The following is a 52,766-nucleotide window of genomic DNA, read 5'->3' as shown; positions in this document are numbered from 1 at the left end:
TAAAAAAATAATTAAAAAATCTAAAATACTACAAAAAATAAGTTAAAAAACTAAAATTTAAATACAATAACTAAATCCCGTACAATACAAAAATTGGTGATTTAATATGTGCAAACGATAAATTTAAATTTAAAACTACAAATTCACAATAAATTTAAATTTACATCACCAAAATAGAAATAATGTCATAGATTTGATTCAAATAGCTACAGTTCTGCATTAGTCTTGACAATCCATGCATTTGAGTTGATGACTCGATAGTAATTTCTTGCATAAAGTTTTACTAATCAGATGCACTATCTTTTTTTTAGTCATTTAACTATAGACTTCTAAACTATTAGTCAAGTGATACATTACATAAAATAGGACACAACACATTATCAACTCGCATCCACCTCTAACTCTGACGAGTTTTGCATGATGGTATTGAGTTTCTCACCAATAAAGGGGTCAGAGGGTTCTCCATCCCACGGTGCGTTTATCTCAATCATCTACAATTTGTCTATGGTTCATAACTAGGTCTACAAAATCATATAAATTATAAATTAAATATTAAAAATATTAAAATTATGTAAATAATTATTTAAAACCATAAAGTTACCCGATTCAAACATATAGCTCTCGGCATCAAAGGTGTTTACTCCAACGGGCATTGAACTTTCACTATTTATAAAAAAGGTTAATTATACTCTGTTTCATCGAACTTTCACTCAATTTACAATGTACACCCGAAACTAATAATTACATCAAAGTGAACTCTCGAATTTTCAAAACTTCTCAATCCCCCATTCCGTCTACTAGCAGCATCAGATTTAATGAAAATTCACTGTAAATATGTAATTTTTATCTAATTTATTATCGTTAACTATATAAAATATAAAATAATATATGCTATCAATTTATAATAAATTATTAATCATTAAATAATTTTTAAAATTATTTTATACCTAAGTTGCAAACAAGTATGAATAATCTGTAGACACAATGAAATTATTTGATATTCATTAACCATATATAAATTAATTATTTAATGATTTATGACGTATTATTAATTAATAATATATATTATTTTATATTTTATATGGTCAATGATAATAAATTATATGAAAATTACATATTTGCAGTGAATGTTATGCACATGAGCAACATGTATAGTGAATTTTCGTTAGATTTGATACTGCTAGTAGACGGAAGGGAGGGATTGTGAAGTTTTGAAAGTTCGAGAGTTCACTTTGATGTAATTATTAGTTTTGAAAGTACATTGTGAATTGAGTGACAATTCGAGAGAGCAATGTGTAATTAACCTTTATAAAAACCATAGTACAAGTCTATAGACTTAACATGTAATTAATGACTATAATACAAGTCTATATACAAATACATGCAATACTATAGTATAATAATATGTAATTGTCAACAATCAATCCTATAGTACAAGTATAAATACTACTAACAATAATAACATTATAGACTCATAGTCTACATTTAATACAATGTATAATAATACTCGTATAATAATTATATTTAAATTTTAGTCAATATAGTACAAGTCAATTTAAATAATAATTTTTATTAATTAACACTAACAATTAAATTGAGTGATGGAAACGAATTATACAAACCATAAATAGAATGATAAGTTGATAACATATAATTAGACACTATAATATGATAAAATGTTAAAAGTATTATATAAATCTATGGTAAGTGATTTAAATAATAGTTTATTAATTAATACTAACAAGTAAATTGAGTGATGAAAACAAATTATAAAAACTATAAATAGAATGATAAGTCCATAACATATAATTATATACTGTAATATGATAAAATGTTAAAAGTATTATATGAATCTATGATAAGTGATAACATATAATTAATAATAATAATAATTAATACTAACAATTATAAAACCTATAAATATAAAAACTTAAGGTTAGAAGCTTAAACAAAGATTAAGGTCTCGTTTATTTTCAGGAAACATCTCATCTCATCTCACTTCATCATTACAACTTTTTCAAATCTCCACACAAAATAAAATAAATAATTTAACTTTTTCAAATCCCAAAATAAAAATAATATTAAAAAATATATTTTAACAATATTTTATTTAACTTTTTAACTTTAATCTCATCTCATCTCTGAAAACAAACGAGCCCTAATTCCATAAAAATCAAAGAAAACGGCGCCCTTTTTGGGACCCCCCAACCCAATTTCCATTTTCCTTCGGAAGCTGCTTCGTACAGACGAAATTTATGTTGAAAAAATCTATCCATCATTTTAATTTTTATCATCCTCTCATTATTTTATGATGTGTCATTAAATAATATATTTATAAATAAAATATAATAAATAAGTTTCTAATTATCTAATGTCACATCATAAAATGATAAAAAAATAATAAAAATTAAAATGATAAATAACATTACTCGTTTATGCCTAAATGTGCACACTGCTGATGTGGTAAAATAACACGTGGGCGTTTATATTATAAAAAAAAAAAATTAAACCCAAAATGTCAAAAAATCAAAGAGGTCTCTATCGGCTTTGTATCTCTGCACTTTTTTCAACAAATCTCCTCCAAAATCTCTCCTACCCTTTCGTGAACGTCCGTCTGCTGCTACCCATGTCGAACCAGGTAAGATCCGACATCAAGGCTCTTTTTTTTTTTTTTTCGTGCTTGGGTTTGTGACGGTGTGAGTTGGGAAATTTGTCAAACGAAAGGGTGAAATGTGTGATGAGAAGAATGTGGGGAAATCTATATGGGTTGATTTCTTCCCATGAAGTTGTGAATCAAGCAAATATACACGGGATGAGTAATGGGTTAGTGCGGGTCCAGGCTTTACTTATTCTTTGTCAAATCTAGCTCTCAAGGGTTGACCAAACAATTATTCACTCTATGGACCAACACAAGACTAACTCAAGGGCGTCGAACCAGAGGGCAGGGCAGGGCAGGGGAGAGGGAGAAAACGGTTCCGTGGATGGAGAAGATGAAAAAACAAAACGCACCGTTTTTACAATCGAAGAGGTATTTCTTCAGTTGTGTTGGAGTAAAACGCACCGTTTTTATTTAATCCAAACGGTGCGTTGTGCTCCACGTAGGATACCGTCCGTGAGGCCTTCCCTCCTCACGCCTGCGTTTAGACTTTTCCTTTTCCTTCTCCTTCGGCTCCACTCTCCCCTCTCTCTCTCTCTCTCTCTCTCTCTACCCCCGCGAGTCCCGATCTCACCCTGACCCTGATCCAGTCCCCCCCGACTCTCGTCTCTCTCTCGCCGAGTCTCCGCGCGACCTCAACCTGACCCAGTAACCACCCCCGCAGGCAGCGGTCGACACGGTAAGCCTCACTTTCTTCTCCCTTCGTCTTCTTTCTCTGTGTAAAATGTGAATCTGTGTAATTTTGCGATGATATGGTTATGTAAAATCTGTGTAATGTTGTGATGATATAGTTGTGTAAGATCTGTGTAATTTTGTGTTGACGAGTTTGTGTAAAATCTGTGTAATTTTGTGATGATGAGTTTGTATAAAATATGAGTAACTACTTATAAAAAAAAAAAATATGTGTAACTAAAATAGGATGGATGTTGCAGACTTGCAGATGTTAGGATCCTAAATTGAAGAGTGGATGAAAGAACACAGGAAAGGGAATTTATGAACAAGTAAAAATAGGAAAATGAGATAAATGGTAGAAAATAGACTTCAGATAAATTGGCTATGCCTTGGGAAGTTCGAGGCTCCCAATTCCTCCATATAGTTCCAGCTTTCAAGCAAAATGTTCAGATCCCACAATGAATTCCCTCATTTCCCTTATATCCTCAGAGGGATAACAAACTAGACAAATATCCAAGCGACACGTGTAAAGTAAAATAACAGACTCTATGAAATTAGACTACTACAAGGACTCAAATGACAAGTAAATGAAACACTCAAACGGCAAGTAAATAAGGACCCAAAATGCTGTTGCTTCAGTTGAACTCCAACGATGACGTAACAATCAGGTTCATAACAGCAGATGATGAGTTTGAGTTAATATTGGGGCTGTTTTTGTTGTGATGTTTTGAAGGAATAAACTGTGATTATACTTGTTTGGATGGATGTTGCAGTTGATGAGTTTGTTTAAAATCTGTGTAACTAAAATAGAAGGAGTTTGGGACTGTTTTTTAGTTGTTGCAAGGAATGATTGGATAAAACTGTGATTATACTGGGGCTGTTTTAATTTGAGTTGATATTGGGGATGTTTTTGTGGGGATGTTTTGAATGAATAAACTGTGATTATACTTGTTTTTGGAGCTGTTTTTGTTTGTGTGTTGTGGTTTGGGGCTGTTTATATATTAATATGATGTTAAAGTTGGGACTGTTTTAGTGAACATGTGGGCTGTTTTATTTTCTTTCTGTAATTGATGGTGTGGTTGGGCAGTTAGTCCGTGTTCCACAAAGTTGAACATTTTTATAAGTACAAAGTTGAAGTTTTATCACCTTTAGGAATTCAGACTTGACAAAATCACCTCCTTTTTGATAAACTAATTTAGAGCATATACGACATAAGTTGTCATGTTATTCCCTGAAAGTCCTGCTGATGTCTGATTTGTGGCTGACAATCTTGAAAATCATGAAAAGAAGGATTGGATAACTTATATCATGTTCCTTGGTTGAATTGAGAGGACCATCAACAATGCTTGCATTGGATTTTTGGAGTTTGTAAGATCATTGAACTATTAGTGGTTGGAGTTTGTTAGTCTCTTTGAACTGTTATATAGTTCTTGGAGTTCGGGAACTCCTAAATTTCATGGTATTAAGGTTATTCTCTGTGAAATTCATGGAGGATAATGGATATTTACTGCATAGCAAAATTCATAGTTAGCTCTGTTGTCATTTATTTTTATAGGTAATAAGAGATTTTATTCCAAGTAAATAGGCATAGCCCAAGTACACAGGAAATATACATGAGAATAGACCTAAATACAAGCTAAAACAAATTAAGAGAAAACATTACAAATATTCATGTCCTTCACTAGATTGTTCACCCAAAACTTTAAAGTGCTAAAGAAAAAATCCCTAAATTCTCCCATTGTGCGTTCACAATCTTCGAAGCACCTCCCATTTCTCTCCAGCCATAGACACCAGAACAAACACAAAGGAATCATCCTCCATTCAGCTTTATTGCCTCCTCATCCCGCAGCACCTTGCCAACTAGCCAAGAAATCCACCACTTGAAAAGGCATCACCCAAGCAATGCCTACCCTTGCAAATAACTCATTCCATAAAGCAGTCACCATTTCGCAATGAAGAAACAAGTGGTTAACTGATTCACCATATTTTTTGCACATGAAGCACCAATTATCAGTAGTTAAAACTTTCTCCAGCGACACCAACCAGCCAAAGAATGCAACTTTACTGGGCACTCTAGCTTTCTAAATACATTTCCAGGGGTATGTTTTATTATCATGTCACTTATATAAAAAAAAAAGTCTTATTATCATGTCTATTTAACACCTTGTAATAGGAATTCACCGAGAATCTGGACTTAATATCATGAACCCACTGCATCCTGTCCTCCCTGATCAGATCAATCTTCGAATCATAAAGTTTTACAAAGAAATCAGCAGCTTCGTTCACTTCCCAGTCCTGTAAATCTCTAGTAAATTCCACATTCCAATTCAGCATGTTATTAGACAACAAATATGAATCAGGCACAGCAGTCCTTTTGTTTTAGCAATCCTGAAAAGACTAGGAAATGTTAATTTAAGAGGTAAATCACCACACCAAACATTGTGCCAAAATAAAATATTAGTCCCGATCCCCACTTTGAAGTTAATGTTTTTAACAAATTCCCCTCATCCCAACCTAATGGACTTCCATAATCCCACCCCAAATGCCCCTTTTATTTCATTAGAACACCAATTCCCCCACATCCTTCCATATTTAGCATCTACAATCTGTCTCCACAATGCATTTCTCTCATTGTTGTATCTCCAAAGCCACTTCCCAAGAAGAGCTTTATTAAAAAGCTTTAAATTCCGCACACCTAAACCTCCACAAGACACTGGAGTACAAACCTTATTCCAACTCACCAAGTGAAATTTTCGTTCCTCCCAATACCATCCCATAAGAAATTTCTGAAAATCCTCTCAATTTTTTTAACCACCCCCGTTGGAATAGGGAAAAGTGAGAGGTAATAAGTGGGTAAATTAGACAAGGTACTTTTAATTATTGTAACTCTTCCCCCTTTGGACAAATATAGCTTTTACCAACCAGCTAGTCTCCTTTCGATCTTCTCAATCACCCCATCCCAAGCAGCCACAGATTTATGAGAAGCCCCCAAAGGTAACCCAAGATATTTCATGGGAAGAGAAGATACTTTACAGTCCAGAATATTAGCCAAATCATAAATATTGCTGGCTGAACCCACTGGAACAATTTCAGACTTAGTTAAATTGATTCTAAGCCCGGAGACAGCTTCAAAACATAACAATAAAGCTCTTAAAGCACAAAGATGATCCTTGTTAGCATCACTGAAAATTAGAGTATCATCCACGAAGAGAAGGTGAGAAACTGTGGTGCATCCCCTAGAAACATCTCCCACTTTGAAGCCCGACATAAAACCTCTTTTAGCTGCCATTTCAATCATACGACTCAAGGCATCCATGACTAAGATAAAAAGGAAAGGAGATAATGGGTCTCCTTGCTTTAATCCACAGGAACTGCTGAAAAAACCAGCTGGAGAGCCATTCACAAAATAGAGAACTTTGCTGTCGAAATGCAATGTCTTATCCACGAGCACCATTTCTCCCCAAATCCAAATCTCCCAAGCAAGTAAAGAAGGAAATCCCAATTAACATGATCAAAAGCCTTTTCCATGTCCAATTTGACTAAAATTCCAGATTGTCCCATCCTTTTTCTACTTTCCAAACATTCATGAGCAATTAATACCGAGTCAAGGATTTGTCTTCCCTTCACGAATGCATTTTGAGGCTTTGTTATAATCTTATCCAAAACCACGCAATGGTGGTTAGCTAACACCTTAGAGATGATCTTATAAACCCCATTAACTAAGCTAATAGGGCGAAAATCCCTCATATCAACAGCACCCGCCTTTTTAGGAATAAGAGCTATGAAAGTTGAATTAAATTTTTTTTCAAATTTCCTGAAGGAATGAAATTCATCAAAAAATTTCATAATATCATCCTTCATGATATCCCAACAAGCTTGGAAACATGCCATGGAAAAACCATCGGGACCTGAAGCCTTATCCTTGGACATGCCCTTAACTACATCAAGAACTTCATCTTCCTCAAAAGGCCTTTCTAACCAAACTGCAGTAGGATGATCAATGGAGTCAAAAACCAGCCCATCTAATTTAGGCCTCCATGAAAATTCTTCCCGAAAAAGTTTCTTATAGAAATTCACAATATGATCTTCAATCTCCTCCTTGTCACAAACCACACTGTCATCAACATGGAGGACATCAATGGCGTTATTTCTACGATGAGAATTAGCCATTTTATGGAAGAATTTCGTACATTTGTCTCCTTCCTTAAGCCATAAAATTCTGGATTTTTGTCTCTATGAAATTTCTTCCATAAGCATAAATTTGTCAATATCTGCCAGCACCCTTTTCTTCAACTCATTTTCCTCACTAGAAATTGTACCCCCAAACTCCCCGTCCTCCAAACTGTTCAGCTGTTCCATAAGGGATAGTCTATTGTTTTTAACATTGCAAAAAGTCTCCACATTCCATTTCTTCAAATCTTTTTTGAGCTCCTAAAATTTTCCTGCCAAGATAAAGCTGGGAATGCCATTAAAGTGATAAGAGGCCCACCAACTTCTTACTCTATCAACGAAACCTTCCTCCTTCAGCCACATATTTTCAAATTTAAAGTGTATTTTTCCCCTAACAATGCCCCCACAGTCCAACAAAATAGGATAGTGGTCAGAAACTACTCGCTCTAACCTTTTCTGATTTAATTCCGGAAAAAGTGCTTCCTAAGATGCTGAGACCAGAAATCTGTCAATATGGGACCAAGCTCTCCTATTTGACTATGTGTAATCTCCTCCCACCATAGGTAAATCGATCAACTACAGCTCAGAAATAAGTCTGAAAATTCAAACATAGCTTTAGAGATAACCAAGTCTCCAACTCGCTCACAAGGAAAGCGAGTAATGTTAAAATCCCCTCCAAAACACCATGGGAGATCCCACCAACTACAAAGTCCCGCGATTTCTTCCCACAATAAACTTCTACTGGAATCTGAATTTGGCCCGTAAACACCAGCAAAAGCCTATTCAACACCATCAACAACATTCTTGAAATGACAAGCCACCAAGTATTCTCCCACATAGTGCTCTACTACTTCCACAACCCTCCTATCCCACATAACGATGATGCCTCCTGAAGCTCCATTAGAGACTAACTCAACCCAGCCCACATAATTACAATTCCATAAATTATGAACCACCGAATGGCTAACAACCTTCAGTTTAGTTTCTTGGAAACAGTAAATATCAGCCTTCCACTGTCTTAACCTATTTTTCACATGAAGACGCTTTCTATAGTCATTTAGCCCCCGAACATTCCAAGAAATAATTTTAGGTTTCATGGGATACCATTGACAGCCCTCTCTTTGCCATTTTCTCTAAAGGCACTCCCACCCTTGGAATTATAATTAATCGTGCATTCCAATCTTTTATGCTCCCTCTCCTTTTTAGCAGCAGATCTAGCCATAGCTGGATGACCAGCCTCAATAGCAGTAAGTAGAGCTCTAAATTGCTCTTAATAACCCTCACAAGAGATACCAAGAACACTACTAAGTTCTTCCACCTTCCTCAAAACCCAATCAGAAGAATTATTAGGCCAGTCAATACCTGGGTTAAGAGAGCATAAAGGAACAGGGCCAAGGTCTTCATCAGATTCAGAAAATTCACCAGATTCACCTGAAACAGAACCTTCCCCTCCTTCTTATCACCAATTGCATATCACAATTGAAATTCTTAGAACAAGGAACTAGTGAAGCTGTTTGCTCTGACCCTGATTCTCCCTCACTGTCAGCAACAACCTCTTCCACAACATTTCCTACTGTAGAAATAAAGGAGGATTTCACAGCCCCCACATCAGGCACAGAACTCGACTCCATAGAGTCCCTGGAAGAGCCTCCAGACTCTCTCACATTTTGCTGAACTGCTTGTTCCCCTAATTGTTCCGAAATATTGGTCTCCAACCTCACACACGTCTTACTAGGAATATCTCCCAGGCCAGACGACAACTTCTGTGAAGGTAGGAGCTTAGCCAAATCGTTTTTCTTAGAAACAACTGCCTCCTTTGGAACTGTAGCATCTACCGTCGCCGGGAGACCTCCAGCTCTGTTGTCATTATCATTTTCTGGTTGGCATAGCATTTTCTAACTAAAATCTTTTCATATTTTTTTTTAAGCACAACTTAGAAGTTGGAATGGTAGTGTGGCAGTTGGAACATTTAATTTGTTGTAATATGATTGTTGTTGGGAACATTTAATTTGGTTGGCACTTAGAAAATGTTGGGTTTCTCTTTTTTTCAAAATTAGAACTTAAAAAATGTTTGTTGTAATCGTTGTAAGAACATATTATTATGATTGATGTGGATGATTTTGGATGTGGTTGATGGATGATGGGTGTGGATGTTTATTGTAGACTTGAAGTGATTAGTTGGATGTGGATGATGCATTGATGGGAGTGGATATTTATTGCAGTGATTAGTCATTTGTAATTTTTTTTTTTAATTTTTTGAAGCATGTTAGTAACTTAGTATGTTACTTATTTTTATTTAGTTTTATTTTTTCTTATGTTTTTAGTAAAAATCAAATTATTTACTTTAGATTGTGATTTTTGAAAAAAATTAAATTTAAAAGCTCACACAAAAAGTTCTGTTTTAAAAAGTGTGCCAAATATGAAGTTGAAACAGTAAAAAAAAAAGAAGCCCAAATCCGACTCTGCTCCAACAAGTCGGAGTCGGAGTTGGAGCGGAGGATGAACATATCGGAGTTGGAGGTCGGATTCGACCTCTGACAAAGTCAGAGTCGGAGGTATCCTCTGACTCTGACTTGGTCGGTGCTTAGCCCTACCTCTAAGTGGCCTAGCGGTCCCCTTACAAATATCATCCATGGGTATAAATGGAAATAGTGCCATAAATATGAAATTGGGATATCAAATGAATTTTTTTACTTCCTTGCCACTTCTTTTCCATCAAAATAAGCAAAGATAGAAAATAGGAAAATAAGTAAATGAACACTCGCACATCTTGGAAGTCCTTGAATCTGAGAAAAAATACAGGTAGAGAAGAAGCTGAAGAGGGACAAACGATGATCGGAGTAGGGAAGATCAAGCAGTACTCCAACGTTCTCGACAAGCCCCTTGCCAAGGGCAAGCAAGAGGTCGCTCTCTCTTTCTCTAATATTTATCTACCTTTTTTGTAACTTTTCAAAATTCCTCTTAGATCTTTTTACCGATCAAAAAAAAAAAAAAAAAAAAATTCCTCTTAGATCTCACAAAAGATACCGTGTCAAAGCATTTGAATCTGGAAACTTTTTATATATCTCTGGCTCACAAATTTTGGAATTCTTCACTTAAAAGAATGTGCTTTTGTTTACAGGTGAGTTTGAGTGCGTTTGCCTTCTTGTTTTCGGAGCTTGTGCAGTATAATCAGACGCAGGTGGACAATATCGCCGAGTTAGAAAGAAGGTGAACTTGTTAAAATACAGCGAATTAGTCGTTGCGTTCTTCATGTATATGTGTACTGTGTTTGGGTTATTATAATTGATTACGTTGTAACAAGCTCTTGATCGGCTGTCTAGAGAATTGATGATAAAAATGGAAGTTTTGTAAGGGTAGCTGTCTCGAAAAAATGAGATTTTCTTGATTCTACTAGGTTGAATGGTTCTGATCAGTTGTTGAAAACGCTTATGTTTTGTTGTGCTAGAAGTGAGAAACTTGGCATTATATATTTTATCTAATTTCCTTTTCTTTCTTTTTTTAATCGTATTCACTTCCTGGATAAACAAAGCATAACTTGATAGAAGTCTGAGATTAGATTCGAAGGTAAAGAAAAAACGAAAGCCCCTTTGGAATTGCATGAGTAGAAACATTCAGATAATAAATTGTTTGCTTACATTGAGTTTTCTTGGAATTTTCCTTGTGTGAATGTTGAAAACATTTATGGTAAATGGATCAGGCTGGAGGATGCAGGCTATGCTGTCGGTGCTCGAGTTTTGGAACTTCTTTGCCATAGGGATAAGGTATGGGACACTGTTGAAGTTCTTCAGGCTCATCCCTTCTAGTATTTTTGTGATTATGCCATAATGGATTCATTATCAAGCAAAGTAAACTATCATTGTGGGTTTGAAGACTGTCCTCAATTGAGGTTCATGAGGTTAGAATGAATGGTATGATGGTGGATTTCTTGATGCCACAGGGAAATAGAAGGGAAACGCGATTGCTGGGCATTCTCTCCTTTGTACACAGTACAGTGTGGAAGGTGTTATTTGGAAAGGTGAACACTTATTTTTATTTATTTTTTAATCTTTTCCCATTTGTTCATTGCCTTGAATTTTAAGAAATACGTAGTATTTATTTTTGTTGGTCAGCGATTGAATGCTGTGGTCAACAGTCTAAATCATTCATAGCATCTTAGCTGTGCTTGACACATAAGCTTTCAATTTAAGTCATCATACTATCTGAAAATGTTATGATGCTTTATCTGGTGGAAAGATGAAGTATGCTATATTGCTTTATTTTGTGGAAAAAATGGAGCATGTTTCTGTTTGAATGTAGTGTTAGAATAAGAGTTCATTGGTTATGGCACCATTGTTTTGAGCAAGTTGTTCTTGACTTATAGTTCTCATTGGTCCCGGTAGGACTTTTTCTAGTTTTGTAGTGTTTTTTTTTTCGTGTTTTTAATTTTAATTTATTTTTTAAAGTTTTTTCTTAGTTTCTTTTTTTAATTTTCTGGATTTTTTTACATTTTTATGATTTTTATACATGTAGCGCAGATCCGAATGTGGACTTTCAAGCGACACTTGTGAAACATTCATCGGTTAGCGTGGCATCTCTAATAGATCACTAATAGAATTCTGACGGAGGGATCAATTGATCAATTTTGCCACCAGAGTTAAAAGTTCAACTAAAAAGTACAAGAGTAATTTGACTTTAAGTGAGCCACATGAGTTAATTTTGTATTTAATCCTTAATCGTATGGTATGAATATCTATGGATGAATTAGTTGTAATACCCTAAGGAAGGCTTAAGCCACATCTAGACCATACTTCAAGAGACCTAGTCAATGGTACAATAAGAGCCTTTTGGAATCATTATAAAGAGAAGGGCAATGTGAGACCCCATTCACAACCAATACTCACTCAATATAGGGTATCACAAGGTGGCACAGCTCAAGTCTCACATTTCTGGTTAGAATTAGCTATGATACCATTTGTAATGCCTCAAGGGAGGCCCAAGCCACATTTGGACCATACTCCAAAAGGGCTAGTCCATAGTACTATTGGAGCCCCTTCAAATCATTATTAAAAGCAATAACTTATCTCTCCCAAATAATGTGAGATCCCATTCATCACTTATACTCACTTAGTATGGGTATCCGATTAGTTGTTGGTGAAAATTTAATTTAAGACTGCGGAACATTTAAACTTTGAATGATGATTCTGAATTTTCACGTGTAACAGTTAGACTTCATTAATAACGTAAATGGTGCTATTGCTTGAACTGAATGAAATATCATCTCTGCTTCCTCATTGACTTAGCAGAGGAAAGAAGTATAGTGTTGACTGTTATCCATGATATCCATGCATCTTCATTGTAATTATATAAAAAAAGGTATCCATGCATCTTCATTTATGTTAATACACAACTCAGGCCAGAATTGTCCAACTAGTTTTTACTTCTGTTCTGTATGGATCATGAAAGTTAAGTTCTGTGAAATGCGTAAATGCAGCAATAATCTTACCAACTTCTATTTGTCATCATATTAGGTGGCTGACTCGCTTGAGAAAGGCACCGAACATGAAGATGAATACATGATCAGTGAAAAGGAGCTCCTTGTTAACAGGTAATGAATTTCCCGGCTCTTATAAGTTTATATTGTAAATACTACAAACTAGCCGAGTCTGTAATTTTACATTATTGTCCAGCTAATGCACTAATTGGGGCTGCAGATTTATTTCGATTCCAAAAGACATGGGAACATTTAATTGTGGGGCGTTTGTTGCTGGAATAGTAAGGGTAAGTGCTTCATTGCTGTTGTTCCTATTAACAAGCCTAGGTGCTGGAAAGCGCTGATGGGTTTTTTCTTTATCTTTGAAGGGTGTTTTGGACAGTGCTGGTTTTCCAGCTGTTGTCACAGCTCATTTTGTGCCAATGGAAGGTCAGCAGCGACCCCGGACTACCATTTTGATAAAATTTGCTGAAGAGGTAAAGACAACTGCTTTCCCTTTCACAAACTGATGATGCACCCTGTTGTTTGGAAATATAGGCTGCTCAGTGTTGCAATGAAAATGTTTTGCAGTTGATAAAAAAGGTTTTCCACACTCATTGTTCCTTTTGTTCCAAACAAGCCAATTATCATCCTCTTGAAACATTCGTTGTGATGGGGAGTTTTAGGTTGGTTAAAAACTAGATTGGGTTGAAAAGGCATAGTGTTAGAGCCAGGATAGGCGACTGGATGCCTAAGCCAAAAAAGGAAAGGAAGTAGAACAGTAGTTTAGAGTTACGTCAGTATATTTTTACAATAGGGTAATATCAGGATTGCTGGGGATCTTCATCTTCTAGTAGGGTGGCGTTCTCTGAGATTCATACAATGTCTACTCAGCCTAAGGATATGCATGTATACATCCATCCAACTTGAACGAGAAATGCGTGGCATGATGGTCATTAGCTCGGTTGCCAAATATCATTGAACATATAGCTAGTTCTAATAAGCAGCAGCTTGGAGAAACTTACTTCGAAGCAAGTGGTTTGTGATGGTGCACTCTTTAAATAAGATGGCATCACAATCAATACTGTATATATTTGTACTGGATCTTCATAAACTTAATCGTAGCTTTAGTTCAAAAAGTTTTCTAGCTGATTATCCCTATTGTTCTGGGTGGATTATGCATACTCTACCATTTTGTTATTTGAATTCAGATCTAGTTGGCCCAGTCATATCCTTTACATTACTCACCATACAACTTAATTATTCATATATTTTTTCTTGGGCATTTTTTTAATTTTTATCAGCGAATTTTGAAGCGTGAATGGGCATTTGTAGTTAACATTAAATGCCTCTTTTCTATGTGCTTTATTCCCAGTTGTTTTGTGATACATCATATTTGATTTACATCAACTTATAATGTTTATCCTTGAATTAAACACATCATGTATATAGACTAAAAAAGATGTTTTCTGTCTAGGTTCGTAATGTGTATAGAGGCATCATTGCTACATAAGCTAGCATATTATAGCCATTCTTGTAGTTTTGGTGACTAGTGAACCTTCTACACAATTTTCTCATCTGTTTTCTGGTCATTCTTCTAGGTACTACGAAGGGAAGCGAGGTTAGGTTAATGTATGTGCCAGGATTTATTACATGTAATGTTTGGATGCTTAGCAAGAACGTGATGAATATGTGTTAATGCTCTCGAACGACTTGATGGACTCTGGACCATTTTTGGCCATTCACTTGCCAATTATGTCAGTCTGGCCAATTTGAGTCTATCATTGATTTGTATTGATAGATACTCCACTTCATGCCACAAACTTGCAAATCGATTTGAATGTAATCTATGGAGGTAGCTCCTTTTATTTATTTTTATTTTTATTTTATCACACAGCCATAAGGAGAAATGATAGTTGCAGTCGTGAGTGCGCAAACGCAATCACTTTGAAAAAGTGAATATATACGATATTCAAATGAAAAAGAATTAAATTTTTAATAGTGGACAATACTCTTTTTCAAAGTGACTGTATGGTGTTTGTGTACTTCATGATTGTATATAGCATTACTCGGTGAGTAGGATTAGGATTTTAGTCTCAGCCGAAATAAAAAGTACCAATCTCATGAATATATGCTGCAAATGTCTTTCGAAAGAGTTTCATGCTGTTCCAATAACCAAGCGCGATCAAACATTTAATCAAGGAAGCATTGCGATAATTTGGCAATCAAGACTCATCAGGAGTATAAGGTTGATGCACTTTTAGGACCAAAAACTTCGAGAAGCAAACAGGTAAAAGACTACAAATAACATAGGATCTGTTTGGATACAGAGGTGAGATAAAATCATCTCATCTCGACTTATTTTAACCAACAATATTATCACTATTCACAATATGATTTCAATTCATCCCATCTTATCTCACTATCTCGACCGGTTATTTGTTCCTGACAAGTAGGATAGGGGAGAACACTGACCGAAGGTGTTATAATCATTTTATCACACAGAAACTGAGTAACCCTGCAGTACAGCTCTTATCATCTTTAATAATATGTTTAATAGTGTCTTGTAGCAGAGCTCAGTCAGAGATAGCAGTAAACACCACATTCTATCTACCCCGTCTCTCTACTTGGGTAAATCATCATTACACAAGAAAAAATGATTTTCACCATACTAATTGCCTAACTGTCGGCAAAAACCTTGAACCCCAAGTTCATATTGGTAGGTAGAAGTGTGACAGATACATGAGAATGGCTTCCTTTTAACCAATTTCCAAAGAATCCCAAGCATCCTCTATTAGTATGTATGGAAGGTAGAAGAACAATAAAGTCAACCAAGTGACAATTATAATTCTTCTTTCATTGTGAGCTAAATCATTAACAATGATGTTGCTGCTTCATAAAATATGCAAGTACTCAAAATAGAAAACAAGTAGAAGGAAACTAGCACACACATGTATTCTTAACAAATAGTTTTCATTGTTATTATTTTTTTATAGTATTTTTTTTTTTTTTCTCTTTTCAATATGTACCCTGTCCATTCTCAACACCAAGACCATACAATACACCAGCATATTTTTCAGGTGACCCATTAAAGAAACTCTCTTTCAGTTTCATGAAAGTACAACAAGTAAGCAAACTATCCGAACCAGCTTGGTGACAACTACCGATTCTCTCCACTTCCAATTGCTCCGCAAGCTTGTTCAATCCGCCGTGAAGGCTGTTACAGAACCTCATCAAATGCTTGATATCATAAAGCACAGGAAAATAGATCTTGATCAGATTAAAGAACCCTGACTGCGTATCGGGAAGATTCTGGCAAGTAAGCAACTTGAGCAAGTATCCAAAATCATACCCACTATGGAAAGTAACCCAATGGACATTATCATTCAACACAATCCCGAAGACATCAACAATTCACTAAACCGACGAGCATCAACACCCTTCTCTTTGTTCTTATTGAAATCAATGCCACTCTGGGATAACAGCTCAATGGAGTCATTGGCATACACATCCTCACTGGGATCAAATTCCCGGAAATTGAATTGCCACACGCAATACTTATCAGTCCCACAAGTGGGAAGGTTCCCTTTCTCATCCGAAAAAGTAAGACCTAACTGAATTAACTTCAAGAGATCAACATTGCCCTTAAGGTTCTGGTAATTATACTCAACGTTGCTCTTGAATTGTCCTACAGGGCGAAGCACGATCCCCGGAAACTCAGTATCCATTGCAATATAAGGGTAATCGTCTACAATATTCCGAACCAAAACAAGTTCTTCTTCAAGATTATCATTCCAAACTTCCCGGATGTGAATCGAATCGCTTCTTGGCAAAATTGACATTTTACCTTTTGCCAATACAACAAGTTTTGGAACCAACAACAATGAACCAACAGGACCCAACCCTTATATCTGCAGAAAAAAGCCCAAGAAACCGAACCCCAAATCAAAACAAGGAAAACCCATATCTTAAAAAGCTTCAGAAAGATCTAAACCTCTAACCAATCCAAGTATTCAATACCAGAAATGAAAGACAGAGTCAAAGAAGGAAGGCGGACAGAGACAATGAAATCTTACCTCAAGACTCAAAATCCGTGAAGTGCTTCTGCAAATGAGAGGCTGGTGACGATTGGGTCGCGAGGAAATAGGGATTTTCTCGAAAAACAGTGGGGATTTTCCAGGCGTTTCTCCAGAAAGTTGGGGGTTTTCGAATTTATTAAAGGAGGTTTTTGTATGGAAAGATAATGGGTTTAGCAGATATAAAAGAAAAGAAAAGAAGGAAGAAAAATATATAGAAGAGTAAAATGGCGGAGAAAAGGCTGTTAGATAAATCTGTGTGCAGGCCAAGATGTATAGCCTGCCTACGTCTTTACATCGTAAACAGAATGGGTTACAGACAATGGAGACTGGAGAGATATTTTCGAGACGAAAAGCTGTCTCTCGTTGTGTGTGGTGCTTATATTTCCTCCCTGAGAAATCTTTTATTTTTGACGTTTATTTTGAGGTACTTATTAGGCTCTTGAGAATGTTAATAAATAATAATAATAACTTAATACCCCTTATAATTTTTTTAAATACTTGTTAATTTTTATGAAATAATAATAATAATAATAATAATAATAATAATAAGAGAAATATTTTAGACACAAAGTGATTACATAAAAATAAACTCACAAACTGATGTGATTTGATGTGGTATGTTAGATTGTCTAATTATTTTTATTGAAAAGTAGATCTAATAAATCTCATGAAATTACATTAATTGGTAAGTTTATTTTTGTATAATTTCTTTATGTATGTAGAAGTTCTCTAATGATAATAATAGTAATAATGAGTAATTCTACGTACAACTGTGAAGTACGTAAACGTCACGTAATTGTTTTGAAAAAGAGTGAGGTTCATTATTAAAAAATTAATTTTTTTCATGTAAATTCATATTTTATTTACTTTTTTCAAAATAATTACGCAGCAGTTACACAATTTACAGTTATAAATATATTTTCTCCAAATATAAATAGAGTAATACTATATATAATTTTATGATGTGCGTGACTCGCATACTCATTCTCATTTTAAAAAAACCTGATAAATTTAATATTCAAATTAAAAAATTAATTTTTTAATAAGAAGCCTTCTTACTTAAAAAAAAAAAGAAAAGAAGAAAGAATACGTGCTTACATATTTTAGATTTTATCTAATATTACTCTTATAAATATAGTAAAATACAAAAAAAATGTGCATTAAAGTTATAACATAAGCATTTGAAAAATGAAGGTTAATGATCAAAATCATATAGACTAATTGTCATAGGAGAATGATGACGTTTGTTCGGTTCTCTCACCAAAAGATACTTTAATATTATACAATCATTTGTAAAATTAAAAAAAAAGTTTTTCTATTATGTTTAGTGCAATATGAAAACTTACAATGGAGATGAACCTAGTAATTGAAACCAAGCATGCTGACTGTGCCATAAAATTCAAAATTCAAATTAAAAACGAGAAAATCAATAAAATTTATTGTAAAATTGTAAATATATGTAGCCCTACTCATATACTAACACTAAAATTGTTGTTTTACATTCCTTTTTTTTACTGCAAGTAACCATCATTAAGCATATAACAAGGTTTTCTAGAAAGATTTCACCTGCAAAGAACACCAACCAAGGTAGATGAGATTGTAGTAAAGAAGGATAGGGATGTTCATGTGGGTCAAAAAGCTAGAAAATTTATGGGTCTTCTGCACCAGTTCCCATCATATCCCAAGGACCTAGGCCCTTTTCTAATTTCAAGGATGAAGTTAATACGACCCCACTGTATTGGGCCCAGAATTCAGTATGGTCCTATAACATAAATAATTTTACATATATGTGTTAAAGTCGATTATTAAAAAATTAATTTTATATTTTATTTATTTTTTTTAAAATAATTACGTGATGGTTACACAATTTATGATTACTAATATATTTTCTTCTGTAAGATATTTCTTATATTTCCTTTGAAAGTGTAGCTCCAATGAAGTAGTCGTCTTTTTTAGTCATTCATTATTAAACAGTTCAAAGACAAAGCAGACAACGCTTTCATAGCTCAGTTGGTTAGAGCACCCGTTTAGTAAGCGGGAGGTCTTGAGTTCGACTCTCAATGAAAGCACTTTTCTTTTTCACTGATCATTCCAAACTTTCAGTCAATGAAAGCTCTCTTTGTCTTTGATGAGTAAGCAAATTTTATTGGTAAATAGGCATAATCCATGCGCATGCTGCAAATTTGAGGGATATATATACAATTAGCAGCATGAAAGCTCTCTTCCAACTTCATGCTGCTGAGCTTCCACAGACATTTTTCATAGCTTACGTGTTTGTACCTGTTACTAATTGTGTGGTTCAAATTAATTTAATTTCATATGTCAAGACTGCATAAATGAGTTCTGAAACTAGGGAGGGTTTAAAATTTGAAAGCTCTCTCCCCTTTTAAAAAATAGAGCAACTTGAGGCCGGTCGGGTGATTTGCTTCAATTTACACCAGCAAATCACAAGCTACCACGTAGGAGATGTAGCAAATTACAACATAGACTCGTACACATGTGATTATTTTTAATATACTATCGAAATTGATATTTTGGCCCCCCTTCATTGCTTGTCTTATACATATACTGGTTTTTGGCAAATAGAATAATTCTTGCACTGAGCTTGAACTTTTGGTATTAGTCTAATATATAGATCGGCATGCTCATGGTACAGAAAGTTTTATGTTAAGAATGAAAGTATGTTTTCGGGGTTGGCCAACTATGCAAGGACAAGTGATGGGCAATAGGATATGTTGGTCACGCCAAGGGTGGCCTTCTACTACTGCCTGCAACAATGAAGATGGGTTTAACAGGTCTTCGAATCAGAGAGAAAATGGCTTCGGGGGAGAAGAAGGCCTTCAAATCGGAGAGATGCTGAGACGAAAATGGCTTTTAAGGGAGAAGAAGGGCTTCGAGAGAGAAGACAAAAATCACTTCAGGGGAGAAGAAGGGCTTCGGAGGGAGAAGAAGGATTATGGAGAAGATGAAAGAGAGAGGGGAGAAGGGAAAAGGGAGAGGATTACTTCATATGCCGACCCACCGCAAAGCAAAATACATACCCGACCGATTTGAAGGTTTTCCCTTTAAAAAATGGTGTCAAGACTAGAATGTCTCATCCCTTGGTGTCGGCTTGATATCTAGTTTTAGAAATCACGATTTTTTTCCAAGAATAATAACATTTCAATATGGAACCTATACACCACTCGCTTGTCAATATATATACACACACACACACCCCTTACTTTGTCAAACATGTCAATAAACCCAGTATTCTTTGGTTTGTATCCCAATTTTGAGTAACTTCTTTCAGCAATATGTGAAAATAATTTCAGACCAGAGTGGCTACCAATTACTCAAGAAAACAAAAGTACATCTGATTTATCATAAAGCCAACAAACACATATGACAACAAGGATGCAAAGAGCAACCTCAAGAAATCCATGTTTTCTATAAATGAGCAAGTCCAATTACAACAAGAACTGCAAAATAAAACCAAAGATAGCTCAAAAGAGAAGACATCGTTATACTCCATACCACCAAGCATCAGTTCCTACCAAGCGGCAGAGATCTGCAAGAATATGTTTCCTTAAAATTTGACTTCTTAGACGACGTAAATATCGAAGCATACACTTCCTTGGTAGCATTCGCCGGGGCCATATCCCCTGCCTTGAATCGCTTCAGTGATTCTTTAACCACCCCATCATTGGCAGACTTCCCATTTGCATCCAATTTACCGGAAGCCACCTTCTCCACCGCCTTCACATCGATCCCATGCTTCCTACCACTCAAACGTGACATCTCCAATCCCACACCTTCCTCCCCATTCTTCTTCACTTTCTTCTCCCTCACCTTCGACTTCTCCTCCATCATCCTCTCCCTCAACACCGCCACCTCCTCCTCGCTCCCGTTTATCACAATCTTATCCGATTCCTGAAACTCCTCGTGACATACAAGGCATGCCGAGGACTTCACTTCCTTCAAGGCCTTCGCACTCAAAACATGCCCACAATTCCTCAAAGCCAAAAACCTATACTTTCCGTTAATCTCGAGCCCGGTAATTGGGCACTGAAACAGCGTCCTGCCGCCCGCGTTTTCATCTGATTCTGCCGCCCCTGGAACCCTCGAAAACCTAACTGTAATCATGTCCTTCAAGCCCCTGATATATCCGAATTCCTTGGGCAATTTCTTGCCCAGAAGCGCCTCCACAAGCGCTTCCTTGTTGAAAACATTACCGAGCCGATCGATTACGCAGGGTTCCCTCAATGGCTCGTTAGAGAGCGCGCAATTTGTCCACTTAGATAGCTTCTGCTCGTTGGGGTCGACCTTATCGGGCTTTCGCTCCGCGTACATGTTGAGATAGCAATCACGGGACTCAGCCCCGGTGGCACCACCATCGCCGCCACCGCCGGAAAGTCTGTAGCGTAAAACCAGAGTCGAAAGAGGGGCAATTTGGGGACTTTCGAGCAGGGTGGAGTCAGGGAGGGGCTTGCCATTGAGGGTGAAGTAGAATGAGGAGGAAAAGGATTCGGTCAAGGGTTTGGGGAGGAGAGAGAGCTTGAGATGGTGGAGGGTTTGTGTTGAAGATGGAGTTAGAGTAAGGGTCTGGGAAGGAACTTGTGGCTCAGGGGATTGGACGAAGATTTGAAGAGTCATTTTTATTTAGAGGGAATTGGGAGCTAGGGCTTGGTGAATTGAAGAACTTGGGAATTTGGGGATTTTCAGGTGTATGATCGCAGGGTCGCAGATTCTGAAGACGAAACGTATCTGCTACAAGTTAACAGCAGCTGCTTTATTTATAAAATATGGACTCTGAGCGAAACGACGACCGGCCAAAAAGTATAATTACTAAAAAGTTTTATAACAATAGAGATTTCCTATTATTTAATGCCTAGTTTGTTTTTATAAATGAAATAAGGTGAGGTAAAATAAATTAAAATAAAAATTAAATTTTTATTTAAAATATTATTAAAATATATTTTTTTAATTTTTTTTATTTTAAGAGTTAAAAAAATTAAATTATTTATTTTATTTTATATAAAAAATTGAAAAAATTGTAATAATTGAAAGAAATAAGATGTGAATAATTGTGAAAATAAACGAATGCTAAAACTTCTATATGAAATATACAGTGTTAAATTATGTAAGAACTGTGCATTTATATTAAAAGAGAGTGAGATTATTATTAAAAAAATTAACTTTCTCTGTCAGTTTTATAATTATTCATTTTTTTTAAAATAGTAATTTTCAAATTTTATTCATGGTTCCTATATTATGCATCTGCTTTATTTTTTGTTTTTATTTATTTTTTCTAGTAGAATAACTCTTAAGACTAATGGTAAATATTATGTTTTGATGCCTAAATTTTGTACATTTTTTGAGATCTATCATTAAAAAATAAATTTCTTTTATGTAGATTTCAAATTTAATAATTTGTTTGAAAAACATGCAAAATTTACACATCCTAACTGTTGAAACCATTTGTCATTATCTAAATCATAAACTGAATATTTAAGGGATTCATATAAACAGAAATTGATCATTTTAAACTATCAATTTTATTTTATTAATATTTTATATCAATTATTAAAAAATATATCATACCAATAATCATATTTAGGTCTATACATAAATTTTATACAAATGAGTTTACGCGTTGGCATGACTTAATATAGTGCGTGTTATTTATTTTACAATATAAAGAGCTTTATAATTTATTAGATCACATTAAACCATATTAATATGTAAACTTTCTTCTACAAAAGTTGTGTTTCTTATTATTATTATGTTTTTTATGTCTTCCCCTCCTCACTTGCCATGACTATTTCCTTGATATTGTAGCTCAATAATTAAAATCTTAAGAAAAATATTTTAGTCAGAAAATAATTTTATAAATTGATGTGATTTGATATGACTTATCAAATTATAAAATCACTTTTAATATAAAATAAATCTAATAAATTATATAAAACCATATTAATTTATGAGATTAATTTCATATAATCATTTTTGGCTCTAGCACTCCTCAATCCATAAACCTTCCCAATTTGTTAATTTTGTTCACTGTATTTTTGGCACTAAATATATTTTAGATAGAAAATTTGGTGAAAATGAGAAGGGCATTATAGTAAAATAGAATTTGCCAAGGTGTTAGGGCTTCGACTTTCATATATGTTCATCCTTGACCTTTAATAAACCGCGGCGCAAAATTTTCCCTCCTTCCTCCGCGAGTACATATCAGTGCAGATCTGTATAACACTCTCTTCAAGGTCAGCTCCTTGTTTTCAAATCCATTGTTTCTGTTCAGTTAGTTACTCTATTGGATTCCTTTTTAGTTATGGGTTCGTCAGCTGGATGCTCTGTTTGGTTGCTGACAACCACCGGAGTAACCTATATGAATCGTTGAAAATGTCTTTTCTGGGAGCTCTGACCTTACTCCTTATCTGGGTTCTGTGAGAAACCAAAATGGCATGTGACCAACATTAGGATTTCGTTTCCTATCACTTTAGCATTAGGATTTTGTTTTCAAACAGATTGGTTGTCTATTTTTAAGTTTCGGAATGATAAGTGTACATTTATGCCTTGATGTGACATACAAGGGCTTTGTCAATTGCACTGCCTTTGATGTTTTAGACATAGTTCTACTGAAAGGGAAGCACAGAAGATTGGAGCTTGAAGCAAATCCTTTGGTTCTGTTTGGTTAGGGTTGGAATTCCTTATGGTTGTTTCTGGGCAGTAGAAAGGACAAATTCTTATCTGAAGAGTGGGAGAAGTCGTTCAGAACTACAAACAATAATGTGCAGTATAGAACGAAACCCAAGGCATGTAGGCAAGGAAGAGGGTGGAAATGATTAGTGGGTGTCTTATAGTTATAAAATTGTCATCATGTTTTGAGTTGTTTGTTCTTTTTGATACATTTTCACTGGTTTTGTGCCAAGAATCCCATCTAGTAGGTTTGATTTATATTTTGACGTTGTCTGACTGTTTCTTTAATCGAATGCTTATATTCTCTGAGAATTAGAGCTTGCGGTTCTGTTTTTTCTTTAGAAACCCTTGTTATAAAGGTGTGTTCAGAAATCTGTTAAGCTTGTAATTCTTAGTTGGTATTCAATGTCAATATGTCAGGATTGTTTCTTGAATTAATTTGCACCTTACTTTATGAGTTGCTATTCTAGTTGAAAATTTGTTTTTCCTTTTTGGCACCAGGAAAGCGACATCTTGCCTGACCATCAACCAGAAATGTCGGGGTATGAGAATATTTTTTGTTCCACTTCTGTGCTCTGCTCTTAATTTTTTTGGTTACCAAAAAAAAAAACTTCTGACTGCTGTTTGCTTTTGTTATTTATTTTAATACAATTTAAACCATGTATATTGGTTTAGAAATTCAAATAATTTAAACCATGTATAATATTGTATATTTCTTGTGTACTTGGGCTATTCCTATTTACTTGTCAATAAAAGTTTCTTTTCACTCATAAATTTTTTTTTTTTTTTTTTTGCATTAGTGATTACTCCTATTTTATTCATGGCTAGCTTGATTGACGATGTAGTACCTGGCTTTAGTGTCCTGTTCCTTTAGAATCATTAACAGTCGAACTATTTAGATGATACATATGTTTATTATATAGTCTAATTCTGATTGTAGTGATGCTGAAAATATTTCCAGGTGATTTTGAGCTACTTTTAGTCAGCTCACGTCATGGGTTTTCATGGACTTTTTGGAGATTAGGTTAACTCCTTGTTGCAATAAGAGTTTGTTATAGCTAGAGACATAAAATCTCTACTAGTCTAAGTCATGGGGTGTAGAAATGAATGTTATAGTAATGATATTAGTTACTTATAAAAAAAAAAAATATTAGTTTCTTTCAATTGTCATCGAAGTGGACACATAGCTTCAGTTATACAAAGCAAACCTTTGTGAGCTTCACAATTTTTAACAATCCTTTACCATAATTACTGGGTAGTACTTGAGGAGTTGGATTGAAGTTCTCAGCCTCTTAAGAACCTGATAAAAACTTATTCTGCAATATGTGGTTTTCTAGCAGTTACTTTTTTAGTTGTGCTCTCTTTAGACAGTAATGTTTGATTCTAAAAGTGTTTTTTCTATGTGTGTGTGCATTGTTGGATTTATGTATCGCCATTTTCCATTTTGGGATGACACAGAGAAGAAGGTTCTGTTGCAACTGAGACTACACCCGCACCTTTGGGTGAAACCATGGATATCACGACTGCCTTGCAGCTTGTGCTGAGGAAGTCACTTGCTCATGGAGGGCTTGCACGAGGGCTGCATGAAGGTGCCAAGGTGATTGAAAAGCACACTGCTCAGCTCTGTGTACTAGCTGAGGATTGCGACCAGCCAGATTATGTTAAGCTGGTGAAGGCTCTTTGTGCCGATCACAGTGTCAAATTAATGACAGTGCCTAGTGCTAAAACTCTTGGCGAGTGGGCTGGTGTAAGTGATATTTATTTTTTCCATTTGCTAGTCATTTTATACTGATTTGAATGATTTGTTTGCAATTATTATTATCAACGTCAGTTATTTTTCATCATGTATAGACTTGTCAAAAAAAAAAAAAATCGTCATGTATAGATAGTAAAAAGTTGCTGGACGTGGGATTTTGATCTCTCAGTATATTAGTTATTTGTAAAAATTGAGAAATAAATGAGTGATTTCAGCACTTCCAAATAAATAGGCAGTGAATTTTATCCCTCTTTTTTCTGAATTGGTTGTGATACCCTGTTCACTAAGCCTCACAATAGGTGAGAGAAGTATGATTGAGGTGAATGGATATGATAAAGGTGTATTGAGGGTCAAGTCCCCCATCAGTTACTTACTAGATCGAATTGGGCTTTAATATGATTTCAAGGAACTCTAATTGTAACATTGACTAATTTGTTTGGAGTATAAGTTTAGATGTGGCTTGAAGTTTCCTTAGATCGTTACACATGGCATCATAGTTGGGTTAGTAATACCACATGTTACTAGAGAACTCAATGTGAAGTTTACCCTGTTGAGGACGTTAGAGATTTGAGTGAGGGAGATCGTGATGCCCTGCTCTCACATTGGTGAGAGAAGTATGATTGAGGTGAATGAATATTATAAAGGTGTATTGAATTTCAAATCCCACTTTGATTTCTGCTGTGCTCTTTAGTAAATGTATTTTATTTTTGCAGATATACTTTTTTTTAACATGAAATTGGTAATCTGCCATTCACTGTGTACTTATGCAATGTGGAAATTATTAATCCAAAGGAATCTCGTCACATGCTTGAGACACATGGATGTCTTGAAGTCGTTCACTTTATACCCATAGTTTTACTGTCTTTTGTTGCTTTAGTACATGTATTGTTTGGCTGATTTGTCCATTGCTTAGTAATGATCAACTTTTATATTGATTTTCTGTCTCATTTGTGCATACAGTTGTGTAAAATTGATTCTGAAGGGAAAGCGAGAAAGGTTGTTGGTTGCTCCTGCGTTGTAGTTAAGGTAATGGCACATCCATGGAATGTCATTAGTCTTTTTCCAGTTCTGATCCTTTTGGTTGGGGGGGATTACATAACCTGATTTACTTTGACCATGGAAAGCAATGAAGTTCCTTTGTGTTAGTATAGGTAAAACCCAGAGACATGTTCTTTTCCCCTCAAACTGTGTTCATTTGTTTTGCAGGATTTTGGAGAGCAGACAGAGGGTTACAATGTTATCCAGGAGTATGTGAAGTCCCATTAAGTTAAAAATTTTAGAAAAGAGAGGCTCTGTTTTACATTGAGAGATTGGTCCTTATTTAGCTCAGACATTTTCATTCTTCATGGTGACAGATGCTTGATATTATGAAAGGCAAGATATTCAATTTTCAGTTTTGCGGTTGTATGTCCCAACTTTTTAGGAGTTTCTGAAGTTACTTGTCTTTGTCAATTTTCAGAGCTATCTATTTTTAACTGGTGACGATATACTTGTTAATTTTACTTGTGTCAAATGCTTTCAATGGATTCCGCATTTGCGTTGGTTGGCTTGTTCACATTTTAAACTTCTTTTTCATTGGTAGCAAGATTTTTAGATCTGAGTAGGGCCTAAGAAATTAGGAAAGCCTTGAAAGGTCACGTTTTCTAGATGGATCAGGTAAAAGATACGTACTAGCTTTTGAGAATGCTAGGGCCACGCTTATTTTGTACGGAATTGAGGAGTTGTGTTGGAACTTGGGGATCCCATTCCCCACTCTTTCCAAAGTTATACTATAGTAGTTTCACATCCAAGTGTTTTGGGTCAAATTTAAAAGAGTAATGTTACATATAGTCGGGGAGTATGCGAGCGTCGCGCAATCAGTTTGATGTGAGTCTCGTATTTACTCATTTTTTTCAAAAGGATTGCATGATGCTTACGCACTCTACGACTGCAAATATCATTCATTTCTCATTTCAAAATTAGATGAATTTGGTATATCTCAACCCTTGAAAGTCAGTTGTCTTTCGAAAGTATTTGATCTGCTTGGAGGCATGACAAAAGTTTGGAATAGTTTTGTTCTAAATTGTGCAAAAGGCTGACGATTGAGATTCTCTCTAATTATCTGATCGATTTGGAGGCTCAAAATGCATGGAGAGATAAACACAATATTAAATACTCATGCGAGACTTTGAAAGATTCTTTTTCTAAACAGTAATTGGAAAGATTGACTGCCCAATTAAGGAGCTAGGAGGTTTGGTATTGACTAATGGTTCATTTAGATACGAGCAAGGATTTACGAAGATGAATTTGAATTGACTGGTGGGGCATCTAACTATAAAAGTATAGATAAATGTATATAAATATGTGGGGTTGGTGCATATATGCATGCATGGAAGTGAATTAATGCCAGTGTGAACCACGCGAAACTACTACTTTGTGGCTGCTAGCTATGGCTTTGTTTAAACCCCTTCTTAAGCACAAGTTGCTTGCTTGTACGTACGTACCTACCAAACTATCACCACCAACGACCCATTTCATGCCTTTTAGGTTTTAGCTACTCCTCCAGTAGTACTCCAATCTTGGTTGGGGCCTGACTTTTTGGTTGGACCATGTGAAATAAAATAAAAAGAAAAGAACTTCATTCAATCCTCCTACCTTGTTGCAGGCAAGCTGAGGGAGGACACATGCTTCATGATGTCAAGCAACTAGCAAGCATGGTCTTTTAGAAAATATTTGAACCTTGATTTTTGTTTTTTATAAGGCATGCATGCTATGTTAATGAGTAATTATTTTCAGAGTCCACTACTCTTAATTAATCACGTGGAGCTTTAAATCAATATTTTATGCCATAAATATTGCAGGTACTAGCTATATATAAGGGAGGTTCCAACGAATATACCCCCAAAAATTTCATGGAGTAGGGGCCATTCTGTATGGGTAGGGTCAGGTTTACTCAATAATAGCAAAAAAGAAAATAAATAACCCATAAAAGAAAATTAAGCAAATAAACTTCTTAATAATTAATTACTTTCAACATCTTCTGGGGAAAAAGCAAATACCATGCAAGGTGCTTGTGAGACATGATTTTTCTTCTTTTGTTTTTCATAAATGTAGAGAATTATGAGCATTTTCTTTTCTTTTTCTTTTTAAATTTGCATTTTTATTTTGAAATATTCTGATGAAGTCGGTGCAAATTGATTTTTCCTCGTACTTTTTTTTATCAGTTATTCTATCCTCATTGTAACGGATAAAATAAAACGGTTTATGGTGTTTTCCTAGGCCCAGTCTGAAGAGAGAACTCATTACGAGGGAAGAAAAAGAGAGGAAAGAAAGGGACAAAAGGATGAGAGAGAGAGCAGAGTGTCAGGCGGAAAAATGAGTGATGTGACTTAAAATTAAAGGAAGTGAAATAAAGCAAAGGGGGCAGTAGATAAAAAGCCATGAACACAAACGACTTCGGGAACTTTTGGACTAAGCTTCTTAGGGACTTCACCTTTTTCAACCTCACCACAAAGACTTCAACGAGATGAGGAAAACCAGAAGATAGAACTCAGATCTTCATTGTATTGTGAGGACGAGAGACCATGAGATATCATAAACAAGCATATTATAGTAGAATCTTTTCTCTCTGAGTCCCCATGGACGCAAGCCCAATGTCAAACCATGTAAATCTGTGTCTTCCTCTATTTATTTTTTCTATATTTATTTACTGTTTATCGTTATGACTTACGAATAGATATTGTACAGCCATATCGGACTACTGTCGAGAGCTCTACACAACACCAATCAAGGCTCAAAATAACCTCAACAGAACTAGAAATGGATCGTTCTCTCTCTAGACTGTTACACTATTTTTAGTCGTTATCACTAGTACTATTGGAGGGAGAAATAGATAGAATTAATAAGTTTCTTTTGGAATTTTCAATTGAGGGAGGGGGGCTATTGAGGCACAGCTTTTTACGGGAAGTGATATATATATATATATATATATATCTATATATACACACACGGTATGGTAGTATAGCTGATAGTATAGCTGCATACAATCAACAATATAAGGATAACATTAATTTCTTGGACTGTAGGTTTTAAGATAAAAGGACAACCAGATATGGCCTATTATTATTACATATACAGCTGCATTCATATTTTTGTTGGGCAGGTTTGGTTTTGTTAAATATCCACATCGAATTTTATCTGAATTGTGGACAATTTCAATGCAGGAATTCATGCTGTGATAATCCGAGTCTCAATAATAAGCAGCTCGCATCGATCGAGATCATATTTGAAGAAAAATAAAAATAAAAATATAGACCTACGTACAACAATATCTCTCTTTTAGTTCATTTAACCAGGAATAACTACTGCTCTCTCTCTCTCTCTCTCTCAGGACATGCATGCTACATGTGTGTTTCTCTGCGTGCAGAAAATGGCACTTAGGTCCACGTACGTACATGCATTCCAGCCAACATTGTCCTAAGCAGTGGTGATGGCTGATCAAACAGCCATCGACAATATTGTAAATTTAAAGCATTCTTGGCTGCTCCATAGCATGGCAAATGGTCTGGTGCAACTGCCAAGTGGATCATATGCATGCATGCATGACAGCAGCTAGCTTGACTACGATCATCTAAAGAATTTTGTGTGTGTATATATATATATATATATATATATAAGATAAAAACTTATAAACTAATAATTAACTCATGATATCTTATATAAAATTGATAAACCAACATCGATTTGACTTGTAAATGAGGGAATTGGTTTTCAAATCCTCTGTAAGGTCCCCCCCCCCCCCCCCCATTAACCACGTTGGATCCAACTTACTTTTGTGGAGTTAAATGCAATAACGTACGACAGTGATACCATCGCTAGAGTCGATGAAATCTAGGAGAACTTTCTGTTCTGCTGTATATTTTATCAAATAAATCTCCCTGATGTGAAAGAAGATCATCACCAAGGAGAAGAGAGGAGGAGAGGCATGGCACAGCTTTCTACTACTCAGGTTCTTTCTTTTTGTTGCGATCATTGCAGGCCGTACGTATATAGCTTCATCAGTTGTTTCAGTCATTCCACATTAATGATCTCCATGTTAATCATGAATCTTTCTTTTTTCCTTCTGCTGGCATTGATATAGTGTGAACTGATCTTGTTTCTGTATATATATAATTACTCATTGTGTTCGATCATGTTCTTGAACTTTCATGTATGACTCATGATCATGTAGCTGGCTGGTATTTGCCATGCGTATCCCCGTTTGCACACGTATCCTACTGTTGATCAGAACCAGATCCAGTCATGCAAAATGATCAACTCATCAGGTTCTATTTTACATTTCATGGAAAGTACTTGATTTACATAAATCTCAAAGACGACACAAATTAAGTAATTTGGCAAGTTTTTGTGCAAGCTGATGTGATGATCATCTCACGATCTCTTTACAAAAATCTCATAATTATCTCACTCTCTCTTGACTTTTTTTTTTTTGGATGCAACAACTGATCTTAGTTCAAACAATCCTTACATCGCCTCCTCAATATTCTTAACGAATTATGCTATATAGACTATTCTTCGTAATAAATACTTAAATGCTCGGCTTTATCACAAAAAACATAGACTATTAAAATTAGGTGTATATATATATATATATATATATATATATATATAGCAGCTTAGTCACTCTCATGAGCTACGTACTTTCTGTAAACAATTAATTAAGAAAAAGGCCGTGGGCTAAGGTTGACTAGACTAGCATTAGCTATAATTTAACATGACTACTTAATTTAATTAGAACAAAATCTAGTACTTTTTTTTTTAATTTTATCAAACAATTTTTCAATACACCATATATCAATTTATTCTTCTTTCTTTATTCATTTTAAATATTTTTTTAACTATGGTTAAACTTGTAATATTATTATGAAATCTTTCAATATTTTTCGTATATTAATGTGAATGTAATCTCTCTTTTGTCAAAATCACATCAATTGCCCAATAAAAAGTTAAAAAGAAAATAAACATGAAAAAAACTCATTCATCCTATTTTTTGTAAACTCTCTCTCTCTCTCTCTCTCTCTCTCTCTCTCTCTCTATATATATATATATATATATCCTTTTATCATGCATGTTGTGAAAATTTTTTAACACAAGTGTTTTTCTTTTTATTAAAATAAAACATTCTAATAATATTGTGACTTTTTCATGTTTTATAATTAAAATGTAAATGTGAGAAATATAAAGAAAGATTAGGAAAAAGAAATAAAAAATATTTACAATATAGTGCTTGTTAAATGTAGAGAAACACTTTAGCCCATATGTATTTTACATGATTCAATGGAAGCTTTATTTCGACATATTATTAGTTATTTTACATAAAATTGCAAAATAGAGAAGCATTTATAAGAGTGCTCTGAAGCCAAAAACAAAAAGACAAAGCAGGAAACTCTTAGGTACAAATTGCATAGGGATTTCCAAATTATAACATGATAAAAAGGTTGGCTCTACTGCCACCGCTCCCCTCCAGCTTCCGAGGGAAACCGTTAGTTATAATAATATTTTTTTTTTTTACTTTTTCTTACATATATTTTTTAATAAAAATATTAAAAAAATCATAATATTATTAAAAAATACATCCTTACTCACTAAGTAAACAAAATTAAAAATAATAAAAAACTCCAGCGATAACACTGAGCAATAAGAATGAGCGGTAAGAATAACATTTTTCTTATAAAAACTATATATACTCTCCCTCTCTCATTTTTTTTTATGTAAAAAATATGAAAAATGAAAAGTTAGATACAGAAAACGAGGGTAGCTGATTTTGTTGGCATGCAACCGTTCGAAAAAAAAAAAAAAAAACAAGCGTGATGAAGGAAAAATATAAAAAAAAAAAAAAAAAAAAAAGAAGAAAGTAATTGAGTCGCTGATTTGGCAAGCTTTGAAGCACCTAATTACCAATATTACCAACCCCTTTTGTCCCAAGTCATTGGAGGATGGAGCAAGGTGTGGCTTACCTTCTCCTTATATGTATGATTACCAGACAACACCAAAACCAAACTATACCAGAAACTCCTCACCTTTACTTCCTCACACACACACGCACTCTCTTTCAAGGGAGTGGAAGAGGGCTTCATTTGAAGTTGTTTCTTTTCTTGAGTTTGTTTCTCTTTGTTAAGTTTTTGATAAGTATGGCTGGGATTGGAGTGTTCTCAGAGATTTTGGACGGAGATGTGTACAAGTACTACGCAGAAGGAGAGTGGAAGAGATCATCTTCAGGGAAGAGTGTTGCTATCGTCAACCCAACTACGCGAAAGACGCAGTACAAGGTTCAAGGTGACCATCTTGCTTTGTTTTGGACTAGGAAAAAGTTTTTGGTTCATGTTTTCTTTGCTCGAACTGAGAATATGTTTGTTAAGTTTTGGGGTACTGTTCTAAAGGAATCTAAGTTACATGAGTTTTAGGTGACCCATAATGTCTGATGTTATCTTTATTACTAATGATCACGCAAGAGTTTGAGATATAGAAGTTCAATGGTGCAAAAACCATATACTAGGTAATTAAAAGTGGGTGATATCAATTCGTTGTGGTTTTAGGATTGAGAATGCCAATAAGCTTGAGCATCTTCTGTGAATTAGTTGAAACGTACACATTTCAACTACACTTCCTTTGGTTAGTCAAAGAATGGTGGAAAGAAAAGTGTAACTAAGTTAAAACTTCAAGCAGAATTATAGCAGGATCCTCAAAACCAGTTACAACTCCCAGCAGAACTTATGATCTTTTCAAAGTTATTTGATTTACATCAGGGGCTTATCTTCTCATGAACTACTCTTATGTTATCGTTACAGCTTGTACACAAGAAGAGGTAAATATGGTCATGGAAACGGCACAAAGTGCTCAGAAATTATGGGCCAAGACTCCTCTTTGGAGGAGAGCAGAACTCCTTCACAAGGCCGCTGCTATCCTCAAAGAGCATAAAGCCCCAATTGCTGAGTGTCTTGTAAAAGAAATCGCAAAACCAGCTAAAGATTCAGTAACTGAGGTATCAAAGTCATGCTTATATTCATGTTTTAATGATTGGTTTACGAAGGCAATTGGTATGAATATTTGGATTTGATGAAGGTTGTGAGGTCTGGGGACTTGGTTTCTTACTGTGCTGAAGAGGGGGTTAGGATTCTGGGAGAGGGAAAGTTCTTGGTTTCTGATAGTTTTCCTGGAAATGAGAGAACCAAATATTGCCTGACTTCTAAGGTAACATTTTCCACTCTTTTTCCCTTTTCATGATGGAAATTTCTTATTAAATAATGAATTTCATGAAATATGGATTTATTTAATTAACACAGTGAGATGAGTTATTTTGTAGTTAGTTCTGGCAAAATTATTACAAGTGGTAATCTTGCATTTGCAGCTCAAGCCTCGTACACATCCTTTCTTTCTTTGGATAAAATAATGGCAGAGATACTGTTATTTATTGATGGCGTTCTTCTATATGACAGTCTGACAATGAAGATAAGAAATGGATGAGAATCTCTTGAAACAATTTCACTAAAAGCCAATCCTTTAAAACAATAAGTAACAAATTCTAATATTTCCTTAGCATACTCCTTCAGTTTGTCCTGGTTCTCTCCTCTGATGTCATACTTCCCGTCATTTTTTGTGGAAATGTTGTTATCAATTCTACAACCCTGTATCCGCATCTTTATATATACAACCTTTATTATTATTATTATTTAATATTTTTTTTAGAAAGAGGATAGTACTTTAATTTTATTGATAGGTCTCACTTGTGGCGGAGGAAAACATGGTTACAACTGGACAACTGGGTTATTATTATTATTATTTAATCTAATATGCAGTTAAATTAGCAGTCCAAGTTCAAAGTAGTTCTTTGTCATGATAAGAGACCCTTGTCGGTTCGCATGCCAGCAGCCAACAAACCCTTCATTCCTCCATTTTTTTTTTCTGCATGTTAGTCTACCAAATACATTTTGATTGCTTTAATTTCTAAGATAACGGTAAAATAAATGGAAATCTTTACTCTTGGCTAAATTTTAAATGAAGTTTTCTTTCTTTTCCCATGGCCTATCTGAATAACTTTGGGAAACACAATGATAATAATATCTTGATTAATAAATAGAATGGGCAGTGATAGGTAGAGAGTACAGCGAAAGGTCGAGGTCCCACAAAAAATGCAGCATTGGACAGTAAATTAGGCATGATAACTCATGAAGAAGGAAAAGTTTGATGAGATATATTTCTCATGCATGTGAAATGCAAATCCAGAACGAACAGAGCGATGCCTTGCCCTGAACTGCTAGGTCATCTGCTTGTTGAATTGAATGCATATTGAATTGATGTAAGTATGGAGTGGAAAGTGGATGAGAGTGTAAGCACATTAGCTTAGGTTTTGTCATCCATCGATATCAACAACGGCTCATGTCTTTTGATGCGTATTAACGTTTATCTGAACAGTTCTACATCATATAGGACATTCATGATTATGCTGCTGGGTGGGTTCTGTTTGGTTCTATGAATTTAATGTAATTACCTTAATGGCACAGTTACATGATGCTTCTTCCCCCAAAACACGAAAAGATATAGATATGTGAATGCATATATATACAAAAAAATTAATATTGGATATGGTTTACATATCACATTTGCTGTATGTTGCAGATTCCGATTGGGGTGGTTTTAGCCATTCCACCATTTAACTATCCCGTCAATCTTGCTGTGTCAAAGATTGCTCCTGCATTGATAGCTGGAAACTCCATCGTGCTCAAGCCTCCAACCCAGGTACTTCACCTAATGAATTAGCTTATTCTGCACTTAGTTTTCGCAATAATGTATGTAACCTCCATAGATATGCATCTACAACCATACTCATCCGAACTGATATATTCTTCTTGAATATTTTATTTTCGCCATCTTTTTGTATCATCTAGAATGGGGTATGTGTTGTTGTACGTGCGGCAATTACGATGAAAAGTACGTAAAAGAAGAGAAAGTAAGAAAAACACACAGATTTAACGTGGTTCGGCAGCATGCCTACATCCACAGGAGCAAGGGGCTGAATTTTCACTAACTGTCAAAGTAGGGTTACATCATATATATTTATACGAACCCTAGTCGTTCCGCTCTGCTCTGCTCCACTCTGTACGCTATGCTCCCCTCATTCCACTCCGCTTCGCTCCCTGCATCAACCTACTTTCTCTGTATACGTGTTCTACTCAATATGAGCCACATATTACAACAGTATGTCTCTTAATCTCACCATTAACTTCCTTTCAGGGTTCTGTTGCTGCTCTTCATATGGTTCACTGTTTTCACTTGGCTGGTTTTCCCAAAGGCCTTATTAGCTGTGTTACTGGGAGAGGCTCTGAGATTGGTGACTTCCTTACTATGCATCCTGGGGTCAACTGTATAAGGTAAATCCAGTTCCTCTTTCTTTCTCACTAAATTATAGCTCTCCATTTCCTTGTAAGGTATTTGATTAGTCATCCCTAACTTGCATTGTTGTTTTGCTCAGCTTCACTGGTGGAGACACAGGTATTGCAATTTCAAAAAAGGCAGGCATGGTTCCTCTTCAGATGGAACTGGGAGGAAAAGATGCCTGCATTGTACTTGAGGATGCTGACCTAGATTTGGTAGCAACAAACGTAATAAAAGGGGGCTTTTCTTACAGGTAAAAGGATTTTCCATAAATTTCCTTTATTTTACAAGAGGGAAGATGTTGGGAATTAGCTCCACGAAATCCCCATTGCTCTTGATACGAAAGCACAAGAAGATTGATTTTTTTTGCAACTAGAATCTATTGTCAATAACCAAGGAAAACTAATTGACTTATGTTTGCAGGACTCAGAAAGTCATTTTGTAGATATAAGCTGGCTATACATACCTCAATCAAACAATATGCTAGTACTTATAGAGTGGATGCCCCATTTGACATAGTTTTATCTTTTTTCCATTGACTATATAACTTTACATTTGATATGGTGGAAAACATAGTCAGGAACAACTATGGAATCAAGTTTTATCATTGTGTTGCTACAACATTCATGATAATTAATACCTGAGATGCTGTTGCTTGAATGGACTTGGCCAATGTCTTCAGGAGTCGTTTAGGACCAGTCCTAAAGGGAATTATTTTTCTCTATTTTGAAAATATATAGGAGTTGCTCGGTATTGTTTCAAGCTTCTTATATGATCTACTTCTCTGCAGTACCAAAGTGAGCCTAATTGTTTATGCTCCCTGTGACTGCTAAGATATTTTCTAATGCTTGGTGTCGATGTTAATGACAGTGGTCAAAGATGCACAGCAGTTAAAGTCATCTTGGTGATGGAATCTGTTGCTGATGCCTTGGTTGAGAAAGTGAAAGCAAGAGTTGCTAAGTTGACCGTTGGGCCACCTGAAGAGGACTGTGATATCACTCCCGTGGTGTCAGAGTCATCTTCAAATTACATTGAAGGGTTGGTTAAGGATGCTAAACAAAAAGGAGCCACACTTTGCCAAGAGTACCGAAGAGAGGGCAACCTCATATGGCCGTTGTTGTTAGATAATGTTAGGCCTGATATGAGGATTGCATGGGAGGAACCATTTGGACCTATTCTGCCCGTTATTAGGATCAGTTCTGTAGAAGAAGGAATCCACCATTGCAATGCTAGCAATTTTGGGCTCCAGGTATACATCTCTCTTCTAGTTTTCTGTACATTGTGTTTCAATTCTCTTGAAGTTCATACTGTTTGCATTAATTTCCATCTTACACCTAACATGTATATATACTCATTTGTTCATTAGAGGGCAATGAACAATCTCCTCATCTCAAATATAATTGAATTATCTGAAGTTTGACCACCTGTAACACTAGTTCAATCTACCATGATTGTCCACTTAGAGGTTTTTTGATGGAACTTAAAACCAAGGGATCAATCTGTCTGTAAGTGAAAATATAAAGAGCAATTTAGTATTTTAGCCATTATCGAACACCTATGATTAATTTTTCATCAGCCTGTCTGCGTATGATTAATCTCTCCCCACACATTGTTTGATCAAAACACATGAATTATATATGCAGGGCTGTGTCTTCACCAGGGACATCAACAAAGCAATGTTGATCAGTGATGCAATGGAGACTGGGACAGTTCAGATAAACTCGGCACCAGCTCGAGGACCGGATCATTTTCCTTTCCAGGTAAACTAACTCTCAAGAAACTGTCAGCTTATTAAGCTCATTATCTCAATGCACATAAACAAATTCTTCTTTCATGACAGGGCATAAAGGATAGTGGAATTGGGTCGCAAGGAATCACCAACAGCATAAACATGATGACTAAGGTCAAGACCACAATCATCAACTTACCAACCCCTTCATACACCATGGGCTAGTAATAGTATATGGATCATCACCACTACTTATACTGCACCTACTTACAAAAATATGTAAACAGACAACGTTTGTAGACTTTAGTTTCCTTTAGTTTCTTTGTCAATTGGTAATTGTTGTCAATGGGCAGCCAGATGAATAATGGGGATACATGAACTCAGACAATAATAAGTGTTTTAAATAATGCAATAGATTTTGCAGCAGTATTGTTTGGCTTTACTTGCTCCTGTTTGCCAGATAAAGTAATGCAGTACACAATATGGGACAGGAATTAAGCCAAACGAAGCCCACTCTTAAATCTAGTGGACTAGGCTTGCACTTAAATGTGTATGGTTTTCAATGACAATGGGCTGGCAGCTAGGGCTCAATTGTGCCTAAACTTGGATTATAGTCGAGCCGAACCCATGGGGCTGGTAGCTGGCACCATATCAATGATGTGTTCTATATACCGACTCGTAAATATAAATTTTTGTTGACTTATTGTAAAGATGGGACTCATATTAAAACCATAATATTGTGTGATAGTAAGAAAGTACTATCACGTCGTCCATATGTCAATAATATCTAATCATTTTTCCTAATTAAGAGGTATAGCATAGAGTTAGGGTTAAGAATCAAGACTGCTGTTTTGATACCATTTGAAATCACAAACTAATCCAAAAGTCTAAAATAATTAGAAAATATTAGTTTTACCATCTGATGTATATTTCAAGATTTCATGACAGTGGAGAATTCTATTGGAATTTCTCCTCCAAGAAAGCTTCCATATTGGAGCAGATGCAGGGGAAAAGGATAGAGTTGAAACAGAAAACTGACAAGAAGTAGTGGAGAACATGTCTTCCTCCCACATGTTGATATCTATCTTAAGGATTGGTGCTGATGTTTGTGTGTGATAAGGTCAATCTCATGATGCTTTGGCTACTTAGGTATGCATTTCAATTAGTACGTTAGCATCCACTAACCTAAGTTAATAATCATAGAATGTTTTTGGTCTCCAGCTGTCAAATATATAATAATGTATCCTAATTAACTTAAATTAAGGATGCCTTCTCCTATGAAATGAAGTAACGTTTCACCTACTTAATTAATTAGTTGATGAACTTCATTGATTCACATCTTTTTGACTTGAAGTTTGAAGGCGATTTTAATAATTTTATTTATATATCCTAAAGGAAATAATCAAACAAAATGCTCAATACACAGATGCTCAAAAGGAAATAATCAAACAAAATGCTCTGTTTTAGCCCAAACAAGATATTTCAATGGAAGTGATGTTTGAACGAGATGCTAAATCATTAGCATTTTCAATAAAACTGAACAAGATTATCTTCAATTATTCTTGTTTCCTTGGTATATTCGAGGTATCTTGAGATATGTCTTAGCTTAATGATTGGTAGGTAGAAAAGAATATATGGAAGCTAAAGCTAAAGGACACCTCACTCACCAAAAGACTACTTCCCCAAACGCAACCTACTTAAACTCTCTGTTCTGTACATTACCATTGCTGATGGGGACTTAATAATCATTTCTTAATTAGGAAAATTAGGTTTAGGTGGGCTTAAATTATGAAAGATAGGAATTTAATGCTATTTGGTCATAGAATTTTTCAAAGCTTTGAAGTAGGGATGGTTAAAGTGGTGTTTATAATCAAGAATCATTGATATAGACCCCCATAGCTTGCAAAACACAGGTAAAAGTTGCCAAGCCAATAATTTAGCCATTGTTGGCTTTCTTTGTGTGGAGTCTAGTTTTGCTTGCGCGTAGGGCTGACCCAACCCGATAAAGATTCGTTGCAATTTTTTGGTGAGTTTTTAATGAGGCTTGGGCCATAGAGAGAAGTATTGGTCAGAGTGATTGGTTGAGGTTTACATTATATTATATTAAACTATTGTACGGCCGCATTGTATCTTTAACTATCATCTGAATAAAATCCTCTGTAACTCCATGGACGAAGGCATATTGCCAAATCACATAAACCTTGTGTCATGTATGATTGATTCCACTTTTACCCCTTGATGATATTTAGAGAGAGTTTTAAATTGCAATTAAAACAAAAATTATTAATTCTTTTACTCTATAAATCATCTTATATATGAATTTACTATCTAATGTGCGAGCACACAGTCAAGTCAATCGAGTTTTAAAGCTCGATTACAAGTGATGAGTTAAAAATTCAAGAATCTAAGTACTTTTAGGTTGAATTACTCCTCCTGCACCCTAATAGCTGTTTGTAACCTTTTGTTTAAGAAAGAATAATGCTAGATATAATTTAGGGTGTGCAATTTAATTCGTGATCGAAACTATTTTCTATTCGATTTGCTTTTATTTACCATACTATTATAATTTGTTTCGGGGTATTTGTTGGGGGCTTCATTTAACTTTATTAATCTATTTTTCCCTACAAAAAAAATTACTTTTTGGTTGACAATATGTCCAAGGTATTATTCTGAAATGCATGTGGTGTGCTGCAGTGCAAAATATGAGTATTGCTTGTTCTCCTAGTCTTTACCTAAGGCTGCAAGCTTTGAAAGCTGAATCAACGGTGATGGAGAGGCGATTGAATGAATTTGATTCTAAAATTCTATGATTATGATGAATTAAGTTGTGTTGAGGAGGCAGAGGCAGGGGAAGGGGCAGTGCTATGTTCAATGGCCGGTGGCAGACATTTTGGATGAAATCAATACAAGTTGTCAAGCTCAGTGGTAGAATGAAGCCATGTCTGCAGGGAGACTATCTTGCCAATATGGGGTAGGCCAAATGCCATTCTCTCTCTCTCTGAAATTTTGGTGTTTGGTGGTACAACAAGGCTTGCAAAAGACAAGTATGCTTATGATTGAGCCTAGTAAATAAAACTATAAATTGAGTCAAGTATTGAATGATATCCGAACCCATCTGTTGAGAATATAATACCAATAATTAAATTTATCTCTTTTCATCAACTTAAGTTTTTGGGACAAATAGTAATTTCAAATAGTATTAGAGTGAAAGTTCTGAATTATAATCTTGACTTTACACTCTACTTCATTTAATTAAATATTTCACGTGTTGGCCCAATCATTAAGGTGATTTCACAAAGACAACATGAAAAGTTGATGAAACATGGCTATTTGAAATTGTTTGCATCCATAGTTTCGAATCTTAAACTTAGAAGAGCATTCACCAAAAACCAAGACTCCTACCATTTGAGCCAACTCCTAAGAGATTAAATGATGAGATTTATACTAATGATATGTTTAAACACTCAAGTTTGACTTTGAGCTCAACTTGCTTCATTAGTCAATGAGAACTCAAGCTCAAATCAATCCCAAGGTTCAAACTTTCCACTTGATTACATAGATTTATTTCTTTATATATAACAATTGCTCATAGTCCTATTGAGGCTGCGTTTGGATATTGAGATGAATTGAGTTCTTTATGAATAGTAATAATTTGAGATAGTAGAGTAAGTTTTGTAGAACTCACCTAATATGAATTTAGATGTGTTTAAATATTAAGATGAGTTTAGATATATTTATGAGAAGTTGAAAAAGATTGTGAGTTGAAAAAAATTATGAATCTCACATGTAAAGAGGTTTTATGTTGAGATGAGTTTAGTGATTTGAGTGTTGAATATTTAGATATTAAAAGAGGTCTAAATTTAAACTGAACTTAACTGAATACAGACAAAAAACCAAACGAGCCCTAAGTTTCTCACCAACTTTTATCCACTCAGCCCATGCCAACACACGTCATTGTGTGGTTGACTTGATACCCAATCCACATTGCACTTGGACCAACCAACCCACAAAGCAAGTAGCTTTAGCAGAGAAAAAAGAAAAGAAATGAAAAAGAAAAAAAAGACAAAAACCACATAAACTTTATCAAAAGACAACCTCTGATCCATAAACAAATCACAAAATCAGTACTTTGTTATTCTAAAGCTAAAATTCCAATAATAACATAATGAATGCGTATTTAAAACGCTTTCATTAGAAAAGTTTAGGACATAATAATAATATAACCAAATTGCATAAGATAAAATAATTAATTAATAAATAAAAAAGTGGGACTTCTTGGGATTAGGTGGGTTGTTCATGGTGGTGAAGTTAGCTTTACCCATAAAAAGTCTACGGAAATACGGCGTCGTTTAACGACTCCAAAAGCTGAGAGGGCCCCGAGGCCTTATTTCCGTAGACTTTTCTTTTGCTTCTTTTCTTCTCTCTTTTTTTTTTTTTTTTTTTTTTTTCCTTTCTAAAAACTGCTTTTACATGACCAAAAAGTCAGTCAACGCCGTCAACTCACGGCTTGGAAACGGAGGTAGCGTCCTTAACGGGAGCCTCACCGGAACCGTTACCCACAGTGACCGACTGGACGGTCAACACCGACATGCTGGGGGAGGAGGGGCCCTCGCCACCGTTGGATTGGAGCACCGAGTGGTGGTTAATATTGCCGATCAAGGGGTTCCTGGAATGACACGTGACAGTGGAGATCGCCGTGGCAAGTGAGATGGGCATGAGGCAGAGACCTTTACCTTGGAGGTATTGCATGGCAGACCCCATGTCCTCCTCCATCAACTTCGCCACCTGGTGTTCCGTCACCGTCAGGCTGTCGTTAGACGACGCCGTTTGGTGGCCATTTGAAGAGCTGCTGCGCCCACCGAGGGACCCACCATTGCCGCCACCACCACCACCGGCTTGGATACAGTCACCGCCACCCTACAACAACGACAAATCAAACTCATTTCTTTTTGCGTAAGATTATAGAGAGGGACAGTCATACGTATAAAGAAAGAAAAAGCTTTCATATATACACAGATATATAGATGTAGTCTGTAGATCATATAGCAGAGGAAAAAGTGCGCGAGAGAGAGAGAGAGAGAGGAATCTGAGAAAGTGAGCACGCGTGCTGCTTTTGTTTTGTCGCTTTGTAGTGATTGAGAATTAGAGAGGAGACTTTGATGATCATGATGATTGTTATTTCGTTCAATTTGTCTGTATTTCTTACGGAAATGATATGATATATACAAGTCTATTCGCAAAAGTTACTTTTTTTACAAAAAAGACTTGGATAGGCTTGTACATGAGTTTGTATTTTGCGTTACTTCGTTTGAAAACTTTTACATAATTTATAGGGGTTAATTTGATTTATAAGATTTAAATTTTAAAATTTATTTTTTAAATTAAATTATGATATGTGAATAATATATAATATAAAAGTCTTCAAATTATGATTTAGAGTAGTGATTTTGAATTCAAATTTTAACTCTATCCTCTATCAAATTTAATTAATTATATCACATAAAAAATATTAAAAACATAATATAAATAATTAAGAAAAATTATATTTACAGTCGTAGAATATGTAAGTACTATATAATCTCTTTAAAAAAATAATAAATATAGAACTTACATAAAAAAATTAATTTTTTAATAATAGAATCTATTATTTTTTTGTGTGATATTTATACATTTTATAATTAATCTGTTTTTTTTTTTCAAAATTTCAAATGTATAAATTTATCTATTTTATTTTTTATTTTTTTTGGTTTCAAAGTACCTCAGGCGACATATCAGCAACAAGGGGAGCGACCGCAGCAGCACCGCCCAACCTACTCATGCTCAGAACCTGTACCCACAATGGAAGTTTAGTTTCAGAAACCCATGCATTTAATTAATTAAAAATTGTCGATATTTCAGAAAAAACAATGTCAAGAGAATCCTTCCCCCATTATTATTATTTAACAAACTCCAGTACAGAACATGTAATTTAGCGCGCAGAGAGAGAGAGAGAGAGAGCCTTCTCTGTACCTTGACTTGAAGCTGGAGGAATTTCACGTAGTCTATGATCTCATCCAGCATTGAAGCCTTGTCTGTCTGTCATTTCAAAACCCCTCATATATTAAAAAAAGAAAAGGATTTTTGGTTGTACAACTAAGTAGGGTTATGGAACAATTACATAACAGAAATGCTATAGTTAAAAATAAATTTTACATCATACATTAAATTTATTTTATAATAAAAATAATTTTTTAATTTAATATACAATATCAAATCACGTCAATTTGTGAGTTTACTTTTATAAATCCCTTTGTGACTAAAAGATTTCATTTATTCTAAAGACACGTACCAGACTTACATGCTAAGTCTTTTCTTTCTTATTTAGTGTCGCTGTCGACATAAGTTATTATGTACACGTAATTTCATACTATTCATGACCTCGTGTATATATGTATGACAATAATACATTAACAAAGAACATGCCTATTACCCAATTCAAGAATACTTGGTATGAGTAGCTTTCATTTAAAAAGAGACAGACACTTAAAAAATGATTTTCGATTAAAATAATCTCTTCACATAAATATCATAAATCGACCTCAAATTAATGAGAGCATTGATCAACTCATTTCAAACTAACTATTAATAAGATTCACTATTTTTTCAACTTTTTATAAAAAAGTTAAACTCATCTCAATATATTTTATACATTTCAACTTAAAAAATTAAACTCAATCTAAAAACATTAAACTCATCTCAATAAAATTTATAAAATATTATTATTCATAACTCAACTCAATTCATCTCGACGTCCTAGCCTGAATATTCTAAGCCACCTACTAATCGGGTTGAGTTGTTGTATTCAATGAGAAGAAGAAAATACTTCCATTTATTAGCCTTGATCAACATCTGCCCTCAATATATAGTAAAGAGTCATGTTAGACTGCAGAAATGACCGCTGACCACGCCGTCTAACACAAACTTGCCTTATTATTATTTTCTTTTTTTTTTAAACATATTTAAATATTTTTAAAATAAAAAATATATTAATATATTAAAAATTACTTTCTTAATTATTAAATAAAAAAATTAAATAAATGAGCGGACAAAGTAAATGGCAAAGTAACATTTTCCTTGTAGGAAATGCTGAGCAAAGCTAAAACGCAATAACTTTAATGACCCAACAAAATATTCCATCCAGATTGCTATAAATTTAAGATGTTTTTCAGGTTGAAACAAAAAAGATTGGAAATTTATTCTCTTTTTTTTTTTCCTCTTATAAATCAGGCTATAATTTTCTGGTTTTGTTGTCACCTTGTTGGCATTGGGAACCAGTTCCTGTAGGGCTTTCATTCTCTCGGCGATTCTCTCCCTTCGTAACTGCCACATATCGAAATCACCCCCAATCATTTCAGAGAATAAGAAACGAATACAAGCTTAATAATATGTAACTGCTTCCGTTTGGTTACTCGGAAAACGTAAGAAAACAAACAGGGCGTGAAATAAAACTAAAGAGTAAGTCCACAAAAGTCAAAAAGGAAAAGTCTTTACTCGTTCGGCGATGCTGTGTGGGTCAGTGGCTTGACCTCGCCGAGCCCTCACCCTCTGTCTTGGTTGAGCAGGTGCACTCCCGGCCGAACCACTCGCCGGAGCTTGGTTCATCACGGCACCAGGAGCCCCGTAGTTTTGGCCCTGGACAGGTCCGCCCCGTAAAATAACCGGAAAACAATACCCCACGAATTAAGTTCTCATTTTTTATCAAATTTCAGCTGAAAAAACTACCTGAGGATGGTGAAAATGCTGAGCCTGGTTAGGTGTTTGACCCGGTGCCTGAATAGATCCAGCGAAGCCGTTATACAGAGCTTGAACAGAACCCTCACCTCCCTGTAAAAGAAAAAAGAAAACTCCATGATTCACCATTATTAATGCAAATAACTCTCACAAGACGGTTTCCATTTTTTTTTCTGTAAAAATAACTCACCGGATTGGCAGATTTGAAAGACGATGACCCATCAACGACGTCGTCTGACACCAAAGATAGCGGCATCTGAATCAGCCCAGACTCGCCAGCTCCGGTGCCGTTCACACCCCTGGACATCAAGAGATGCTGCTGGAGCATCAAGGCAGCAGCCGCGGCGGCAGCAGCCGAAGCCGACTTGGCAGAACCACTAATCTGGTGGTTTCGGAGCTTGGAAGCGAGGGTGGAGTCGTCATCGAACTGGAAAGCAACATTGTTGTTGTCATGGTTGGACGGAACCGACTCGTCGGAGAGGTCTCTGGGCTTGAGTTCCCAGGCGGTCTTGGTAAGGTTGGTGGGGTTGAGGTCGGACCAGGAACAGGAAGGAGGAGGGATGGTGGAGAACATTTGCTCCAAGAAGTCTTCCTGGGAGGTGGGGTCGAAGTGGGAGTTCTGGACTTGGTGATGCTGGTGGTGGTGAATCTGAGAGTTCTGGATCTGTGTCTGTTGGTTATGGAGGTCTTGGATAGAGATTTGAGGTGGGTTTAAGAGGGAGTTCATTCCCTGCATTTCTCTGCTACAAGGTTGCATATCTTGCTGCTTATACGAATTGGGTACTCAGAGAGAGAGAGAGAGAGAGAGAGAGAGAGTCAGGGGAATGAGAAGTACTTGAGAAAACAAAAGGAAAGCATATTTATGGGGGTTTACGAATGTTTGGAGGCTGATGAAGTTGCTGTGTCTCTGTGCGTCCCTGTTTCTTTCTTGTCTCGGAGGTTAATGTCTTGGGGTTATATAAATGCGAAAAGTAGGGGTTGTTTGTTTGGGGTTGTTTGTTTGTTTCGTCGTGTTAGCGATTCAAGCGCGTGAAGACCCATTGAAGCTTCAAAATGTTTGGGATCTCACCCTCTGTGGTTGTAGTTGTAGGGCTAGCTGGGATGTTTGACTATTATGATGATTCATGAATTTATCATATGATGCGTCAAGCACCAAGAAAAAATAAATAATATTTTTGAGGATGTTATGAAACTAGATCTTGAAATTTCGATAACATTAATGTTTTTCTCATCTTAGAGCTGTTCAAAACATCCAGTTTCTTTCAACCAAAGTTGGCTTGATGCGTCGATTTTAGACTTGTATTCCGGGAAGTTTATACGATTTTGCCTTTGCTCGATCAGATGTCCATAATGGATAGACTAGATTATGACGACCTGAATGGGATTTGAAGGTGGAAGGAGAGGTTCTTCATCTTATTTGATTGACCAACACTTTAGTTAAGGATCTTTTTAGGCCCTCGGATACAAAAACATTCTCAATCTATCTCATTTTATCATTATAATTTTCTTAAATTTTCATATAAAATATAATAAACAATTCAATTTTTTCAAATATAAAAAACAATAATAATATTAAAAAAATAATATTCTAACAATATTTTATTCAACTTATCTCATCTCATCTCTCATATTTCAAAGTCAAATAATTCAACCTTGATTATGTGCACTTGATCTCTTATGGCATGGGATTGAATTGATGTCGAGTTTAGATGAATTGAGACTTGATAAACTTGGCTTGAAAGCTCTAAAAAATAAGATTTAAGTTTGATAGTACAACAATTGTTAGATAGAAAATTCTATTCCCAGCCTGATGTATAGAGCACAGCTAGTAAAGTTTTTTTATGTCATAATTTAATTTAAAAGATAAATTTTAAAATTTGAATCTTACTATATATTTAAGTGATGTAAATGACGTGCCCTTCATATTGACTTAGAAATATAATAACTCTTGTTAGATAATACGTTTTTGTAATTCTATTTGGGCTGAAGAGTTTGCTACATGTATAAAAGTTAAAACAATGCTGATTTTGCTATGATTTGAATAAGCTCGAATCTATCAATTTATCAAAGTAAAATCATCATTTGTTTGCCACATAGTGCTGCTCATAAAGTCGTATAGAAGTCATTCATCAAATGACAAAATTTGATTTGGAAAAGAAGTTTAATAACTTATTGTAAATCAAATTTTATTGAAAATTCTATTCAGCAAGCCTACACCACACGATATTTTATTTTTTTATTATTTTTTTCCATTAATGTGTGTGGTATAGAGCTGCAAAATAAAATAATTCAATTTTATTATATCAATAATGTAAAGGACGAATAACTCATAACTCGAACTCTAAAATAAACATTAATCCACCGTAAAGAGAGTCTATAAAAGTATTTCGCAAATTGACGTGCCTTAATGTGATCTGTTAGATCTATTATATAATAAAAATAACTTTATAATTTGACAAACTTCATCAATATATATGTTAGTTTGTGAAATTACTTTTACATAATTTTTTTATAACTAAAGTATTTCTCGTAATCCACGCCACACGCATTGGTGTGAATCAGGATTTTTTGCTTCTTTTTCCTCTAAGGTCTCGCTCGGTCGGCCAATATCCCAAATGTTTCGCTTTCAGTTCGCTACAATAGTCCAAAGCACACGCCTATCATCCACACTGCCACTCCCTTAATAATTACCCTTTCTCTCATTTCTACACTTTCACCATCATTCTATACACATTTTGGATATGACGTTATATATGAACATGTGTTTCTCATCAGATGTATAAAAAGAAAAAAACATGTGTTTCTTATCATAAGAACTTTTTTTATTTTTTAGTTCATAGCTAATTGTCTAGTTCAAATAAAATTTATAAACTAATGTGAGTAGATGTGATATATATATAAATATATATATATATTTACAATAAAATGAATTTTATAATCTTATATACCAAAATAAGCCACAATATCAACGTATGAACTTTTAAAATTTTGAAATATCTATGCAAACCAAACATTTATGCGACTCTATATTTATCACTAAATCAAACTAAAGACTTGTTTATTGTTTTTTTTAAGAGATATTTTTTTAGAAGATTTTTTTTAGTAGAAAATCTAATTGTAAGCAATTATGCGCACTAATACGCGCATTCATTTAATATGATTGGTCAGAAAATAGATTTTATTGAAAACAATGCTAATTTGAATTTAGAATATGAAGGCAACAATATTAGTACACAAATTGGTATGTAAACTTACTTGTACATAACAAAACTATTTTTTAAGAGATATATGAGTCATGAAGAGATTCTATAAAAGTAAATTTATAAAATAAAGTGACTTGATATAGTACACTAGATTGTCAAGATATTTTTATTATAAATAGATCTAACGTATTATATAAAGACATATTATTTTATAAGTTTACGTTTATAACGGTGACACCGCTCTTTTTTTAATCTTTTTAAGAGGAAATTGTTGGATTTGTTTGACCTTTATCAAAATTAGAGGCATATTGAAATCTTAAACGCAATGATGGGGTCAAGCTTATGAATCAATCTTACTTTTAAGGGTGCGTTTGGTTACCAAACTCACCTCAACTCATCTCAACTTATCATTATAACTTTTTCAAATTCCAATACAAAATATAATAAACAATTTAACTTTTTTAAATTTCAAAATAATAATAATTTCAAATTTCAAAATAATAATAATATTAAAAAATAATATTCTAATAATATTTTATCATCACAACTCAACTCACTTCAACATCCACACACCTTAAAGAACAAATTTAAGGTTGGGTTTGGATAGACGGTTTAAATGAGATAAGATGAGATGTTTTGAATAGTAGTTGAATAAAATATTGTTAGACATAATTTTTTAGTATTATTTTTATTTTGAGATTTAAAAAAGTTGAATTGTTTATTATATTTTTGTATGAGAATTTGGAAAAGTTATAATGATAAGATGAGATAAGATAAGGACGTTTGTGTATCCAAATCCAGCCTGTTGCGTTTGGATAGTGAGGTATTCTCAAGTATTCTATGAATAGTAGTAAAAAATAATGATAAAATAATAAAAAAATAATGATAAAATAATAAATAATAGTAAATAATAATAAAAAAATATAAAAAATAATAATAAAATAATAAATAATAATGACATATTCTGGTTACGCAAACTAAGTTAGAAAGAGTAAAATGTGAATGTGTAAATGCAAAGTAAACCGGTTTTTACCATAATCGAATGCGTGGTGGACGCAGAGCGTGACCCACTTCCCATGTATTTAGCCGCCACATGCTAAACTTTATTTTAAATTTAATTATTATAATAATTATTATTTTGACTCATTAACTGTGCTTCAATTTCGGCGAGTTCGTAGGTACTACTATCAAAGTAGTCTCTATTACGGCGAGAGGTTTGTTGAGAATTGAGAGAGCGACTTTGAATTTCAAAAAATTAATGGATAACACTGCCAAGGCCCCAAAACAGATTAGAGTTGTGTGGCTTCAACAAAAACTCTTAACAAATAAATAAATAAATCAACAAAAAATTACTTCCACTTCCTCACATTTATTGTTATTAATTAGGATTGATTTTTGTTTTTCTATGTAGTCAAAAAGTTGTAGAAAAGTGCCTTTCTAGTTGAGAAGTGGGGGTAAACTATTTCAACTATAGCATGACGACTTAAAATTAGGCAAATCTTAGGTAAAACTTGTCCGAGTAGTGCTAGATACAGTGTTAAAATGTGTAAATTTTGTACTCATTTTGAAAAAATAGAATCTGTTGTTAAAAAATCTAATTTTTTATGTGAATTCTATATTTCTTCTACTTTTTCAGAGAGAGTGTTCAGGATCTGCATGCTCTAAGACTGTATAAATCATTTTCCATAATACCAACCCACCAATCAAGTAATATTCCTTATCCAGCTACTTTCCCAAAGAGACACTCATTTATGGAGGTTGGTCTCCATTTTATTCTTAAATGGCCATGACTCTCTTTGTTATCTCATTATATACGAAGCAAGGACACAAACTATATACAAATACATTACTTAATTCTGTTATATTGTATGCTAAAACCAAGACCAAAATCAATGTACGCATGAGAGTAGTGATAATATTAATTTCTTTTTTTTTTTTTTTTAAATATCAGAAAATAGCATTAACTGAAAAAAACATTACATATGAAGTTTGTCAAGCCAGATAGCTTGATCAACATACAAAGTAACATCTCCCGGGCACCACATTGCAATAGTGTCAACCTTCCAAGCATGGCGTGCTAGCCAGTGTACGTGCAGACTCATTCTCCATCCTAAGAACATGCTGAATCTTACTCTTCACCTCTGTCAGTAGATTACCAAGGGTTGAGAAAGAAGTACCCGAATCTTGTAATGCATTCACCATCAACATACTGTCACTTTCAAGGATCAATTTTGAAAATTGCAAGAAGTTCAATAGATTCAAGATCAGCCACTTCATTTTCACTTTTACTGGCAGCCATTATCACCTTTCCATGCTCGTCTCTTAAAATTGCTCCCACACCAGCCTTAAGTTTCAGATAACCACTGGGTGGAGGCAGCTTCCAGCAAGACAGATCCCGTGATTAAGCAGCCTTGACCATCACCAAATCCTTATGAATTTGTTGTAGAGAAAAAGCATAATCAATCACATGTTTGGGTTCTAAATACACCTTCTCAGCAATAATTCAAGTGATAATATTAACTAATGTAACATGATAAGGATAAAGTTTGAATGTTATGTAATTAATCAGGTTATTATTAAAGAAAAATTATACTTATCATTTTCTATATCACACACTAATATATTATTTTTCATTTTTATTCTTCTATTTAAACACATATATTGATGTATACATATGTGTGTTTAAATAGAATAACAAAAATGACAAATCACATAGTAGCGTGTAGTGTGAGGATGATAAATAACATTTCTCATTACTAAAGCTAGCGTTGTATTTAGTTAAAAAGAGAAATGTTTTAGTTACAAATGAGTTATAATTCTAATAAAAAGATTACTCGACTTTCTTCTTTTGGATTGACCTCACCAAAATACACAATGGCCACAAAATTCTTTCCATGGTAATAAAGAATTTATTAGTGATTCCCAATTAACATCATCATGTCCTACATGTTTCAACACGTAGACTCTGCAATATTTAAGATAATAAAAAAATAATATTCCTTATCTTAAACTTTATCATCTACGATCATCACATAATTCATATTAGGTCATTAAGGAAGTGACAATATAAGTCATTTTGGAATCATTAATGTTAATTTACTCAAAGACAAGTCAAGCAGGAAGAGAGAAGGAAGATAGTAATTAACAACTGAGTTTTATTGCACTTAATAACAAGATTCTTGCAATTGTTATTACTATTTACTCATTTTGGACAAAGAATTTCTCCTTTTTAAAATTCTAAAACTTTTTTTCTTTCTTAATTCAGAAATGGTTTTTTTTTTTTTTTTTTTTTTTTTACCAAAAGCTGTAATGAAGTTCATGGGTTGTATGATGTATGTTAAATTTTATTTGACATGATAGTGAAAAAAAACTCAGAATTAAATAAAGTAAATAGAGATAAGCAGTCCTCTATATCTGCCTGAAAATATAAATAATTTTTAGCAAAGTCTTGGCAAAGCCAAAAATAAAAAATAAAAAAATAAAAAAAAAATTGTTGGTATATGTCCTTATCTTGCATCAATCACATCTTCCACTTTTATTCAGTTGATAGGATTTCTTTACACCTCATCCCACCCATCAACTAACACATAATATGCCAAACCAATTCAAAATATATGATTATGTTGTTTGTTTTATTCTTAGATGGGCTCCTCACAAGGATAGACCTATTCTCAAAAGGATAGACCTATCCTTCGTATGCCATAAAGGCTGATCTCTAATCTAAGCCGGCATTTAAAAATGACACCATTAATCTAATAGTTATAAGAGTAATAATTTTTTTTTTTTTTTGTAAGAGTATAGTCTATTATTAAAACAATAACTTTTTCATATAGGTTCTAGATTTATCTATTTTTTAAAATAGAATATGCAGAATTTGCACGTCCTAAAGCTGTAAATATCATTTCTCTGATTATAAACTATGTTAATACTCGAAGCAATGTTTTATCATGAACATGTGATAAATTAGAACATTTGATAAGATATCAAGGAGATAATTTAAAGAGAATTTTAATACCAATTAGTGTGGGAAGAAAATCTAGAGAATTTTGATATATTTGTTGGCCCCTTGGCCTTTTCTATCACTCAATCAACCCCACCATGCCAAGAAAAACTTAAACACAAATACGTGTCAACAACGTTGCTAGGTTGACTTGGTAAATAAGTTTCACTCGAAACAAGGGTTAG

The 52,766-nt window shown here is 34.5% G+C and overlaps 6 protein-coding genes and 1 non-coding gene across 7 annotated transcripts; 4 read left to right on the top strand and 3 right to left on the bottom strand.

Annotated features, from left to right (window-relative positions):
- Window positions 1-10,219: 10,219 nt before the first annotated feature.
- On the top strand, window positions 10,220-14,822 carry LOC121243707 (trafficking protein particle complex subunit 5). Its single transcript, XM_041141845.1, has 8 exons — window positions 10,220-10,401; window positions 10,620-10,708; window positions 11,199-11,262; window positions 11,439-11,516; window positions 13,009-13,085; window positions 13,192-13,258; window positions 13,340-13,447; window positions 14,552-14,822. Exons 1-8 carry the CDS (start codon window positions 10,252-10,254, stop codon window positions 14,579-14,581), a joined length of 663 nt encoding a protein of 220 aa, XP_040997779.1. The 5' UTR covers window positions 10,220-10,251; the 3' UTR covers window positions 14,582-14,822.
- Window positions 14,823-15,906: 1,084 nt separating this feature from the next.
- On the bottom strand, window positions 15,907-17,418 carry LOC121243706 (probable CCR4-associated factor 1 homolog 7). Its single transcript, XM_041141844.1, is given in 3 exon segments — window positions 15,907-16,345; window positions 16,348-16,861; window positions 17,027-17,418. Coding segments are annotated over 2 exon segments (822 nt in total). The 5' UTR covers window positions 16,793-16,861; window positions 17,027-17,418; the 3' UTR covers window positions 15,907-15,968.
- Window positions 17,419-19,024: 1,606 nt separating this feature from the next.
- Window positions 19,025-19,098, top strand: TRNAT-AGU. Its single transcript has one exon. It is a non-coding gene; the product is annotated as a tRNA-Thr (tRNA).
- A 1,266-nt stretch (window positions 19,099-20,364) lies between these two features.
- LOC121243705 (replication termination factor 2) lies at window positions 20,365-21,842 on the bottom strand. The gene has a single exon (XM_041141843.1). It carries the CDS (start codon window positions 21,662-21,664, stop codon window positions 20,555-20,557), a length of 1,110 nt encoding a protein of 369 aa, XP_040997777.1. The 5' UTR covers window positions 21,665-21,842; the 3' UTR covers window positions 20,365-20,554.
- A 1,286-nt stretch (window positions 21,843-23,128) lies between these two features.
- LOC121243708 (40S ribosomal protein S12-like) lies at window positions 23,129-26,869 on the top strand. Its single transcript, XM_041141846.1, has 5 exons — window positions 23,129-23,277; window positions 24,215-24,255; window positions 25,172-25,460; window positions 26,430-26,495; window positions 26,676-26,869. Exons 2-5 carry the CDS (start codon window positions 24,248-24,250, stop codon window positions 26,733-26,735), a joined length of 423 nt encoding a protein of 140 aa, XP_040997780.1. The 5' UTR covers window positions 23,129-23,277; window positions 24,215-24,247; the 3' UTR covers window positions 26,736-26,869.
- A 3,985-nt stretch (window positions 26,870-30,854) lies between these two features.
- LOC121242458 (NADP-dependent glyceraldehyde-3-phosphate dehydrogenase-like) lies at window positions 30,855-37,860 on the top strand. The gene is made up of 10 exons (XM_041140309.1): window positions 30,855-30,944; window positions 32,411-32,783; window positions 33,296-33,489; window positions 33,570-33,698; window positions 35,124-35,243; window positions 35,739-35,875; window positions 35,977-36,132; window positions 36,750-37,128; window positions 37,523-37,639; window positions 37,720-37,860. The coding sequence occupies exons 1-10, from the start codon at window positions 30,870-30,872 to the stop codon at window positions 37,831-37,833; spliced, it is 1,794 nt and encodes a 597-aa protein (XP_040996243.1). The 5' UTR covers window positions 30,855-30,869; the 3' UTR covers window positions 37,834-37,860.
- A 3,859-nt stretch (window positions 37,861-41,719) lies between these two features.
- On the bottom strand, window positions 41,720-46,480 carry LOC121243704 (bHLH transcription factor RHL1). The gene is made up of 7 exons (XM_041141842.1): window positions 45,569-46,480; window positions 45,370-45,471; window positions 45,139-45,279; window positions 44,902-44,967; window positions 43,618-43,683; window positions 43,367-43,435; window positions 41,720-42,525 (listed from the first exon to the last, which is right to left on the bottom strand). The coding sequence occupies exons 1-7, from the start codon at window positions 46,133-46,135 to the stop codon at window positions 42,109-42,111; spliced, it is 1,428 nt and encodes a 475-aa protein (XP_040997776.1). The 5' UTR covers window positions 46,136-46,480; the 3' UTR covers window positions 41,720-42,108.
- Between the last annotated feature and the right edge of the window lie 6,286 nt (window positions 46,481-52,766).

Source organism: Juglans microcarpa x Juglans regia, chromosome 8D (assembly GCF_004785595.1).
Source record: "Juglans microcarpa x Juglans regia isolate MS1-56 chromosome 8D, Jm3101_v1.0, whole genome shotgun sequence".
Taxonomy (NCBI): domain Eukaryota; kingdom Viridiplantae; phylum Streptophyta; class Magnoliopsida; order Fagales; family Juglandaceae; genus Juglans; species Juglans microcarpa x Juglans regia.
This window is presented reverse-complemented; position numbering and strand designations above follow the sequence as displayed.

What these genes read in the sequence shown, in the direction of transcription:
- LOC121243707 (XM_041141845.1), top strand. Translation starts at nt 10,252, where the DNA reads ATGAACACTCGCACATCTTGGAAGTCCTTGAATCTGAGAAAAAATACA. An exon ending in ATCGCCGAGTTAGAAAGAAG is followed by an intron (nt 10,709 to 11,198) that starts GTGAACTTGTTA and finishes TAAATGGATCAG; the next exon opens with GCTGGAGGATGCAGGCTATG. An exon ending in GGAAGGTGTTATTTGGAAAG is followed by an intron (nt 11,517 to 13,008) that starts GTGAACACTTAT and finishes TCATCATATTAG; the next exon opens with GTGGCTGACTCGCTTGAGAA.
- LOC121243705 (XM_041141843.1), bottom strand. Translation starts at nt 21,664, where the DNA reads ATGACTCTTCAAATCTTCGTCCAATCCCCTGAGCCACAAGTTCCTTCC.
- LOC121243708 (XM_041141846.1), top strand. An exon ending in CTCTTGGCGAGTGGGCTGGT is followed by an intron (nt 25,461 to 26,429) that starts GTAAGTGATATT and finishes TTGTGCATACAG; the next exon opens with TTGTGTAAAATTGATTCTGA. An exon ending in GCTCCTGCGTTGTAGTTAAG is followed by an intron (nt 26,496 to 26,675) that starts GTAATGGCACAT and finishes TTTGTTTTGCAG; the next exon opens with GATTTTGGAGAGCAGACAGA.
- LOC121242458 (XM_041140309.1), top strand. Translation starts at nt 30,870, where the DNA reads ATGATCATCTCACGATCTCTTTACAAAAATCTCATAATTATCTCACTC. An exon ending in ACTTTTTTTTTTTTGGATGC is followed by an intron (nt 30,945 to 32,410) that starts AACAACTGATCT and finishes TAATTACCAATA; the next exon opens with TTACCAACCCCTTTTGTCCC. An exon ending in TGCTCAAGCCTCCAACCCAG is followed by an intron (nt 35,244 to 35,738) that starts GTACTTCACCTA and finishes ACTTCCTTTCAG; the next exon opens with GGTTCTGTTGCTGCTCTTCA.
- LOC121243704 (XM_041141842.1), bottom strand. Translation starts at nt 46,135, where the DNA reads ATGCAACCTTGTAGCAGAGAAATGCAGGGAATGAACTCCCTCTTAAAC. An exon ending in CACACAGCATCGCCGAACGA is followed by an intron (nt 44,968 to 45,138) that starts GTAAAGACTTTT and finishes GATATGTGGCAG; the next exon opens with TTACGAAGGGAGAGAATCGC. An exon ending in TGGTTCCCAATGCCAACAAG is followed by an intron (nt 43,684 to 44,901) that starts GTGACAACAAAA and finishes TTGAAATGACAG; the next exon opens with ACAGACAAGGCTTCAATGCT.